This window comes from Zingiber officinale, chromosome 3A, assembly GCF_018446385.1.
Source record: "Zingiber officinale cultivar Zhangliang chromosome 3A, Zo_v1.1, whole genome shotgun sequence".
Classification (NCBI taxonomy): Eukaryota; Viridiplantae; Streptophyta; class Magnoliopsida; order Zingiberales; family Zingiberaceae; genus Zingiber; species Zingiber officinale.
The window spans coordinates 133,262,927-133,335,015 of NC_055990.1; the positions used below are offsets into that span (position 1 = coordinate 133,262,927).

The 72,089-nt window shown below is 39.4% G+C and overlaps 2 protein-coding genes across 5 annotated transcripts; both read left to right on the forward strand.

The window, feature by feature from the left end:
* Positions 1-17,992: 17,992 nt before the first annotated feature.
* On the forward strand, positions 17,993-31,552 carry LOC122052478 (pentatricopeptide repeat-containing protein At1g11900-like). Of its 4 annotated transcripts, none has more exons than XM_042614011.1 (8): positions 17,993-18,273; positions 25,232-27,023; positions 27,102-27,166; positions 27,245-27,307; positions 28,776-28,857; positions 28,933-29,095; positions 30,124-30,198; positions 30,304-30,472. In XM_042614011.1, the coding sequence occupies exons 1-2, from the start codon at positions 18,211-18,213 to the stop codon at positions 26,303-26,305; spliced, it is 1,137 nt and encodes a 378-aa protein (XP_042469945.1). In that variant the 5' UTR covers positions 17,993-18,210; the 3' UTR covers positions 26,306-27,023; positions 27,102-27,166; positions 27,245-27,307; positions 28,776-28,857; positions 28,933-29,095; positions 30,124-30,198; positions 30,304-30,472. The 4 variants fall into 4 exon arrangements, with proteins under 4 accessions (XP_042469945.1, XP_042469946.1, XP_042469947.1 ...); XM_042614013.1 differs by lacking the exon at positions 17,993-18,273 and adding an exon at positions 31,145-31,552 and having other exon boundaries at positions 26,310-27,023; positions 30,304-31,039; XM_042614012.1 differs by lacking the exons at positions 30,124-30,198; positions 30,304-30,472 and having other exon boundaries at positions 28,933-29,096.
* Positions 31,553-50,544: 18,992 nt separating this feature from the next.
* On the forward strand, positions 50,545-57,431 carry LOC122050676 (pentatricopeptide repeat-containing protein At1g11900-like). The gene is made up of 2 exons (XM_042611564.1): positions 50,545-50,634; positions 56,709-57,431. The coding sequence occupies exons 1-2, from the start codon at positions 50,545-50,547 to the stop codon at positions 57,429-57,431; spliced, it is 813 nt and encodes a 270-aa protein (XP_042467498.1).
* The last annotated feature ends 14,658 nt before the right edge of the window (positions 57,432-72,089 follow it).

Sequence of the window (72,089 nt, forward strand, 5' to 3'; positions counted from 1 at the left end):
TTGTCCCTGTCCATCTTGGTTGTGAGCTACTATTTATAATTTATAAAGAATTGATAACATGATCTTCTGTGTGTGATATCACACACCATGTTATCTACAATATAAATTAAATGAACAACTACATTTAGCATATAAATATAGACATTCGACCAATGTGATTCTTATTTTAAAATAAATGTTTATACAAAAAGTTAGGCTTTTAGTATACATTCTAACACTTTGAAGGGAATTGGAGATACAATTCTTAGAGCTTCTCACAAAACCAGACATGTTTATGGCCAAGAACGAATACATTCATGAGAACTGAGTTGAATCAGGAAGAGTATTGGGTGAGATATGTCAATGCTTACACAGACGACAGAATAGTTCAAGGATATCATGCCTACTATCAGCCAGTAAGCAAACAGATCTTCACAAAAGAAGGATCAAAGGGTAAAACCTACCTATTCTATACTGGACTCAACTGCTGAATGCTATCACATACCCTATCTCCATTCATATGGGGGATTATTGGATATAAGTGATGTGAATGGAGAAGAGGTGAAAGAGGAAAGATGCTCCATTGTGAATGGAATGTAGTCCCACATTGGGAGTTTCATGGCATGTTAGTTAATTTATATTGATTCACATGCATTGAGGATGTGAACAAATGCATGGGGAGAGACTCTCTCTCACGCGTGGGTGTGCAGGGGGGTGTAAATCTAGGATCTGGTTGCACTGAACCATGTTGACTCATATGTGGGCACGACCTGTGTGCGCCTAATGCCGGACCGGTCGGGGCAAAATTTGTCCAAGTGGAGCAACCAACATTTTCCCACGTAAACCTTTTTGTTGCTTGTGTAACGGATGCATTAAAAAAAGATTAATTCAGTGAGTGAAACATTGGCATTACACAGCTAGCAAATAATGATCATTAAACGATCATTAACGTTGCCCATTGGTCTTAGCTCTATATAAGGAGGTTGTGACCACAGGCAAAAAGTTACACACATAGAAAAGTAACATAAGCTCTCCACTTACGTTCCCTCCTCCTCTGTCGTGTAACTTTTGTTGGAACCCCAAGGTTGTTTTAGTGTGATCAACAAGTTAAGTTAGGTCTTGTGTATTTTTAATCTGGTGTCTAAGTGTGCAGGAGCTTAGGAGCACAGGTAGTCGAGCGGAAGACACAGCTAGTGAGAAGGACAGCACGCGGTGCGTCTGAGGGACGATGTGCTACGGAAGAGTACACTGGCGGACGAGAAGGAAGCATGCGGTGGTTCCGAGGGACGAAAGCCGGAGCGGAAGACTGCTCAAGGAGCAAGAGACGCAGCTAGCGAGAAGGTCGGCACGGGGTGCGACCGAGGGACGAAGACTGCGGATGAGTATGCTAGCGGACGAGAAGGAAGCACTCAGCGATTCCGAGGGACGAGAAGCCGAAGCGGAAGCCTGCTCTAAAAGACCGGAACTTGGGTTCGGGTGAGCCCTTTTCCGAATGGCAGAGATCACCCAAGTGAGCGGATCCGGAGTAGAAAACCCAGACCGAGCTGAGCCGAACCGAACCAGAGTAGAGGTCCCGGACGAAAAAGTCAACCATAGTTGACTTGGGTTTGGGGTGCCCGGACCAGCCCGGGGCGCCCGGACCAGCCCGGGGCGCCCGGACCAGCCCGGGGCGCCCGGACCAGCCCGGGGCGCCCGGACCAGCCCGGGGCGCCCGGACCAGTCCGGGGCGCCCGGACCAGAAGTTTGACTAGGATCGTGTTTTGACGCGATCTGAACGTTGGGGATAAAATTTTATTCCCCCAGGGCACCCGGAACCCTTCGGGGCGCCCCGACCAAGGCTATAAATATAGCATTGGTCCAGAAGCTTTTAAAACATTTAGAACAAACTCAAGATTTGTAATTCCAACGCTTGTATGCTTTAGTTGAGAGTTAAGCTTCTATTTCTGTGCTTAAACGCTGTAAGAGGCTTCTCCGCCTGAAGGAGATTGATAGTGCGCTTCATCTTCCTTGGATTAACAACCTCCCGATTGTAACCAAGTAAACCTCTTGTCTCTTACTTTTATTTTATTTGTTTACTTTATTTATGCAAGTATTTTATTGAGAGTTCGAGAAGGGTTGGTTTTTGTTTTTGTGTTTGCAAGCTATCCAACCCCCCCTTCTTGCCGGCTGCAACGGTACAACAAGTGGTATTAGAGCCAGGCGTTTCAGGAGGACTAACCGCCGATTGAAGCAACAAAGTGATGCCTAGAGCTAGCATCTATCCACCTGCATTCGAGGGGGAGTTTGCTTTGTGGAAGCAAAAATTGGAGGTATATCTTAACTCTGATTTTGGTATTTCCTTAATAATGAAATTTAGTTATGAAGCACTAAAAAACACGAACGGAGAAGAAATCGATAAATGCCTTTGGACCCACAAGCAACGTGATGAGTTTATGGCAAACGCGTGTGTTGAATTTCACCTCCTAAGCGTGGTACTAAATGAAGATCTCGACAGAGTCGGAGAGTACAAAAGCGCAAAAGAACTTTGGGAAAAGTTCTTGAAGATCTATGAAGAACCAGATGGAGTCGAGGTTGAATCCAACACTGATCAGTCACCGTCAGAACAGTCCGAGAACGAGGAAACCATAAACGTAAAATTTGAGGAATCCAAATAAAACCTAGAATAAACCCAACTTCAGCCAACTGAGTTTATTCAAGGCAACAGTAATCTAGAAGGAACTAATCAAGATTTAAATCATGAAGAGAAATAAGAAACTCAAGAAAATCAACCATCTAGAACCATAAGAGTCAACCCAAATCATCCAATTAACCCAAATAATTGGTGATCCAGATCTAAGGGTTCAAACTAGGTTATCCTTTCGAAACCTAAGTCAAATCTCTCTAATTTCAAAAATTGAACCCAAAACCATAGCTGAATCTTTACTTGACCCAGATTGGGTCATAGCTATGTAGGAGGAACTAGCTCAATTTGAGCAAAATGAAGTTTGAGACTTAATACCACCACCCAAAAATAAGAAAATAATAGAACAAAATGAGTGTTTAGAAATAAATTAAGCGAAACTGGGGAAATTACTAGAAACAAAGCTAGGCTAGTTGCTAAGAGGTTTAGTCAAGTAGAGGGACTTGACTATGATGAAACTTATGCCCCAGTAGCTAGATTAGAGTCCATTAGAATATTACTCAGTTATGCAACCCATAAAGGGTCCAAACTGTATCAAATAGACGTTAAATCTGTCTTTCTAAATGGACTGATAAAAGAAGTCTATGTAAGACAACCACCTGGGTTTGAAAGTCTAGAACACTCTGACTATGTCTTTAAACTAAAAAAAGCTTTATACGGAGTTAAGCAAGCACCCAAGGCATGGTATGAAAGGTTAACCTTTTACATAATATCTAAAGAGTTCAACCAAGGTCAAATTGACCCAACCCTATTCGTTAAATTAATAAAAGAGGATATTTTTATAGCTCAAATCTATGTAGATGATATAATTTTTGGTTCAACTAACTCAAAATTTTTAGAAGAATTTATAGATCTTATGGAACAAGAGTTTGAAATTAGTTTAGTAGGAAAATTAACTTACTTTTTAGGATTACAAATCAAACAAACAAATGAGAGAAATTATATTTATCAACAAAAATATACCAAATGATCCTGTCCGAACGCTGAATCAACAGACGCTGGGCACGTGGCGCTCTTCGAGTTGCTGACGTAGATCTCCGGCCGGTCATACGGACCTCCGACGAACCTGCAAGGAAGTCGGGCCGGGAAGGGGTTCCTGGGGCGACGACCCTCCGACGCTCAAGTCAGGCAAGTGGATAGCAAAAGGTGGCTCCGAATATCAAAGAACGCGTACCTCCGGTGAAGTGCGAGGCTCCTTATATAGAGCTGGGAAGGAGCTCATGCACACATACCGAGGCGAATACGTGTCCCCAGCCCATACCTCAGTAAGGGCTTGTCAGAAAGCTTCCCTGACACCATATTGCTACAGTCCAAGCACGTCTTCGATGGGACAACGGAACCCTTTGTCGTAAGGTTTGGAGTATGGCCTGGCCATAGAGCATGCACGCTGTCAGAAGATGTTCCTTGTCCTTTTCTCCTTACCCCATGACGGGTGTTCGGTCGGTCGGCACTCCACTCACGTCCGACCGGTCATGTGTACTGGTCCACTTAGGAGATTCCCGGTAATGTGCTCTGTGAAGACTTTGCAGTATGCTACTCTATGCCTTTAGCCGAACGGGCTATCCGCTCGGCCATATGCCTCTCTTCAACCCGAACGTCGGAACCCTGACTCTTCACCGGGTGCCTCTCTGATGAGACCCCGTTCGGCCGACCGTGCTCCCCCTTCTCCGGTCGGCCGTTCGGCCCTTTGACTCAACGTGGCGTTGACTTCCCTTAGAGGGGGGTCCCTGTTCTTACCGCCGGGCGGCCGGTCATGTGTACTGGTCCACTTAGGAGATTCCCGGTAATGTGCTCTGTGAAGACTTTGCACTATGCTACTCTATGCCTTCAGCCGAATGGGCTATCCGCTCGGCCATATGCCTCTCTTCAACCCGAACGTCGGAACCCTGACTCTTCGCCGGGTGCCTCTCTGATGAGACCCCGTTCGGCCGACCGTGCTCCCCCTTCTCCGGTCGGCCGTTCGGCCCTTTGACTCCACGTGGCGTTGACTTCCCTCAGAGGGGGGTCCCTGTTCTTACCGCCGGATCACTTGCCTCCCCTTCAAGTCTAGTCGAAGGAGGCGGTTAGTCCGACTGACTGGACCATCAGTTTGGTCGAACGACGTGCTGCAACTACCATCCGCTCGGAAACCAGGGGCAGCCAAAACGCCAGTCAACGCTACCATTACTCAGCATCTCTTCGAATTTTCCGCCAATCTCCATCATTAAGGTCTAGCACGCGCTCATTAAATGCGTTCCAGTGGTTGAATGTCACGTGGTGATGCTGCCGTCATCGTACGGCGGCGGCGTGGTGCTCTGATGGGATCGAGGCGGTTCGAAATGAACGGCGCGATTCGTGCTCCGATTCTCGCAACCTGGATCCAATGGTGGAGATCGCCCGGGCTCCGCCCTATAAAATCTTCGCCTTCTCCCCATTCACCGCATTTGCGTCTGCGCGAGTTCACCGCTTCCTCTTGCATTCCAGACTCTCAGCGATCTCACGCTTCTGTTTCCGGCGATCTCCGGTGCTCTTCCCTCGATCTTCTTCTTCGTTGTAAGGTTCTTTTCCTTTCTCTTTGGTTCTAGCATTTTCTTTGCACCTCTTTCCCAAGTTTTCGTCCTCGGGTACTGTTCCGTTGCCATCTTCTTGCTTTTATCTTCTGCCTTCGTTTTTTTAGTTTCGTCCGCTTGGACAATGGCCCAATCTTCTCAACCCGAAGACCAAACCCTCGACCCATGGTACACTACCATGGAGTTGCGCTTCGATCGGCGCGACGCTGACCTTCTAATTAATACTTTCGAGATCCCCTCCAACCTTGAAATCATCCTACCCACAGATTCCGCTCGGCCAAACAAATCACCGCGCGGAGCGTTTTGTGTTTTCCGCGACCAGTTCACGGCCAGTCTGCGACTCCCCATTCATCCCTTCTTTGTAGAAGTTTGCAACTTTTTCGGCATTCCGCTCGGAAGCCTAGTCCCCAATACTTTCCGCCTCTTATACGGTGTAGTCGTCCTCTTTAAAATCCATAACATTCCCCTCCGACCAGAGGTCTTCTACTACTTCTATTACCCAAAACAGTCCGAGCCGGGCACTTACATGTTCCAGGCTCGGCCTAGCTTGGTTTTCTTCAATAAACTTCCTTCTTCCAATAAGCATTGGAAAGAATTTTACTTTTACATTCGCCTTCCCGAGCGGGCTCCCTTCCGAACCCAATGGCAGGTCGGGAATCCTCTTTCCCCAGAGCTCAAAAAATTCAAGACCTGGCCGGATTACCTTCACGCCGCCAACATGCTCGCCGGCCTGCGGTTCGACATCAACAAGTTCCTTCCGGAAGGGGTCATGTACATATTCGGCCTGAGTCCGATCAGAACCCCCCTCCCGAGCGGCTTTGGTAAGAATTTTACTTGGTCATTTGCCTTGATTGCTAACTGATTTTCTTCTTTTTCCTTTGCAGCGAATATTGTCATGGAGTCGGTGATGGCTGGCATTCTGAAGAAAAAGGCGGTGGCGCTCGAAGCCGCAGTGGCCAAAGAAATGGAGACGCTCGGCATCCAGCCGGTCGGATCTAATGAGGGGGAGAGCGGGACCCATGCTGGGGAGTCGGCCGCTCAGGCTTCTCTTCCAGGGTAAGCGACTGGCGCAACTGCCAGTCGAGAGCTTTCCGCTCGGGATGAGGGCTCAGCGCAAGAGGAAGAGCGCCCCCTCCGACAAAAAAGACGCAGGGAGGAAACGCCACTCCGCTCGGCTGTTTCAGCTATACATCCATCCGAGCGGGTTACCGCCGCTTCTCGAGGTAAAGCTCTAGAGATCGAGGCGATCTCGTCCGATCGGACTCCCTCCCAACTTGACTCGTCTGCGGACCCTCTCGAGGCAGTTCCAGTCAGCGTCCTTCCGCCCGCTCCCCGCCAGGTCCATCGTTCTACAATTTTGTCCCAGTTTTCTGTGCTGGCTTCCGCTCCTTCTCCGGCTTCCGCCCAGACGACACCCGGTCGGCGCCGCACTATCCGAGTCTCACTTCACCTCCCTACCGAAGAATTACTGCCCGAGGCCGATCGACCCTCCGCGCCCGAGCACATGATCACAATGAAGGGGCCCTTAGCTGAAATGTGGGCCGACGTTCGGGCGCGTGTGGCGCTGATTCCGCTCCGCAACTTGGCCGATAGTCACATGCAACAGGCCACCGGGGTAGGTGTATTTCCTCCAACTCCCTCGCACATTCTTTCCAATCGGCTTATAATAAATTTTCTTTTGTCAGAGATGGGTGGAGGAGATCACCGTTTCCAATCGGCTTGCGATGGTGGACGAGGAGCTTAAAAGGCTACGGAGCTCGGGCGGCGCTCCTCCGCAAGGCCCTTCGTACACTGAGCTTCAGAAGGAGCTCAAAAAGACTCAGGATTTGCTGGTGGTCGAGCAGAAGAAGACGGCCGATCAGGCCCATGCCTTGGCCGAGTCCGAGCGGCAAGTCAAGTCGCTCGACCAAAAAATAACCCTGGCCACCACTCGAAAAAACACGGCCATCTCCAATCTGGAGAAAAAGAATGTCGAGGCTCGGGGATTGGAGCAGAAAGTCAAGGAGTTGATAGAGCAGCTCGATAAAGAGAAGGCGGGCCGCTCGGCTGACGCAATCAAGCATAAAGACGAGCTGAAAACTCTGCAGGAATCCCTCGCTGCCTCCCAAGCGGTCTTCACAGAATATCAGGAGGCCGAGCCTAGCCGGGTCACCGCCTGAGACAGAATCACATCCGCTCGCCTGAATTTTCGGAGAAGGTTTGCGAGCGGATGTATGCTGCATTTGACCTTGCTATGACCGCCACGATGACCTATTTGAAGTCCAAGGGGCACCTTCCCGAGTCCACCATCATCCCGACCGTAGATCAGGTGGCTCTTCTCGACAATATCCCGAAGGATCTGTACGATTATCTTGAATAAGAAATTTTTATGTAATTCGGTCGCTCGGGCAAAGACTACCCTTTTTGTAATTTGGCCGCTCGACCTTAGTTTCTTTAATATAATCTCCTTTTGCTTGCTTTGTCCTTTTGCTAGTCGATGTGTGCTATCCGCTCGCCTCCTATCATACCTCTCGTGTTCGAAAGGGATTTTTACGAAGTATTTTGAGTAAATATTCCGCTCGGCTGAATATGTCCTGCTTCGACAGAAGATGTTGTTCGCGAATATTGAAGTACCTTTGGGTACTGGGCCGAGCGGAATGTAGGGGCGGTCAAATGATTATCGATGGCGAATACCCTTGGATACTTGTTCGCCAAGTCCTTTTTTATTCCCTTCTTCGGTCGGCTGTTCGGCCCTTTGACTCCACGTGGCGTTGACTTCCCTCAGAGGGGGGTCCCTGTTCTTACCGTCGGCCGGCCGGTCATGTGTACCCAGTAATTGCTCTGTGAAAACTTTGTAGTATGCTACTCTATGCCTTCAGCCGAACGGGCTATCCGCTCGGCCATATGCCTCTCTTCAACCCGAACGTCGGAACCCTGACTCTTCGCCGGGTGCCTCTCTGATGAGACCCCGTTCGACCGACCGTGCTCCCCCTTCTCCGGTCGGTCGTTCGGCCCTTTGACTCCACGTGGCGTTGACTTCCCTCAAAGGGGGGTCCCTGTTCTTACCGCCGGATCACCAAAAAATTACTTACAAAATTTGGAATGAAAAATACTAAAGAAATAAAAACACCTATAACAGTCAACACAATCTTAGATAACGACCCCAATGGAAAATCAATTGGCTTAAAGTACTATAGGAGTGTCATAGGTAGCCTACTGTACTTAATTGCAAGTCGACCCGATATTTTATTTGCAGTTAGTATGTGTGCTAGATATCAAACATGTGCTAAAGAATCTCATTTGACTCAAGCCAAAAGAATCTTTAGATACCTTAAAGGAACATCGAATGTAGGAATTTGGTATCCTAGAACTAACAATTTTGAGTTAATAGGGTATTCTGACTCAGATTATGCTGGGTGCAAATTAGACCGTAAGAGTATAAGTGGTGGATGTCAACTACTAGGTACATCATTTGTCAGCTGGTTTAGTAGAAAGCAACATTGTGTTGCTCTATCTACAACTGAGTCAGAGTATATAGCTATAGGAGAGTGCATTGCACAACTATTATAGATGATGCACACTTTAAAAGATTTTAACTTAAACCTTACAAATGTAAAAGTATTAATTGATAATATTAGCTCAATCAATTTGACAAAAAATCATGTGCATCATTCAAGAATCAAACGCATTGAAATTATGTACCACTTTATCAGAGATCATGTCACTAAAGGAGATATTGAACTCAAGTACATTGAGTCTAAGTTTAACATAGCTGACATTTTCACCAAACCCCTCCTTGAAAGTGAGTTTAGCAATCTATGTAGAAAATTAGGGATGTGTTTAAAATTCAAAATCATTTTCAAAAATAGTTATTACTAAATTCTAGGATAAAACGTTTCTTTTAAAATTTTCCATTTTTAGAATTTCAAAAATCAGTTTTAGCCTTAGACTAGATCAATCCCTTAGAAAGCATGTTCCCATAGGGCTAGTACTTGAGCATCTCACCAACACCCTAGAATTACCTTGTTTGTGATTGCTGAACATCGAAAGGGGTGAGATGCATAGACAAACTGCTTGAACTTAAGATGTTTATTTCAGTGCATCGACATAAGCCTGAGCGTTAAATACAAAACATACACTAATTAGGTTAAGTGATTCAGTTAAGTCAAACACTAATTGATTACAAATAGGACTTAACCTGACTAACCAAGTGAAAGCTTCTATCCTTTGAAAGCTAGTAAGTAACTAATTGGTTAGGCAATTATTTTTGTACGTCAGGTTCAGGGGGAGAATTAATTATTTTTAAATTTACCATTTATTTAAAATTAATTTTTGAAAAATGTTTCCTTAAAAACATTTTAAATCTATTTAACAAATATTTTTGTAAATCTAATTTGATAAACCTATTTTTTGAAAATTAACTTTTTTAAAAACTAAGTTTTTTTACCTAACTTAGTTTTGAAAATCATATTTTATTTAATTTTCAAAAATTTGATTTGAAAATTGAATTTTATAAATTTAGTTTTGAAAATTGATTTTAAAAATTGAATTTTACAAAATTAGTTTTAAAAATTGCATTTAACTTAGTTTTAAAAATTAGATTTGAAAAATGGATTTTACAAACCTAGTTTTGAAAATCAGATTTTTCTTAATTTTCAAAAATTTGATTTAAAAATTGAACTTTATAAATTTAGTTTTGAAAATTGATTTTGTCCAATTAGTATTGCAAATTGATTTTATAAACTTGGCTTTGAAAATTTTACTTTTGTAAACTTGCCTTTATAAAACTTATGTTTAAATTTTCTAAAGTTATTTTTTTGAGTTATCTTTATAAAATTGACTATTTTTAAACTTAGCTATTTTTGAAGATAAAGATAAAGATGAAAACAAAATTTTCAAAAGTTTTCTATGTTTTTAATTTAAACTCCCCCAAGTTCTCTATTCTTCCTTGCATTTTACTTAGTAATTTTTTTATCATGTTTATTTTTGATGAATGTCAAAGGGGGAAGGTTAGGTGGTTAAGTTAGTTTGTTAAGTTAGTTAAAACAATAAAATACCAAATATAAGACTAACTTTAAAACCAAATTGCTTATTTTATTTACATATTTTTCACTAACTTAACAAGGTTGTCATTGCATCAAAAAGGGGGAGATTGTTGGTGCGGTTAGCACTAACGGTGTAACTCAAGTTTTGATGAATGACAAAGTAGGTTAAGTTAGTTTCATTATTATCTAACACTCTGATCAAGTGTGCAGGCGAACCCAGCTAGGTCGACGAGCAGACCGGATAGCTGGCACGAAGTCCAAGAAGGTCGACGAGCAGACCGAGTGTCTAGTACGAAGGCCAGCTAGGTCGACGGGCCGATCGGATAGCTGACACGAAGTCCAAATGGGTCAACGGGCTAACTGGACATTTGGCACAAAGTCTAGCTAGGTCGATGGGCTGACTGGATAGCTGGCACGAAGTCCAAACGGATCGATGGGCTGACCGGACGTCTGGCAGGTAAGTTGAGGTAAGTCACTGGAGGGGAGTGACTGTGAGGATGCATTCCCGGGAAGGGAACTTAGGCGCCGATCCAACTTAGAACCATTTTGGAACTCTAAGTTGAGATCTTGACTAGATTCCGGTCTCAGTGAGACGAAATCTAATTACTACTCTATTCCTTTTTTTAACTATACTGTTCTAACACTTTGTTTTGCATGATAGTTTGCATTTTGCCTCAGACTAACACTTTTTGTAGGTTGCTGAAAAGTGGAGGTTCGGGCGATCGGAAGGGATCCGGGCGCCCAGAGGTCTGGGTGCCCGGAAGGGATCCGGGCGCCCATAAGGGATCCGAGCACCCGAAATGCAAAAGTTATCCCCTTATCATTTCGCCACGTGGAGCTTACTGACTGGCTCGGCTACGTCACATTCAAGGTGCCCCGAAGGAATCCGGGTGCCCTGAACCTCCTATATAAGGAGGGTGAAGGCTGGAGTAAATCAACAACGACAAGATCTTCTATTGTCTGCTTTGCTGTGCTCCTGCGGCGCTGCAAAGGCTTTCCGACAAGCGCTATTTTTTTGTCTTCTTAATTATTGTCGGTATTCTTTTTACTAGCATTTATGTACCTCACTTTTTGTAATTATCTTTTCGAATTACTAGTGGATTACCCAACGAAAGCACTCGACGAGTGCGAACCTTGGAGTAGGAGTCGACAAAGCCTCCAAAGCAAGTAAAAAATTACTTGTGTTAGCATTGTTCTGTTTTCGTGTTTTCCGCTGTGCACTCTATACGATAAATTTATTTAAATCGCTATTCACCCCCCTCTAGCGAATTCTCGATCCAACAGTAGTAACCGCTGTAATGTCTGCTGTGGTGGCTATTGTTGTGAAGGACGAGAATTTTGAGAGCGAGTTAGTTGACTGTTCTGGTTGCTTCTCCTCGCTGGTTTTCGATTTTGTTGCTTCTCAACCACCATTGCACATTAAAAGGCCTCTAACACTGTCGAAAATGAATGAAGACCGAGGGCATCTTACAAGGTCAAGCGTAGTACTCCCTAAGTATCGCGCCGCCTTCTGCTCCATCTCAGATAGATCGTTTCGGTCCACCAGCTGCACAAACTCATCTGTATATTCATTGACCGATCTCACACCCTATCTCAATGAGTGAAATCATTGCAATAGAGTTTTGGTATAGGCGAAGGAAAGGAAGTGTTCCTTCATTTTTTCCTTTTTATTCTCCCAATCAGTTATTTGTGATTTACCTTATTTGTCTTGAGAGCACCGCGTCTGTTTCCACCATCTTGATGCTCACCCCTTGAGTCTGATGACAATTAACTTCACCTTCATTTGGTCTGGAACTTACTTGTAGTCAAAGATCTGCTCTACTTCATTGATCCGGTCAATGAAGTTCTTTGATTGCAATGAACTAGAAAATTCGGACAGATCCCAAAATCTAGTCTCCAGCAGGCTCCTCTCGCCCATGACATTCTTGAGGTGCATACCATCGAAGATATGGGTTCTCAAAGGAAGAGTCAGATCCATGATAAAAAAATTCTTATGATTATCGAGATCCCACGCCATTAGACGCTAAGTTAACTATGCGAATTGCCTCCGTAAATCCTCAATCATCATTATGTCCTAGACATTATACCATGGTGCTCGACTTCCTCTATCGAAGTTTGCCTATTGTTGGGACTGTGACTACGACCACAGTGACCCACCATTAGATCTGATGATGACCTTTGTAACGCCCCTAGTTTTTTTTTGTTTACATTTTCTTTCATAATAATTCATATAAATATAACTGCGGACGCCACTTGCACATACTACCATAATGGGTTCTCAATTCAACGAAGTTACATAATGGTTCTTAAAACATAAATGATGCAGAAACTATACTAGAAGGTCTTCGAGTTGTACTGCCATTGTCCTAAGTTGGCTCACTGGTTAATGCCTCCTGTCTCATTCATCCCATTGTCTGAAAAAAGGTTAAAATCAGTGAGTCAAGAGACTCAACATATTCAAGACCATGTTATGCAATAGTTAGCGCCTATAATTTAGTGTCCTAAGGGAAGCCACATTCTAGGTAACTGGAGATCTTCCTACTAACATACCATGAACGTAAGCATAGACATCGACATAAGCATGAGGGCATGAACATAAGCATGTAAATGAACTTGGCATGATAATAGGCTTGATCATGAGCATGTCCATAGGCATAGGCATAAGTATAAATATAATCATAAATATAAACATAGACATAAACATAAACGTAGGCATAAACATGGACACGAGCAGGTACATAATTATAAGCATAAACATACTTGCATGGTATAAATATCCACATAAGATTAGACTTAATCATGAGCATATACATAGACATACATGAGTATGGACATAACATATCATGAACCTAACATATTCATAGCATAACATGAACCTGAACATAACTTGAGCATATTATTAGGGTGGCTTAGTTACACTTAGTAGTATTGTAACATAAGTTATTGATTAAATAGCTACCCTAGTGCTAGGTTGGTAGGGGTCCCAACTTAGGACTGGAGTCCCTATTATTTTGGCGCACTCACCGGGCGTAAGTCCCCGGCTCATACTACCATCCCAGAATATAACTTGATTGATTCTGGTACGCTCACCGAGTGTAAGTCCCCAGATCATACCACTATCCCAGAATATAACTTGATTGATTCTGGCGCGCTCACCAGGCATAAGTCCTCGAATCATACCACCATCCCAGAATATAACTTGATTGATTCTGGCACGCTCACTGGGCATAATTCCCCGGATCATAAGACTATCCCAGAACATAATTTGGTAAGCTACCCAGGCTTAGATCCCCGGTTCATAACTTAACTCATAATAAGATTTGGTACGCTTCCTGGGCTTAGGTCCCTGGTTACACCTACTATGTTCATTCCATAAGCATAGACGTAAGCATAGGCACATTCATAATCATGATCACTATAGAGGCATGAATATAAACGTGCATATAAAACTAAACATAATCCCTACATATGCATGCACACAAACATATACATAAACGTAATCACTACCTAAGCATGAAATGCTAATATTAATAGGTGCATCATCGTAAGTGGGTTAATTTCATGAGCAGTTAAGGTTATCATAATGAGAAGCAAGAAACAACATGAACATACCTAATCTAGAGGTCTGAAACCTAGATGTAGCATCTATAGTCATCATAGTATGTAGAACATAACTCAAAACTAAAAACTCATTTAAAGTTCCTAAACATACATGAACATGAGAAACTAAAATTAAACATAATATGAGAGAAACATGAAGAAAACGTAGAGCAACATCATGATGAATATGACCCCTCAAACAGAATTTAGAAAATACTTTTATCATGTCTGAAACTTGCAAGGTCTATAATATATTTGAGCATGCATAGTTCTCTAGTTTCTAAGGGTAAACAAATAGTAAAACATGGTGGCAAAAGGCGAATGCGCTTGCCCCCAGTAAACAAATAGTAAAACATGAAGCAACTTGTAGTGCATCATCATGATAATTAAACTTCTAAAATAGAATTTAAACCAAGTCTTAAAAAATCCGAAACTTGGAAGTTCTACTCTATAAATTGAGCTTGCAAATTCTCTAACTTTTAAGGGTAAACAAATAGTAAAACATGTAGCAACTTATAGTACAACATCATGATTATTAACCTCTAAAACAGAATTTAAACTACTCCTATAAATATGAAATTTACTAGTTTTATAAGTTGTTGAGTATAGAAAAGTTTCCTATCTTCTAATGGAAAACAACTAGAAGAATGAGTCAAATTGTAGTGCAACATCCAAATACATAACTCTTAAAAGCAAAGTTTAAAACTACTCTTATGAATCTGAAATTTACTAGTTTTATAAGTTGAATTGAGCATAGAAAAGTTTCCTATCTTCTAATGGAAAACAACTAGAAGCATGACTCAAATTGTAGTACAACATCCAAATACATAACTCTTAAAAATAGAATTTAAAACTACCTTTATGAAATCCGAAACCTAAAAGTTCAAAAATCAATGGGAACATAAATAATTCTCTAGCTTCCATGTAGAGATGAGAAAGGGACCTAAGCCATGGTATCATCTTCTTAAAAATACAAAAGAACATAAGGATTCATAAAAATCTGAAACTTACAAGTACTAAAATCAATGGGAGCATAAACAAATTTTCTAACTTCCAAGTAGAGAGGAGCAAGGAACCTAGGCCATGGTATCTACTTCTTAAAACCAAAAATAACATAGAAATCTATAGAATCCGAATTCTACAAGACATAGAAACTAAATAAAGCACTAACATAGTTAAGAACATGCCTTAAGTACTTAGCTACTAACTTCTTGTCTTTCCTTGAAACCCTAGCACCGGTGGAGAAACAAAGGGGAGGGGAACCTTCTTAGGGCCAGCGACAACATCAAAGATAGGCTTTTGAAGACAAGGTTTTTAAATAGCAGAGGGAGCTTAGGAGCTTAGGACTTGGTCTTTTTTATATATATACTGTGTCATTAATTGCATTAATTTCATACATATTTATATTCATATACTAATTTTATATTTATATATATCCATGTATATATATCACATATACATGGTAATATATATAATTCATATTATAGTTTCTTAATACTAACTCATTGCATTAAATTTGGTAATTATATATATATATATATATATATATATATATATATATATCATATTCACATATTAAAATGTTATAGTTTATTACACGTTATATTAATCTTACATTTTTCCTTATTTAATTTTATTTATGCTTTATAATTTATATTATATATTTTATATTCTCTCTCTGTATCTATATATATATATATATATTTTTATATATATATATATATATATAAAGTTTTATCCTTTTATAATTCACATATTATAGCTTCTTAAGTATTATATACATGGTACATTAAATTTATACTCTATAATTTATATTATATATAATATATAAAATATATATTATTTATATTACATTTCTAAAATAATTAGATGGATAATTTATATACATAAATTATATAAATAATAAGTCTTTATATACTGTATTTTACTATTTTCTTAATATAATTCACTAATTCAAATTTTCTAATTGTAGGCTAACTTAATTAATTATATTTATTTATGTAAATAAATTCTTAATTAAATCAAATGAACAATTAAAATTAATCCAATAAATATCCTTAATTAAATAAATTTAAAATCTAATTAAATTATAATTAATCCAATAAATCCCCTTAATTAAATAAATCTAAATTATAATTAAATTATAATTCAATCTAATAAATCTCCTTAATTAAATAAATGGTTTCGAACACTACAACCTTCTCATGGCTCTGATATCAACTGATATAGGACACAATAATGTGATTATCCGGACTGCCAAGGAAGATTGAGGAGAAAATAAGAAGAGAATCCTTCTAAAATGAAGAAAAATATGTCATTTTCTAAGTTTTACCATAATAAAAAATTTTATTATAAATAAAGGATAATTACTCAACATCTAAACATGACTATTATATAGACCAAACTAAAGGCAAGAAATTACAATTAAATCTTAATTCTAATCCTATAAAGAAAGAAAATAGATCTTTTACCCGAAAAGGTAAGTACATAATTAAACGATTTTAACTCAAAATAGGACGTAGATCAAGACAAATCCTCTCCTATAAAAACTATGAATACCAAAATTATCCTAAATATCCTAAAAATAAAAAGGCTTTAAAAGGATTTACATGGTGGAATTTAGGCTAAAATTTGGCGGTTATAGTTTCATCAGTAATAAATGTAGTTTTTTGAATTCTTCACATGTGACTACTGATAGATCTTGATTTCGAGTCAAAAAGTCAAAAGTTATGTCGTTTTAAAATTTGAAAGGTTATATTGGGTTTCATCATGGGTTAGGTCTGCATCATTGGTCCATGCCTAAGTTATCGACTCGCCCAATTTAAAGATGGAGAAAATATTTTAAAATATTTTTTAGTAAACAAATCAAACTTTAGATATCAAATCTTCCCAACTAAGTATCAATATAACACTAGGGGTTGGCCCTGGGCAATGGTACAATGATTAAATCCTTCAAGCGATTAACCAAATTTTAGCTTTCCAGTGGGATGACGATTCTAAAAATACTGGCTACTTGAATGAGCCTTCGATAACGCTTCTTGATTTACCTTAGTGGCTGGTGAGAAACTTCCGTAGGGTCGAATCAGTCATCTCTAGGATTAGTCTGTTCGAAGAACTGGATACCTAGATTAAAAAAAAAAATAATAACGCTTGGGGTCAATTCCTAATGGTACAAAATATCTTGTTGGGTTTTTGACCTTTTCCATATAAAGGATCGCTGTGCTAGATCAAAATGCTCCCATGCTTTACATGTTTATATTTTACTATAGGACCGATGATACTAGGCTACTTGAGATGAATGATATCATCTTTTGCTCCAATAATTATCATATAATGCGCCTAAGCATGTTGCAACCATCAGACGTTTGATGGATTCATATAGTACAGTACTCTTTGAAATCCAGCTAAGCAAGGGTAGATTTTATAGTGGATTTTTGACAATAGAGGTCGACTATTGGACAAATTATCATAATCGCTTTCAAATTTATCCAGTGGACGAACACCATTCACATACAAAATTAATAAGTAGATCTATAAAGATATGGAATACCAGTATTAAAAAAAAACAATTATCATATAACACCTATGCCATAAATTCTATTTAATACATATTTACGCATTGTATGTTGATAAATGAATTTGCTCCTCAAGACAGAAGTTGACAAATACATAATTGACAAATACATAATATATGAGGTGTTATGATTCTAACAACATCCATATTAATTATTCTATTAAAAAATTTTACATTAAATTTTAAATAAGATAGCTAAAATATCTTTATACCATTTATCCTATCAATTTTCTAAATTTTACATTAATAAAAAGTATTTCTCTAAATTTAATAAATAAATTTCATTCTATAAATATTATAGAAGAGAGATAAAAAGAGATGCTATATGGTGAAGAAAAAGTAGATAAATAAATTTAATAAGATAATTTTTTTATTCTAAATTATATATTTTAGATTAAAAAAAATTAATATGAATATTATAAGGTAGGAGCGTTACCACCTTAAATATCATAGAAAAACATGACAGAATAAAAATTAGTACACTAAACTTTAGTATTATTATTGATATTTTATAATGAAACTCTTTTCATGAGATATTTGAAAGCTTTAGGTATTAATTTGGAAAAATTAGGCAGCAAAACCCAACCCTAACCATTTACTCTTCCCACAGGTCCTCAAACGCCGCGAGTAGAGCGAAGGGCCGCTCGGTGAGGGAGGACGCTTGACGTCGTTTTCTTCTCCCTCCGTCTCTCGGAGCAAAGCGATCGATTCTCTTCGTTGGACGCTGGTTTTCCTCCCTTCTTTTCCGTTTCTTTTGGGGGTTTGGCTGGGGTGTCTCGGCGTCCGCCGCCTTCTTCCTCTTCCATGGCGACGGCGATCTTATCCTTATCGCGACAGTCATTCCAGGTTCTTCGGAGGATGCAATCAGTACGATCTCATCGCGTCTTCGCCTTTATAGCCTCCTGATTCCGCGCCGTTTCTTGTTCCATTTTTAGTGGATTGATTGCTCGACAACTCTTTCTAATCAGAAGTTTAGTTTTAGGGTTCTCCAACTTATTATACATTTTATTAACGTTTCTTTTTCGTTTCTATTGTTTAATTCCCTGCAATAACTATGCCTCTAGAAGAATATTAGTTCTTATTCTAATCGAACAGTTGGGTCATTTCCAGTAAGATATATGCTTCTTTGAATATGATCAGGTTCCATAATTGAATGAAGAGATTTGGGCTCATTAATTAGTTGTGCACCATGATTTCTTTCTGAATTCTGAATCCTGATCATTTTAGCACAATATTGGGGCATTGAAATTTCAGACATTCGGAAATGTAGGAGAAAGATTTAATTTTTTTTTTTAAATTTTTTTCTTTCGAGACAGCCATTCAGATAACAGTATGGTTATAGAATTCTGCACCATAGGACTATCTATATCTTAATATGATCAACAAGCTATGTTTGCCTTAGTATTTGGGGTAAGTTACATAGATCTTAAACACCCATACATGCTGCTCTATGCATATTTTAACATTCCTACTTACTGATAGACTGAAAGACTTATGGATAAGATTTAGCTTTGGGTCATCAGTGTTCAATTTGTCTAGTTAGCAGAAGATTAATTTCTTACTTAGCAAAGCCATTTGATTGAGAGTTGAAACAACATGCAATCTTTTGAAATCGTCTTACCCAAGGTTCTAAAATTCGCTAGGCGCTAGTCGGGCGGCGGACCAGCGCCTAGCGCCTAGGCCGCCTAGGCGGGGACTAGGCGGCGCTAGGCGGATTCCTCGGTATTCCTTGTTTCATGTGAACTGTGGATAATGTCATATACAAATCTAAATGTTGTCTTAAACAATTTCATAGCAATGGAGATCTAACTATGTATGCTGAAATAAATACATACTTTCCAATACCAAAAAATGAAAAACTATAAAAGAAAATTAATAGTTTTGTGCAAAGGAAATATACTAGACTTAGTAAATATGAGTTAAAAAAAATAGTTAAACAATAGAACATGCAGTAAGTTATCATAATCATATAGCAAACAGTAGAACATTGGAAAATAGTAGCAATAGTTCAATTCAAGATTACAATACATTGTGAATCAGTAACCAGTAACCACTAAGCAAAATATAATTGTTAAATAACGTAAATCATGTCTTAACAAAATGAGTTCAAAATTACACAACTAATAATATCTCATAAACTCGTATTTATTCTGCTTCCTCTTCTCCATAATTTTCAATAACTTGTTCTTCATCGGACACAAACTCAATATCATTATTGTGATCCTCGTCTTCTTCTTCAGATTCAAAATCATCTTCATGAAGTTCTCTCACTCTAGAGCTTCTTCGGGGTTGTAGATTTTCATCCGCTCCACTTGCTTCATCAACCATTTGCCAAGTGAGCCCAGAACCTAGTTCAACTTCATCATCTTCCCCACCGTCCACAATCCAACCTTGTGCATTTGAAGCATCTTTTGCAAGAAGGACATCAACATTTCTTTCTTTTTCTCTTTTTTGTTTGTTCAACAATCTAGCATTAAATTGGACAAATACTAGATTGTTCAACCTGTTGGCATCCAACCTATTTCTTTTCTTTGTATGAATCTAAAAAAAAACAGAGAAAGTAAATATTATAGTTAGTACCTGAATATAGAGTAGACATTAAAAATTATAACTAATTTAATTAAAGAGTAGACTGAAAGTTTAAAACTTACTCCTTCAAATGTACTCCAATTTCTTTCACACCCAGATGAACTTGTAGTTAATGAAAGTATCCTCAATGCCACCCTTAGCAAGTTAGGTGTGTGAGCACCGTATGTACTCCACCATGCACATGGATCAAATGTATCATCATTTTTTTCACATGCTTTTGCTGCCAATGTTTTTCCAAACAACCCAGTCTTATTTCTATATTTTGGAAATTCCTTGTTAATAATTGTATCTTGTAGATCTAACTCATTGGCATGCAAAGTTTCCATGCATTCAAAAATCCCCATTGCGACCTCCTCATAAAGAGCAATAGAACTATCTTTGTAGTAAAAATAAGGATTCAACAAAAAAGCAGTGGTATGCAATGATGTATCAAGTCTATCCTTCATTTTTGACTCAATAATGACTATGATAGGCTGATAATTTGATTCCACGTTATTCAGAGCCACCTTGATATCTTCTTTAGCTTGAAGAAGCTCCCCATATAGAAACCCCATCGATGGCTTTCTATCTCCATCTATCAATCGAAGAACTCTTACCAAAGGAGCAAATATTTTCAAACAAAGTGTCACACCATTCCAAAAACTCATGCTCATCACTGTAGAGTAAGCCAATTTTCCTTTGTTTGTTTTTGACCATTTACATTTCTCCCACATATCACTTGTAAACATGGCTCTTAAACTAGCTTTTTTTTCAATCAAACTTTGCAATGTGAGGAAATTTGATGCAAACCTGGTAACTCCTGGTCGGACTATGTCTCTCTTCTTCGTGAAACTTCTCATCAATGATAAAGTCTTATGGTGAGCATAGATGAAAATGGTAAAAGCCTTGGATTGCTCAATCACCTTTTTATATCGTGGAAGTTTGCCAATACTTTCAAGCATGAGATTAATAGTGTGAGTTGCACATGAACTCCAAAAGATCCCGGGTCGTTTTTCTCTCATCAATTTAGCTGCAGCCATATTGTTGGTGGCATTGTCTGTAACAATCTGAACAATATTCTGAGCTCCTACTTGTTCAACACACTTGTCAACATACTCAAAAATAAGTTCAGCTGTATGCGCCTCCTCTGAAGACTCCTTAGACTCTAAAAATGTAGTACCCTCCTTGCAATTAACACACAAATTTAAGATGCTTCTTCTTTTTCTATCACTCCATGCATCTGTCATGATCGAGCATCCATTCTTTGCCCATTCTTCTTCATGTTTCTTCAGCAATTGTTTTGTTCTTTCAACTTCGGCTTTCAATAGTGGCTCCCTAAGTTGATATTGAGTTGGAGGCTTGAATCCTGGTCCAAATTGACCCACTGCCTCCATTAGTTGCTTGAAGCTATCATTATCAACAACATTGAATGAGATTCCATTTTCATAAACCCATCTCCCAACATATTGTTGAACTTGTTGAGTTCTCTCTTTGAAAAGAGCCTCATTTATATTTTTTTGCCGAAGTACTTTACTTCATTTAGATTTTTTTGGAAGCAATTACTGATGCATATCATCCGTGGGGCCAAGTGGAAGAGGTTTTTAACTCCATCCATCCCTTCAATTTCAAGACCTTCTTCTTCATCTATGGAAATAGCCACCTCTGCTCTACAACTTTGTTCTTCCATTATTTTGTTCTTCTTTCTGTTCCTCCCTTCTAAAATAGCCTGTTTGCACTTATTTTTGTCTTCTTGAGATGCTTTTCGACAACCCGATACATTTCCAGGTATATTTCCAATGTGCTCCTTTATCCTATACACTCCTCCTGACATTGCTTTTCCACATAACTTACATTTAATTTTGTCGAGGTTCTTAGGATCAATCAATATTCCAAACTCCCATCCGATGTCATTTGATTTTCTTCTAAGAATTCCGGATTCGGGTTGAGTGACAGATGCTGTCGAAGATGGATTGCTTGCCATTGATAACAGATAATCTGAAGGAAAAAAAATTATATATAACAAGACATAATATGATAATAAAATTTAATTATACCATACAAATATACAATACAAAATAATGAAAATATGAAATATAACATTAAGTCATTAACAAGTCTGAGAATATTTTTTTATATATCTTAATCTAATTAATAAAATTTATTAGATATTTATTTAAATAAATTTAATTTTAAATATATTTTTTATATTATTAAATCTATTATATACTTATATATAAATTAATAATATTTATTAGAATTTTCAAAATTTTAATTTAATTTTTATATTTTTAAAACTGATTTATATAAATTAATAATATTTATTAGAATTTTAATAATATTTATTAGAATTTTTAAAATTTTAATTTAATTTTCATATTTTTAAAACTGATTTATATAAATTAATAATATTTATTAGAATTTTAAAAATTTTAATAATTAATATTTATAAATCCGATTAATATACATTTATAATATATAAAATTTATAAATATGATTTATATAAATTAATAATATTTATTAAAAATTTTAAAATTTTAATATAATTTATAAATAATTAAATATGATTTATTAATTTATTAATATGTATAATGTATTATATGTTTTTTAATTTTAAATTTTTTTATATTTTTAAATCTGATAAAGTGATAAATGATAATATTTATTATAATTTTAAATTTTTTAAATATGTTAATATATAAATTAATATTTAATATTATTTATTTAAAAAAATTAAATATATTATTTATATATTTAAATATGATTATATAAATTAATAATGGTTATTAGAATTTTATATATAATTTTATATATTTAAATTTGTTTTATATAAATTAATAATATTTATTATAAAAAAGATAAATTTTAAATATATTTAATTGGGATCTTAATTTTATTAGGATTTATGAACTCAACCTTATTATTAAAATTATCCCCGTTAGGAGTTAGGAATTGTTTTAATTTATTAAATCTAAAAAAAATTAAAAAAATTAAAAAAAAAAAGCTAAAAAGGGCGTCTCTTTCGCGAGTCTCGCGACTCACGCGACGGCGCGGATGGCGGACGCCACGGGCCGCCACTGGCGGCTCGCGGGAGGGCTCCGGCGCTGCCGGAAGCTTCGCCGGACGAGTCCGATGCGTCCGGCGAAGTCCGGCGTTGCTTCCAGCGGCGCCGGTAGCGTCGCGCGGAAAGCTTTTGGCACAGCCAGAAGCATCGCGACTCTACCGGCGTTGCTCGAAGCAACGCCGGACTTCGCCGGACGCGTACGGCGCGTCCGGCGAAGCTTCCGGCAGCGTCTGACACCTGCGATGCATCCGGTGTTGCCGCGACGCAGATTTGAGAAACAAAAAACGGGCGATGAAACAAAAATGAACGGAAACAAAAACTTACCGGAAGCAACGCGATCAGGGAGAGATCAGGGAAGACGAACAGCCGGGGCGATGAAACAAACGAACGCCTGGCAAATACCTAAAAATCAGATTTAACATGCCTTAAAAAACTTGGCCCGCCGAACCCGCCGAAGGCCGCCGAAGCTCGCGGAGGACCGCCGAGGACCGCCTAGGCGGCCCAGCCGCCTAGGGCTTCCGCCTCGCTGGTTTCCGGTGCGGCATCCTGCCGCACAGCGCCTAGGCGGCCGCCTAGGGCGCAATTTCGAACATTGGTCTTACCACTTACTAGCAAATACAATTACACAAATTATCTTACCACTTACTAGCAAATACATGTGGAGTTTACTTACACTGTTGTGGAAACGAGTTACATGTATTTGTAAGGAGACTAACAGTTAATGATATATTTAATATATCAAGAGCAATGGAGGACAATGTTTGGAGTAGATCATTGTGCTATGCGCTTTCTTTATGAAACATGGAAAACTTGTAGAGGGTAAGAGGGAAAAGTGGGAACAAATAAGATCAAAGATAGACAAGCTATGTAGCTGCTCTGAAAGACTGCCTTTGTCAATGACTATGCGGACATAGGTTTTGTTTAGGTTGTGAAAACGATCCACTACATGAAATGGCTCACCTAAGAAGAGAATTGGATAAACACAGAAGGTAGCGGTCGATGGATTGCTTAGCACCTAGGCAGGAGCATAGGCAAGGTGACATTACAATAGTGTTTAAATAACAAAGAGAAGTAGATTAAATTAAAATGACTTTAATGTGTGTGTACATATGACAATTGGAACTTCAATTACAATCACAAATAAAGAAGTCATAATTGATAGGAAGCACTAAACGCATAACGAAAACAATTTGTTTTTTTATATTTCACATCACACCAAGAAAATAAAAAACACAACAAATTATAAAATTAAATGTTATATTCATAATTCCAAATTGTAAAACAATGCATAACTACTTTATAATTAATGTCATACTAAAATGTCAAATGTAGATAAGATAACTACTGACAAATAAACCAATTGCTTACAAAAAATTAGGCTTTTTTGTTAAACTCACTTGGGCTACCTATGCAGCCTACCTAGACCACCTAGACCACCTTGATGGCTCTCTTGGACCCCTTTTTAAAAGAAACGGCTAGCTATTAGGCCAAGCAGCGTCTTGGTGAAACCACATAGGTAGCTTTTGTAAAACTATGGATACACAAATTAAATTATTTGGTGTTGAAAATTATCAGACCCACATAACTTTAAGTATATAACAAAAATATTTTGGTTTAGAGGATTGGCCCCATAGGGATGTTTCCCCCTAGGCTCTCATAGAAGTTGTCTTGTCCTTGCTTCTCCAGTTGAACTCACTTTGAAAAATATCCCATAGCTGACAAAATTCTAGGAATAGATTATCATATCAAAATAGTAAATGAAATATCATAAACACTGATCAGATTGGCTTTCAATTCATTGATATACATCAACAGTGCGGATATTATTATATATGTAATTTATATTTTCCTAGAAAACATTAATTTGCAAGTATTAAAGATAAACTTGTTTATCTCAGCATTAAAGTTCCATTATGGCTGAATCTTTAATTCAGTTTAAGTTTGATGCTCGGTTCAATTTAATGTTGATTTGTCTTCATTTACCAACTCCTGATAGTCAATATTTTGATTGGTGTAAATCCTTAAAAAATATTCTATTTGATTCCGCAACTTATTTATTTTGTACATGTAAATAGGTTCTTGTGATCACCTTTTTCTGGCTTAACCTTTTTTCTTTCTCCCTGGATGAGTACAGTAGACACCTTTCCAGTTTAACAATGCATAACTACTTTTGTTTTTAATTTTTAATATTGGCAGAGGTACAGCAGGCCCTCATTTGTTCATCATGTTCTGTGGAATAACATGACCGTCAGTGGTAAGCATCCACCACTGTTGTCAATCACGCATTCCATCACAACACAAGAACCTTCTCGACAAGAAAATGTAATCAAGGACTTGGAGCTCTTTATAAAGAGTAAGAAGGATATTGAAGCAATTTCAGTGAAGAAAATTTGTACAGAGTATATTGAGAAACTTTGTAGATCAGGCCATTTGGCAGATACTGCTCATGTATTTAGACATCTACATGGTGGAGACATCAAGCTGGGCCTAAATACCTATAACCTTCTTCTGGCAGGTGCAGTCGAAATGAATAATTTCACTCTTTTCTCTGAGGTCTTCAAGAGTTTGCTAATGTCTAAATTGTCTCCTGATATTATATCTTACAAAAAAGTTGCACAAACTCTTGAAAGGGTATCTGACTCAAATGTGATATGTGACTTTGTGAAAGATGTATCTGACATTACAAGTTGCACAGATTGTACTGTGATAAACAGAATCATATACACGGCTGCTAAATTGGGGATGATTGATAAAAGCTTGATGATATTTGAAGTGTTGAAAAATCATCATCTGAAAATGGACACAATCACATTTAATACAGTTTTAGAGATATTAGGTAAAGGAGGTAGGACAAGCGAGATGCTATCTGAGTTTCTGGTGATGAAAGATCTTGGACATGTTCCTGATATTATTACTTATAGCACATTGATCAACAATTTGCGTAGATTTGGTAGGCTAGATCTCTGCAAGACAATTGCAAGCGAAATATCCGAGAAAGGAATTCAGTTAGACTTGCTAACTTATACTGCCCTAGTTGATGCATTTGGACGCTCAGGAAAGGTGGAAGATGCATTTTGGATATTTGAAGAGATGAAGAAATTTCATAACCCATCCATATATGCCTATCGTGCAATTATTAGCAACTTGAAAAAGATGGGAAAATTTGAACTAGCACTTCGTTTATCTTCAGAAATGAACTTGAGCACTACAAAACTTGCTGGTCCAGAAGAATTTAAACAGAGAAGAAAGAACAGATGGAAAATACAGTAAGCTGGATAAGATGGCGCTGTGTTTTCCTCGTCAACTTTGCTGCTGCAGCAGTTAGACATCTGATAAAGATTAAAGCTGCAACAAGAAAATTCAAGATCAAAGTTGAAAACTTGATTCACCAAGTACGACACGGAAGTTCCTGTATCAGAAAAGGTGGAAAGGTTCTTTGGCAGGGAGCATAATGAAGTACACAATAAGAACCCATCCTGTTATTTTGAAAAATGTACAGAGTATACTAAAAGCTGATTTGATTAATAAGTACATCTGGAAAAAAGCCTTTTGATGGATGGAGCGATCTTTAGTTGTATTGATTGAGTTGGAGACTTTCTAGCTGTCTAGATTGAGTACATTGATAAATATTAACAAATTGTGGAATGAACAAGTTTGTATCTGAATTGGGATTGTGAATTGGCATTAAAGGTTTGGAGTGGAACCCCTCATACCCTCTAGCCACTTGACGGTTGGTTATAAGCTGATCCCGTGATTTATCTTTTTGGTATGAGGGATATATTGTCATAGGTTTGTAATACTCCAAGACCATTATGGATTGCACCCTCTTCCATATTCAACAAATATACATTGTATTTTTTGTCACCTAGTTTTTCTCATGCATATCATTCTCCACTATTTATTCGGTTATTGGTCCAAAGAAGAGCTAGAATTCGGAAACTACGCCTTGAGGATGGTGCGAGAAAGGTTGCTGAAGAGTTGGAGAAATGTAATTGATTTGTATCTATACAGCAGTGCTGAAAAACTTTATAGCTTGCTGAAAATTGTTCATAAAATTTTCTTACAGATGATCCATCTAAAGATCCAAATGCTATGGGTGATCCATACAAGACGCTTTTTGTTGCCAGGCTTGTATGATTGCTGCATTTTAGGGCTTTTTCTGTTTTAATGATATTTCTGTACCTGACAGTGTTTGATATTCTTGTGCAGAACTATGAGACAACTGAACACCGGATCAAGCGGGAGTTTGAAACTTATGGACCAATTAAGAGGGTAAGAATGCATGACTTCTATTGTTGGGAGCTTGTGCTATTGTCTCAACATGGGCAAGGATTTATTTCAAATCAGGCACTAAAATGATTTTCTGGCGCAGATGTTTCTGTAGATCATTATACAAATATCAATCTAGTTCATGTTTATCAAAATTTCCACTAATCCTAGGTGACCCAGAGAAACATATACTTTTTCATCTCACAGTTGTTTTTGTGTTATATTAGGTTTGATGCCAAGGGTTTTTTGTTTTTGATTTTTTGGAATCCGCTTGTGTTATATTATCTGGAGGCTGGTCATTCTCTAACAAACTGTTTGTAATGCACTCATGCAACTACTTTTCCTACAACCTGACCAGCTTGTGTTTTTCTTCTGTGAACGAAAAGATGTCAACAAATAAACTTCCAAATAGACAAAGTGAGGGGGGAGGGGAGGGGATACGGGAGGACTTTTTTCTGGTTACTTTGGTGAAGTGTGGGTAAGTTGAGTGGTTGGACAACACAGAAATTATATATATTGGGTATTTTGCTACTCCCATTGTCCTAGCTACAAAAGGTACTACATTAACTTTGCTGGGATACATTTAAGATCTTTTCTATGATATGTTCATGCCATGTTGGCACTCTGCTCTTGCTGCAAACTTTTTTTCCAGTTGAAAAATCTTTTAAGAATGAGACAAGGTTAGCAGCTTTGTGCACAACCAACGATAGGGGCTAATTACAGGTATATTAGCCCTACGTGGCACAATGAGTTCTTTGATATGTTGTGTTTTTTTGCTTTCTGCCTTATAGAGAAGCCAGGAGATTTTGCTTCATGAAGACATTATGGGTAGCACAGGTAATTCTTAAGTTGTATACAGGCTTGCTGTGTATTTAGTTACTTCAAAAAAATTATAATTGTAGTAAGAGAGATCCAGATTTTTCAACTCAGAATTTTTGCAACGGGCATTATTAATTCTTGGTCAATAACCCAATATAGTCACTACTCACTACAATTTTCTGCCTTGCCCTTGGGGCAACAAAGGTAATCAGGTAGTAAATCAAGGCTCCTTGTGAAGGGATTAAAACTTTTCTAATTTTCCCTTTGGATTTTAATGCTAGCAATCAAATTCTAATGGAGAATGCATTCTCAACAAATTTAAATGGATAATTGGAAAATGCTTTCATCCTTCAGAGGGTTTTTGGTTTCAGAAGGTTTCTGGTGTACCCTACTTGGACATTTCCAATTTTATTGTTATTCTTAATATACCCTGGTAAGGGGGTGAAAAAGTATTTAATTCTTCTGGAACATACGTTGGTTTTCTGCTCTGTCAACTCAATCTGGCATGGTGAACCTGTACACCTGTTAAGGTGAGCACGGCTATTGAGGGCATAGGTGCCTATTTGTCGTGCCATTTAGAATATGCAAAAATAGTCAGATATTTCTGTGCCACTTGAGGACATTTTTCTTTATAATAATGTTGTTTTGTCAGGTACGTTTGGTTACAGATAAGGAAACAAATAAACCAAGAGGATATGGCTTTGTTGAATATGTGCATACACGTGACATGAAAAGTATGAAATTATTGTTCATTTGGAATTCTGTTTTGAATCTATGATGTTTGTGACATTTATCTATGCGTCAAGCAGCTGCATACAAGCAAGCTGATGGAAAGAAGCTTGATAACAGATGAGTTCTTGTGGATGTTGAGCGGGGAAGAACTGTGCCAAATTGGAGGCCTCGAAGGTTGGGTGGTGGACTTGGTACAACTAGGACTGGAGGTGAAGAATTTACCCAGAAGCATTCTGTCAGGTAAATGAATTGTTTTTATTTTTCATACATTCATAGATTTTCTTGACAAATACAGTCTCCTGAATTGATAGATTAAGCTGGTTGGTTTTTACCTGGTTCTGTAAATTGATTGACTAGTGACTTTGTAAAGACCGTTGATTAGCTTGCATATCTTATACAAACACTGTAGAGTTGCTCTTGTGAAATATTGGGTAGCACAACTTGTTGAGCCATTGAAGCTCTCTCCAACCTACGTCTTTGAGCTACAAGGTTCTCTTTGTATGCATTAGGTTGGGTTGTTTCTTGGACCTTTTGCTGGTAGTTTCAGATTCAAAGTGTCAAAAGAGGGGCATCCCCTACACTTCTCAAGCATAATAAACGTTACTCACTCTGTAGTTGATCAGGGTATTCAATGAGCATGAGCTTTAATAAAAAAAAATATCTGAAAATTGTGTTTATGCACATGTCTACAAAGTCAGTGAGTATATTGGTTTTTCTTTTACTTGTCTTGGAACCTGCAATTTGTGATGTTTTTGTCTTGCTACTAGTAATTTCTTGAAGACAGTTTCTGTTGCTTGTGTATTCGATGCAACCAAGGTATTAAGAGACGGTTTCAGGTGGTAGGTAGTTAGTTACTGGCTAGTGCAGGCCTATCTGGTTGATATTAATATAATATTAAAATAAGAAAGAAAAGGAAAATAAATTGAGATTGACTAGCACTCTTATCTTTAATAACACTAACTGGTAAGTACTAAATACATATCTCACAATGCAATAAAAATAAATAAATTAAAACCTAGACTGCATAGACCTCTTTTTAAAAGGACCATTAACAGGAGCCGCCTAGTTACTAGGTGAAGTGACCTCTTTTGGAACTATGGATATAAATCACTAAAGTTCCATGGAGCCTATCATTGTATGTTTTTCCAGTCTTGATATAACCTGTATCCCTGTCGATATATCGCAACTTGATGCACTTTCTTTCATGTCAAGTGATTTACATTATTAATAATCAGTTCCTCCATTTAAATGAATTCCACTTCAACCAGGGAACATCAACAACTTGCTTCAGGTCAGTCTAGATCAGAGGAGCCAAGGGCAAGGGATGATCGGCTTCTGGATTGGTATGACAACCATGTCATTTTTCATTTTCTAGTAAAGTAAAATTAGTGAATTTTAATGTTTTTGTTTTATAGATGCCATGAGTAATTTTATATTTCCTTTGATAGGGAGAAGTCTCGTGAAAGGGGGCGAGATCAGGAGAGAGAAGAGAGACCTCATGAGCGTTCCCATGAAAGGGCCCGGGAGCCTAGAGAGGATAGGCACCACCATCACAGGGACCGAGATAGAAACAAAGAAAGGGAGAGAGACAGGGAAAGGGATAGAGATAGAGATAGGGAGAAAGATCGTGGTTGAGACCGTGACCATGACCGTGATCGAGCTCGTGGTAGGGACAAGGAAAGGAACCATGGTCGTGACTATGACCGTGAGCATGAACGTGATCGTCCACGTGATAGGGATCGAGAACGAGAAAGAGACTATGATCAAGCTGGTTATGAAAGAGAAGGTGGTGGTTATATTCATGACAAGGATTCTGAATATGGCAGTCAGTCAAAGCATGGCAGGGAAAGGTCTGGCACAAGGGAGAGAAATGTTGAACATGACAATGGCCAAGAATGGTACGAAGGATTAAGAAATCAGTATGATGAGCCAAAGGGCCAGAAACACTATGATCATCCTCCACCACATGACCTTGCAGAACAGACTGAGCGATCAAAGCAACGCCAAGATTATTATGAGCATAGGTCCTATGATCGGCTTCAGCCTGATTATTTTCAAAATCAGCATGGGTATGCAGATCTAGATCAACGTGAGGAGGGTGAGGCAGTAGGAGATGATTATGGATACCATCATTCTGAAAGGTCCCTGTCAAGGGAGCGACAAGGTTGATACTGGGTTTGATGAGTAAGTTTTATATTGCTTTTCTTAGTTTCCTTCTATAGATTCAGAATTTAAGTTTCCTTACTTTCAGTATTGCCTTTTTTTTATTTGTGCTAAAATATTTTGTAGGTTCTGTTGCATTTACGAGGATGCTGTATCATGAATTGATCTGACTCCTCCCTTTCTACTGAGTAACGTGGTTGCACCTTCCATAAGTATAATCGGTGTTCGACCTCAGTAATTACGTTGGAAGCGAACTGGTGTTTTGGTATGTTCCAACTAGTGAACTGTTTGGATTTGTTGATATTGTATTGAATCTTGGGAACTCGTTTTGCTACTATTTTATTCTGACAGCCTTGATATGTGAATCATTAAACCTGTTGATCTAAGGATCCGGAAGAAAGAAAGGTTGGGAAGAAGATAATAAGTCCTTGGTGGCTGGCTCTGTGCTTTCTTTGTTGCACTTAATTATATTCAAGTGCGTTTTGTAGTGTTCAGCGAAATTAAATTATTGAAATGATTGTTTATTAATTTGTATAAGTTTAAGTTTGGTTTAAATTTAGTTCATTTAGGTGTTATTAGACTCTTAATTTAAGTTTGTTTGACATGTTTACATTGGTTATTAAATTTAATAATATATATTCAGTATTCAATTTAGTAAGATTTTATTTATGTTTGACCTATATATCAATTAAATAAATAAATTTAAAGGCTTATTATTAGCCATGGAGATTTAAACCAATGTAAAAATATCAAACAAACTTAAATTAAGAGTCTAATAACATCTAAATGAACTAAATTTAAACCAAACTTAAAGGCTTTGTAAAAGAATTAAGGGCATAAATTGAAAAGAAATACATGCGTTAAAAAGACTGATTATTTAATGTTTCAAATACAAAATCAATCTTAAAATTCAACAGAACATGATCCGAATGGTAATACTATATTCTGTTTTGTTGTGTTAAAGTGGGGATAAGAGGTTTTACTTATATTTTACTTCTCTCTTTGTTTTTTACTTGAATTCGTTAAATTAATCAAAAATAACAATTAGGAAAGAAACACTTGTGATAGAAAATATTGGAAAATGAAAAATCAGCAAAACTTGATTTTTTTTATAAATTTAAATTATATTAAATTAATTTTAGATTCAATATTAAAATATTTTTGTTAAAAAAAATTAGAATTTAGAAGAGAAATAAAAAATTGAAAACATTTTATTTTATTCCATTCTTTTCCGTTTCTTTTGGGGGTTTGGCTGGGGTGTCTCGGCGTCCGTCGCCTTCTTCCTCTTCCATGGCGACGGCGATCTTATCCTTATCGTGATAGTCATTCCAGGTTCTACGGAGGATGCAATCAGTACGATCTCATCGCGTCTTCTCCTTTTTAGCATCCTGATTCCGCACCGTTTCTTGTTCCATTTTTAATGGATTGATTGCTCGACAACTCTTTCTAATCAGAAGTTTAGTTTTAGGGTTCTCCAACTTATTATACATTATATTAATGTTTCTTTTTCGTTTCTATTGTTTAATTCCCTGCAATAACTATGCCTCTAGAAGAATATTAGTTCTTATTCTAATCGAACAGTTGAGTCATTTCCAGTAGTATGTATACTTCTTTGAATATGATCAGGTTCCATAATTGAATTAAGAGATTTGGGCTCATTAATTAGTTGTGCACCATGATTTCTTTCTGAATTCTGAATCCTGATCATTTTAGCATAATATTGGGACATTGAAATTTCAGACATACGGAAATGTAGGAGAAATATTTATTTTTTTTTAAATTTTTTTTTCTTTCGAGACAACCATTCAGATAACAGTATGGTTATAGAATTCTGTACCATAGGACTATCTATATCTTAATATGATCAACAAGCTATGTTTGCCTTAGTATTTGGGGTAAGTTACATAGATCTTAAACACCCATACATGCTGCTCTATGCATATTTTAACATTCCTACTTACTGATAGACTGAAAGACTTATAGATAAGATTTAGCTTTGGGTCATCAGTATTCAATTTGTCTAGTTAGCAGAAGATTAATTTCTTACTTAGCAAAGTCATTTGATTGAGAGTTGAAACAACATGCAATCTTTTGAAATAGTCTTACCACTTACTAGCAAATACAATTACACAAATTATCTTACCACTTACTAGCAAATACATGTGGAGTTTACTTACATTGTTGTGGAAACGAGTTACATGTATTTGTAAGGAGACCAGCAGTTAATGATATATTTAATATATCAAGAGGAATGGAGGACAATGTTTGGAGTAGATCATTGTGCTATGTGCTTTCTTTATGAAACATGGAAAACTTGTAGAGGGTAAGAGGGAAAAGTGAGAACAAATAAGATCAAAAATAGATAAGCTATGTAGCTACTCTGAAAGACTGTCTTTGTCAATGACTATATGGGCATAGGTTTTGTTTAGGTTATGAAAACAATCCACTACATGAGATGCCTCACCTAAGAAGAGAATTGGATAAACACAGAAGGTAGCGGTTGATGGATTGCTTAGCACCTAGGCAGGAGCATAGGCAAAGTGACATTACAATAGTGGTTAAATAAAAAAGAGAAGTAGATTAAATTAAAAATGACTTTAATGTGTGTGTACATATGACAACTGGAACTTCAATTACAATCACAAATAAAGAAGTCATAATTGATAGGAAGCACTAAACGCATAACAAAAACAATTTGTTTTTTTATATTTCACATCACACCAAGAAAATAAAAACACAACAAATTATAAAATTATATGTTATATTCATAATTCCAAATTGTAAAACAATGCATAACTACTTTATAATTAATGTTATACTAAAATGTCAAACTGTAGATAAGATAACTACTGTCAAATAAACCAATAGCTTACAAAAAATTAGGCTTTTTTGTTAAACTCACTTGGACTACCTATGCAGCCTACCTAGACCACCTTGATGGCTCTCTTGGACCCCTTTTTAAAAGAAACAACTAGCTATTAGGCCAAGCAGCGTCTTGGTGAAACCACATAGGTAGCTTTTGTTAAACTATGGATACACAAATTAAATTATTTGGTGTTGAAAATTATCAGACCCACATAACTTTAAGTATATAACAAAAATATTTTGGTTTAGAGGATTTGCCCCATAGGGATGTTTCCCCCTAGGCTCTCATATAACAAAAATTATCATGACGATTATTGTATGCGCCAGAAAATAAGGCCGGAGTCTCCGCGCTGTGAGGATTAAAGAAAAGGCAAGCTTCTTGAGGCCGGTGTAGCGGAACTCAGCATCTTTCTGAACATGACTTAGAAAATACACCGGCTACTCTTCGTCGTCCTGCTGCACTAGTGCCGAGCCGACAGCATACTCGGTTGAGGATAAGTATATGCGGAGCGGCTCGCCGGCAGTTGGCTTAGCCAGTACAAGTAAAGAGTTTAGGTAAACCTTCAACTCTTCGAACGCCCGGTCACATTCTTTGTCCCACTGGAACATGGAAACTCATCGTAGAATCTTGAAAAAAGGCAGGCTCCGATCGGTCGTCTTGGAGATAAACCGCGACAGAGCTGTTATCCGACCGGTGAGTCGTTGCACTTCCTTCAAATTTCTAGGAGGTCGCATGTCCTGTAACGCCTTCACTTTGCTAGGGTTCGCCTCTATTCCCCGCTCTGTGACGATGTAGCCCAAGAATCGACCGCTTTTCGCTCCGAACAGACACTTCTGGGGATTCAACTTGACTCCGTACGTCCTCAATGTTTGGAAGGTCGCCTTTATATCTGCACAAAGGTCTGTCGCTCGGAGTGATTTAATAAGTATGTCATCAACATATACCTCGAGGTTCCGTCCGATCTGCCTTCGGAACACCTTGTTCATAAGCCGCTGATATGTAGCCCCAACATTTTTCAATCCGAACGGCATCACGTTGTAGCAATAGGTGTCATCCGCTGTAATGAAGTTAACTTTTTCTTGGTCCTCCCGGATGAGCGACACTTGGTGGTATTCCTGATAGGCGTCCAGCATGCATATCAGCTCACATTCGACGGTCGAGTCCACTATCTGGTCGATTTTGGGCAGAGGGTAAAAATCCTTCGGGCATGCTCTATTCAGATCCTGGAAGTCGATGCAGACTCGCCACTTATTGCCCGGTTTGGAGACTAGCACTATATTGGCGAGCCAGCTTGGGAACTGCACCTCCCGTATATGACCAGCCTCCAAAAGCTTTTCGACTTCCACCCTGATGATTACATTCTGCTCGGCGCTGAAGTCTCTTTTCTTCTGCTTCACGGGCCGAGTGTCCGGTCGGACATGAAGCTTGTGTTGTGCGACGCTCAGCGAGATACCCAGTAGCTCGTGTGTCAACCATGCGAAGACGTCATGGTTCTGCCGCAGGCATCTGATGTGATCTTCTTTCTGCTCCGTCTCTAGGTCGACCTCTACAAAAGTAGTGGCCTCCGGCCGAGCAGGATGGATTTGCCCCTCCTGCTTTTCCTCATAAACTAAAGTAGGTGGTTTTTCTGTTATGACGTTTACTTCAATCCCAGGGTCTTCCGAGCAGACCTTGATTCGGCTCGGACCATCTCCACATAGCAATGCCGCACCGCGAGCTGATCCCCTCTGACCTCACCCACTTGGTCTTCCACGGGGAATTTGAGTTTTTGGCAGAATGTAGAGATGACCGCCCTGAATTCGTTGAGCGCCGGTCACCCCAGGATCACATTGTAGGTGGAGGGGGCATCGACCACGATGAAGTTAGTGGTCCGCGTCCTCCGAAGCAGTTCTTCTCCTAGCGATATAGCCAACCTGGTCTGCCCGAACGACAAAACCTCGTTGCTGGTGAACCCATACAGGGGTTGTCATCGGTAAGAGCTCGGCTCGGTCATTTTGAAACTGGTCGAACACCTTTTTTAAGATAATGTGACCGAGCTACCTGTATTAATAAAGATACGATGAATAGTATAATTTGCTATTACTGCTCGGATGATGAGGGCGTCGTCGTGCGGCACTTCGACTCCCGCGTGGATCCTCAGTTGCCGGGAGTGTGACTTCTGGGCTTGGTTGGAATCACCGCCAGTTGGTCCACCGGCGATGATGTTGATCTCTCCCCGAGCAGCGTTACTTCTATTCTCTTCCTCACGGGTGGGCGGTCGGCTCTGCTCGTGTGAGCCTCGTGGATGCTCATTCCTCCTTGGTTGAGGCTGCTGTTGCCGCCCGGGTGACTCTCTAGCATCCCGTCGCCCGGTGCTTTGGTGATGATGCCTTCAATCAGGCGAAGGCAATCGACGCCGGTAGTTTCTTGGCGCTTTCCTTTTGGCCTAGGTCGTTCGGCCACTACGTATTGGACAGCATGCGACCTTCACTCTTGATGCGGCCTCATCCCCTCGACCCGGGGTCCTCTCGGTGGCTGATGACTAGTTGGAGGCCTTCGCTCGGCCGGCGCTGCTAACTCTGCTGGCGCTTCCTACTCCCGGGCCGCTTGTGCCTCTTCCACGTTGATGTATTTGCTCGCCTTTTTTAGCATATGGTCATAGTCGCGTGGCGGCTTCCTAATGAGCAAGCGGTAGAAATCTCCATTCGCTAGCCCTTGAGTGAAGGCATGCATCATGGTCTCGGATGAGACCGCAGGAATGTCCAGAGTGGCCTGGTTGAACCGTTGGATGTAAGCTCGGAGAGTCTCTCTGGATCCTTGCTTCATAGAGAACAGACTAACGCTGGTTTTTTGGTAGCGCCTGCTGCTCGCAAAGTGGTGGAGGAAAGCTATTCGGAAATCTTTGAAGCTCCGAATTGATCCGTCCGGCAATCTCCGAAACCACTTTTGTGCCGAGCCGGACAGGGTGGTAAGGAATACTCGGCATTTAACTCCGTCAGTATGTTGATGGAGAGTAGCGGCATTATCGAATTTACCAAAGTGGTCGTTGGGGTCGATTGTGCTATTATATTCTCCGATCGCCAGGGGGTCGTAATGCTTTGGGAGCGGATCCTAAAGAATAGCCTCAGAAAACTGGCGATTGATCCACTCGGGGGATGACTCAGTCCGAGGCGCTTTGCCTCTCTTTACATGCCGCACGGGGGACTTATCGGATGATCATTGGTTGGCCTGAGCAAGATCAGAGGGTTTCTGGAATAGGGCCCGATGAAATGGAATAGGGGTAGCAAGTGCCTCTCCTGGTGTGCCGGTATGCCCTTTATTCTGCGCCCTTGTAGAAAACTGCTCCGGTAGATCCTCTGGTGCCGCTCGGCTGCCTGATGCTGAGGTGGCCTGCTATGCCAATCGCTCGGTATGAGACCTTTGCTGTTGCTCCACTATCTTCTCCGCTCGCGCCTGGATGAGCGCGTCGAGCTCTTCTTGGGAGAGCATCACGGTGTGTTGACGTCCAGCTTCCTCCATCGTCTCGGCTTCGGATTCTGGTGCGTTCCCACAGACGACGTCAATTTGATCCTGTCCGAGTACTGAGTCGACGGACGCTGGTAATGTGGCGCTCCCGTTGACTCTGAGAAGACCTCTGGATGATGTGGACCGCCGACGATGACCTGCAAACAAAATCGAGTCGGGAAGGGGTTCCCGGCGACAGCCCTCCAACGCTCAAGTCAGCTCTCCGGCAAGAAGAAGCAGAGTAACGATACTGTAGCTACAGTGATAAAGAATGCAAACCTCCGTCAAAGCCTGGGGGTCCTTATATAGGGCTCCTAAGGAGGCGCGTGCACGCTTCCCAAAGCATGCACACTCCTCAAAGCATACATGGAATGGTTATGTCAGAAAAGTATACCTGTCGTCATACCCTAATCGTCCGAGTATATCTCTGACATGACAGTAGAAGCTTCCACTGTACGATTCTCTGTCTGGTCCAGCCGTTGACCATGCCGCCTGTCGGGGGCGCTTGTCTCGAGGAAGATATGGCCAGATGTCATTTTTGTCCGTTTGGGGTCGAGCGGAAGGGCCGCTCAGCCTGTCGGTCGCCTGGTCGCACGACTGACATTACAGTTGGACCGATCGTGTCATTCGCTTGGACGAGGGTGGCTGCCATGGTCTTCTGAACAACAGGGATCCTGCTCGGTTTGTGAGCGTCGGAAGCTCGACCTATGGCCGAGCTGTCAGAGCGCCGGCTCGGGCGCTGGCAGAGCTGATCGTCCAGGTGGGTCGACCGCTCGGCGTGATCAGATGGCGTTGACCTTGACATCGACCTTGACCGCCACGAGGCCGTTGACAATCACCCGGGCAGGCCCCCCTTCTTACCACCGGATCAATAACAATTAGGAAAGAAACACTTGTGATAGAAAATGTTGGAAAATGAAAAATCCGCAAAACCTGATTTTTTATTAATTTAAATTATATAAAATTAATTTAAGATTCAATATTAGAATATTTTTTTTTAAAAAATTAAAATTTAGAAGAGAAAGAAAAATTGAAAACATTTTATTTTATTCCCTTCTTTTCCGTTTCTTTTGGGGGTTTGGCTGGGGTGTCTCGGCGTCCACCGCCTTCTTCCTCTTCCATGGCGATGACGAACTTATCCTTATCGCGAACGTCATTCCAAGTTCTTCGGAGGATGCAATCAGTATGATCTCATCGCGTCTTCGCCTTTATAGCCTTCTGATTTCATGCCGTTTCTTGATCCATTTTTAGTGGATTGATTGCTCGACAACTCTTTCTAATCAGAAGTTTAGTTTTAGGGTTCTCCAACATATTATACATTTTATTAACGTTTCTTTTTCATTTCTATTGTTTAATTCCCTGCAATAACTATGCCTCTAGAAGAATATTAGTTCTTATTCTAATCGAATAGTTGGGTCATTTCAGTAGTATAAATGCTTCTTTGAATATGATCAGGTTCCATAATTGAATGAAGAGATTTGGTCTCATTAATTAGTTGTGCACCATGATTTCTTTCTGAATTCTGAATCCTGATCATTTTAGCACAATATTGGGGCATTGAAATTTCATACATTCGGAAATGTAGGAGAAAGATTTATTTTTTTAATTTTTTTTCTTTCGAGACAGCCATTCAGATAACAGTATGGTTATAGAATTCTGCACTATAGGACTATCTATATCTTAATATGATCAACAAGCTATGTTTGCCTTAGTATTTCGGGTAAGTTACATAGATCTTAAACACCCATACATGTTGCTCTATGCATATTTTAACATTCCTACTTACTGATAGACTGAAAGACTTATGGATATGATTTAGCTTTGGGTCATCAGTGTTCAATTTGTCTAGTTAGCAGAAGATTAATTTCTTACTTAGCAAAGCCATTTGATTGAGAGTTGAAACAACATGCAATCTTTTGAAATCGTCTTACCACTTACTAGCAAATACAATTACACAAATTATCTTATCACTTACTAGCAAATATATGTGGAGTTTACTTACATTTTTGTGGAAATGAGTTACATGTATTTGTAAGGAGACCAGCAGTTAATGATATATTTAATATATCAAGAGCAATGGAGGACAATGTTTAGAGTAGATGATTGTGCTATGCGCTTTCTTTATGAAACATGGAAAACTTGTAGAGGGTAAGAGGGAAAAGTGAGAACAAATAAGATCAAAAATAGACAAGCTATGTAGTTGCTCTGAATGACTGCCTTTGTCAATGACTATGCGGACATAGGTTTTGTTTAGGTTGTGAAAATGATCCACTACATGAGATGGCTCACCTAAGAAGAGAATTGGATAAACACAGAAGGTAGCGGTTGATGGATTGCTTAGCACCTAGGCAGGAGCATAGGCAAGGTGACATTACAATAGTGTTTAAATAACAAAGAGAAGTAGATTAATTAAAAATGACTTTAATGTGTGTGTACATATGACAATTGGAATTTCAATTACAATCACAAATAAAGAAGTCATAATTGATAGGAAGCACTAAACACATAACAAAAATAATTTATTTTTTTATATTTCACATCACACCAAGGAAATAAAAAACACAACAAACTATAAAATTAAATGTTATATTCATAATTCCAAATTGTAAAACAATGCATAACAACTTTATAATTAATGTCGTACTAAAATGTCAAACTGTAGATAAGATAACTACTGTCAAATAAACCAATAGTTTACAAAAAAATTAGGCTTTTTTGTTAAACTCACTTGGACTACCTATGCAGCCTACCTACACTACCTTGATGGCTCTCTTGGACCCCATTGTTAAAGAAACGGCTAGCTATTAGGCCAAGCAGCGTCTTGGTGAAACCACATAGGTAGCTTTTGTAAAACTATGGATACACAAATTAAATTATTTGGTGTTGAAAATTATCAGACCCACATAACTTTAAGTATATAACAAAAATATTTTTGTTTAGAGGATTGCCCCCATAGGGATGTTTCCCCCTTAGCTCTCATATAACAAAAATTATCATGACGATTATTGTATGCACTAGAAAATAAGGCCGGAGTCTCCGCGCTGCGAGGATTAAAGCAAAGACAAGCTTCTCGAGGCCCGTGTAGCGGAACTTAGCATCTTTCAGAACATGACTCAGAAAATACTCCGGCTGTTCTTCGTCGTCCTACCGCACTAGTGTCGAGCCGACAGCATGCTGGGTTGAGGATAAGTATATGCGGAGTGGCTCGCCGGCAGTTGGCTTAGCCAATACAGGTAAAGAGTTTAGGTAAACCTTTAACTCTTCGAACGCCCAGTCACATTCTCTGTCCCACTGGAACTTGGAAGCTCGGCGCCGAATATTGAAAAAATGCTGGCTCCGATCGACCATCTAGGAGATAAACCGCGACAGAGCTGTTATCCGACCAGTGAGTCATTGCACTTCCTTCAGATTTCTGGGAGGTGGCATGTTCTGTAACACCTTCACTTTTCTAGGGTTCGCCTCTATTCCCCGTTCTGTGACGATGTAGCCCAGGAATCGACCGCTTTTCACTCTGAACAGACACTTCTGGGGATATAACTTGACTCTGTACGTCCTTAGTGTCTGGAAGGTCTCCTTTATATCTGCACAAAGGTCTGCCGCTCGGAGTGATTTAATAAGTATGTCATCAACATATACATCGAGGTTCCATCCGATCTGCCTTGGGAACACCTTGTTCATGTGCCGCTGATATGTAGCCCCGATATTTTTCAATCCGAATGGCATCACGTTGTAGCAGTAGGTGCCATCCGCTGTAATGAAGCTAACTTTTTCTTGGTCCTCTCGGGCGAGCGACACTTGGTGGTATCCTTGATAGGCGTCCAGCATGCATTTCAGCTCGCATCCGACGGTCGAGTCCACCATCTGGTCGATTCTGGGCAGAGGGTAAAAATCCTTCGGGCATGCTCTATTCAGATCCCGGAAGTCGATGCAGACTCTCCACTTATTGCTTGGTTTGGAGACTAGCACTACATCGGCGAGCCATCTTGGGAGCTGCACCTCCCGTATATGGCCAGCCTCTAAAGGCTTTTCGACTTCCGCCCTGATGATTACGTTCTGCTCGGCGCTGAAGTGTCTTTTCTTCTGCTTCATGGGCCGAATGTCCGGTCGAACGTGAAGCTCGTGTTGTGCGACGCTCGGCGAGATGCCCAGTAGCTTGTGTGTCGACCATGCGAAGACGTCATGGTTCTGCCGCAGGCATCTGATGAGATCTTCTTTCTGCTCCGTCTCTAGGTCGACCTCTACAAAAGTAGTGGCCTCCGGCCGAGCAGGATGGATTTGCCCCTCCTGCTTTTCCTCATAAACTAAAGTAGGTGGTTTTTCTGTTATGACGTTTACTTCGATCCGAGGGTCTTCCGAGCAGACCTTGATTCGGCTCGGACCATCTCAACATAGCAACGCCGCGCCGCGAGCTGATCCCCTCTGACCTCGCCCGCTTGGTCTTCCACGGGGAATTTGAGTTTTTGGCAGAATGTAGAGACGATCACCTTGAATTCGTTGAGCACCGGTCTCTCCAGGATCACATTGTAGGCGGAGGGGGCATCGACCACGATGAAGTTTGTGGTCCGCGTCCTCCGAAGCGGCTCTTCTCCTAGCGAGATAGCCAACCTGGTCTGCCCGACCGGCAGAACCTCGTTACCGATGAACCCATACAGGGGGGGTTGTCATCGTCAAGAGCTTGGCTCGGTCAATTTGAAGATGGTCGGACGCCTTTTTGAAGATAATGTTGACCGAGCTTCCTGTATCAATAAAGATGTGATGAATAGTATAATTTGATATTACCGCTCGGATGATGAGGACATCGTCGTGCGACACTTCGACTCCCTCGAGGTCTCTGGGACCAAAGCTAATCTCGAACCCCTGCACCCGCTCTTGGCTACAGCCTACCGCGTGGATCCTCAGTTACCGGGCGTGTGACTTCCGGGCTCGGTTGGAATCACCGCTAGTTGGTCCACCGACGATGATGTTGATCTCTCCCTGAGCAGCGTTACTTCTATTCTCTTCCTCTTGGGAGGTCGGTCGGCTCCGCTCGTGGATGCTCATTCCTCCTTGGTTGATGCTGTTGTTGCCGCCCGGGTGACTCTCTAGCATCACGCCGCCCGGTGCTTTGGTGATGATGCATTCGATTAGGCGAAGGCGATCGACGCCGGTAGTTTCTTGGCGCTTTCCTTTTGGCCTAGGCCATTCGGCCGCTACCTGTTGGATGGCGTAAGGCCTTGACTCTTGATGCGGCCTTATCCTTTTGACGCAGGGTCCTCTCGGTGGCTGATGACTGGTTGGAGGCCTCCGCTCGGCTGGCGTCGCTAACTTTGCTGGCGCTTCCTTCTCCCGGGCCGCTTGTGCCTTCTCCATGTTGATGTATTCGCTCGCCTTTTTTAGCATATGGTCATAGTCGCGTGACGACTTCCTAATGAGCATGCGGAAGAAGTCTCCATCCGCCAACCCCTGAGTGAAGGCATGCATCATGGTCACGGATGAGATCGCGGGGATGTCCAGAGTGGCCTAGTTGAATCATTGGATGTAAGCTCGGAGAGTCTCTCTGGACCCTTGCTTCATAGAGAACAGACTGACGCTAGTCTTTTGGTTGCGCCTATTGCTTGAAAAGTGGTGGAGGAAAGCTGTTCGAAAATCTTTGAAGCTCCGAATTGATCCGTCCGTCAATCTTCGAAACCACCGTTGTGCAGAGCCGGACAGGGTGGTAAGGAATACTCGGCATTTAGCTCCGTCAGTATATTGATGGAGAGTAGCGGCGTTATCGAATTTACCTAAGTGGTCGTCCGGGTCTGTTGTGCTGTTATATTCATTGATCGCCAGTGGGCGTAATGCTTTGGGAGCGGATCCTGAAGAATAGCCTTGGAAAACTGACGATTGATCCGCTCGGGGGATGACTCAGTCCGAGGTACTTTGCCCCTCTTTGCATCCCGCACGAGGGCCTCATCGGATGATCCTTGGTTGGCCTGAGCGAGATCAGAGGGTGTCTGGAATAGGGCTCAATGAAATGGAATAGGGGCAGCAGGTGCCTCTCCTGGTGTGCCGGTATCCCCTTTATTCTGCGCCCATGTAGAAAACTGCTCCGGTCGATCCTCTGGTGCCGTTCGGCCGCCTGATGCTGAGGTGGCCTGCTGTGCCAACCGCTCGGTATGAGTCCTTTGCTGCTGCTCCACTATCTTCGTCGCTCGCGCATGGATGAGCGGGTCGAGCTCTTCTTAGGAGAGCATAACGGTGTGTTGACGTCCAGCTTCCTCCATCATCTCAGCTTCGGATTCAGGTGTGTTCCCACAGACGGTCCCAATTTGATCTTGTCCGAGTGCTGAGTCGACGGACGCTGAGGATGTGGCGCTCCCGTTGACTCTGAGAAGACCTCTGGATGATGTGGACCACCGACGATGACCTGCAGACAAAACCGAGCCGGGAAGGGCTTCCCGACGACGACCCTCCGACGATCAAGTCAGCTCTCTGGCAAGAAGAAGTAGAGTAACGATACTGTAGCTACAATGATGAAGAATGCATACCTCTGTCAAAGCCTGGGGGTCCTTATATAGGGCTCCCGAGGAGGTGCGTGCACACTTCCCAAAGCATGCACGCTCCTCAAAGCATGCCTAGAATGGTTATGTCAGAAAAGTATACCTGCTGCCATACCCTAACCATCCGAGCATATCCCTGACATGACAGTGGAAGCTTCCACCGTACGATTATCTGTCTAGTCCGGCCGCCGACTATGTCGCCTGTCAGGGGCGCTTGTCTCGAGGAAGATATGGTCAGATGTCATTTTTGTCCGTTTCGGGTCGAGCGGAAGGGCTGCTCGCATGTCGGTCGCCCAGTCGCTCGCCTGTCGATCGCCCGGTCGCTCGTCTGACATCTCAACTGGGTCGAGCGTGTCATTCGCTCTGACGAGGGTGGCTAGAACGGTCTTCTGAACAACAGGGATCTTGCTCGGTTTGTGAGCGTCGGAAGCTCGACCTATGGCCGAGCTATCAGAGCGCCGTCACAGGCGCTGGCCGAGATGATCGCCTAGGTGAGTCGAACGCTCGACCAGATTAGATGGTGTTGACCTTGACCTTGACCTTGACCGCCACGAGGCCGTTGACCATCACCCGGGCGGGCCCCCTTTCTTACCACCGGATCAATAACAATTAGGAAAGAAACACTTGTGATAGAAAATGTTGGAAAGTGAAAAATCAGCAAAACCTAATTTTTTATGAATTTAAATTATATTAAATTAATTTTAGATTCAATATTTGAATATATTTTTTTAAAAAATTAGAATTTAGAAGAGAAATAAAAAATTGAAAACATTTTATTTTATTCCCTTCTTTTCCCTTTCTTTTGGGGGTTTGGCTGGGGTGTCTCAGCGTCCGCCGCCTTCTTCCTCTTCTATGGCGACGACAATCTTATCCTTATCGCGACAGTCATTCCAGGTTCTTCGGAGGATGCAATCAGTACGATCTCATCGCGTCTTCGCCTTTATAGCCTCCTGATTCCGCGTCGTTTCTTGTTCCATTTTTAGTGGATTGATTGCTCGACAACTCTTTCTAATCAGAAGTTTAGTTTTAGGGTTCTCCAACTTATTATACATTTTATTAACGTTTCTTTTTCGTTTCTATTGTTTAATTCCCTGCAATAACTATGCCTCTAGAAGAATATTAGTTCTTATTCTAATAGAACAGTTGGGTCATTTCCAGTAAGATATATGCTTCTTTGAATATGATCAGGTTCCATAATTGAATGAAGAGATTTGGGCTCATTAATTAGTTGTGCACCATGATTTCTTTCTGAATTCTGAATCCTGATCATTTTAGCACAATATTGGGGCATTGAAATTTCATACATTCGGAAATGTAGGAGAAAGATTTATTTTTTTAATTTTTTTTTCTTTCGAGACAGCCATTCAGATAACAGTATGGTTATAGAATTCTGCACTATAGGACTATCTATATCTTAATATGATCAAGAAGCTATATTTGCCTTAGTATTTGGGGCAAGTTACATAGATCTTAAGCACCCTTACATGCTGCTCTATGCATATTTTAACATTCCTACTTATTGATAAACTGAAAGACTTATGGATAAGATTTATCTTTGGGTCATCAGTGTTCAATTTGTCTAGTTAGCAGAAGATTAATTTCTTACTTAGTAAAGCCATTTTATTGAGAGTTGAAACAACATGCAATCTTTTGAAATCATCTTACCACTTACTAGCAAATACAATTACACAAATTATCTTACCACTTACCAGCAAATACATGTGGAGTTTACTTACACTGTTGTGGAAACGAGTTACATGTATTTGTAAGGAGACCAGCAGTTAATGATATATCTAATATCTCAAGAGCAATGGAGGACAATGTTTGGAGTAGATCATTGTGCTATGCGTTTTCTTTATGAAACATGGAAAACTTGTAGAGGGTAAGAGGGAAAAGTGAGAACAAATAAGATCAAAAATAGACAAGCTATGTAGCTGCTCTGAATGGCTGCCTTTGTCAATGACTATGCGGACATAGGTTTTGTTTAGGTTGTGAAAACGATCCACTACATGAGATGGCTCACCTAAGAATTGGATAAACACAGAAGGTAGCGGTTGATGGATTGCTTAGCACCTAGGCAGGAGCATAGGCAAGGTGACATTACAATAGTGTTTAAATAACAAAGAGAAGTAGATTAAATTAAAAATGACTTTAATGTGTGTACATATGACAACTGGAACTTCAATTACAATCACAAATAAAGATGTCATAATTGATTGGAAGCACTAGACGCATAACAAAAACAATTTGTTTTTTTATATTTCACTTCACACCAAGAAAATAAAAAACACAACAAATTATAAAATTAAATGTTATATTCATAATTCCAAATTGTAAAACAATGCATAACCACTTTATAATTAATGTCATACTAAAATGTCGAACTGTAGATAACTTCTGTCAAATAAATCAATAGCTTACAAAAAATTAGGCTTTTTTGTTAAACTCACTTGGACTACCTATGCAGCCTATCTAGACCACCTAGATGGCTCTCTTGGACCCCTTTTAAAAAGAAACAACTAGCTATTAGGCTAAGCAGCGTCTTGGTGAAACCACATAGGTAGCTTTTGTAAAACTATGGATACACAAATTAAATTATTTGGTGTTGAAAATTATCAGACCCACATAACTTTATGTATATAACAAAAATATTTTGGTTTAGAGGATTGCCCCCATAGGGATGTTTCCCCCTAGGCTCTCATATAACAAAAATTATCATGACGATTATTGTATGCGCTAGAAAATAAAGCCGGAGTCTCCGCGCTGCGAGGATTAAAGCAAAGACATGCTTCTCGAGGCCGGTGTAGTGGTACTCAGCATCTTTCAAAACATGACTTAGAAAATACACCGGCTGCTCTTTGCCGTCCTGCCGCACTAGTGCCGAGCCGACAGCATGCTCGGTTGAGGATAAGTATATACGGAGTGGCTCTCCAGCAGTTGGCTTAGCCATTATAGGTAAAGAGTTTAGGTAAATTTCAACTCTTCGAACGCCTGGTCACATTCTTTGTCCCACTGGAACTTGGAAGCTCGGCGTAGAATCTTGAGAAAAGGCAGGCTCCGATTGGCCGTCTTGGAGATAAACCGCGATAGAGCTGTTATCCGACCGGTGAGTCGTTGCACTTCCTTCAGATTTCTGGGAGGTGGCATGTCCTGTAACGCCTTCACTTTGCTAGGGTTCGCCTCTATTCCCCGCTCTGTGACGATGTAGCCCAGGAATTGGCCGCTTTTCGCTCCGAACAGACACTTCTGGGGATTCAACTTGACTCCGTACGCCCTCAATGTTTGGAAGGTCTCCTTTATATTTGCACAAAGGTCTGCCGCTCGAAGTGATTTAATAAGTATGACATCAACATATACCTCGAGGTTCCGTCCGATCTGCCTTCGGAACACCTTGTTCATGAGCCACTGATATGTAGCCCCGACATTTTTCAATCCGAACAGCATCACGTTGTAGCAGTAGGTGCCATCCGCTGTAATGAAGCTAACTTTTTCTTGGTCCTCCCGGTCGAGCGGCACTTGGTGGTACCCCTGATAGGCGTCCAGCATGCATATCAGCTTGCATCCAGCGGTCGAGTCCACCATCTGGTCGATTCTGGGCAGAGGGTTGTTGGTTGCTACTCGGAAAACCTAATGGTTCCACTGTACAAAAATTTTGTACAAAGGTCTGAACCTTTTTCCTAGCTACCATGTGTTCTTTTAAATTAAACTTGGATCGCCTGCAGAACTTAACACGTTTGATCCAAATTTAATCTATTTGTTCTTTTAGGTTTTGACTTGGATCTCCTACGGAACTTAACACGTTCGATCCAAATCACCTAGGTTATTAATTCCATTAAATATTAATTTCCAAAATTAGTTTCCAGTGCTGACGTGGCGAGGCACATGACCTTCTTGGATATGGGAGCAACCACCACCGACTAGACAAAACCTTTTAAGGAAAACTAATATTTAATTTCCTAAAATAACTTTAGGTCAACTGAAAAGAACAATCAAATCACAAGGAAAAGAAAAACAAAAGAACATTACATCGAAAACAAATTCGAAACACTAAAATCGTAAGCCTCTTGTATTTGGTATTATTTCCAAAAATAACTAGTATGATGCGGAAAGGAAAAATACTAGTTATACCTTCTAGAAAGACCTCTTGATCTTCTACCGTATTCCTCTTCTAACCTCGGACGTTGTGTGGGCAACGATCTTCCAAGATGAGGACCACCAAAACACCTTCTTCTCCTCCTTGCTAGGTTCGGCCAAATCAAAAGCTTCACCAAGGATGAAGAAAAACACCAACCAAACTCCAAGGGATGAAAGCTTTCTCTCCTCCTTCTTCTTCTTCTCCAAGTAGTATCCGGCCACCACAAAGAGCTCCAAGCAAGAGAGGGTTTCGGCCACCACAAAGAGGAAGAGATGGAGAGAGGATGGCCGGCCGCAACACCAAGGAAAAGAGGGAGAGAATAATAGAGGTTGTGTCTCATGAAAGCACCCCAACCCCCTCTTTTATATTCCTAAGCTTTGGTAAATAAGGAAATTTAATTATAATAAAATTTCCTTAACTTTCCTTGACATGAATTAATTGAGAAAATAAAATAAAATTTCCTAATTAAACTTGTAATGGCCGGCCACCTCATGGAGAGCAAACAAGACAATTTTCAATCAACAATTAAAAATTCCTTATTTGTCTTCGGAAATTTAAAAAAATAAAATTTTCCTTTAAAATCCCTTCATGGTTGATAAAAAGAAATTTCTATAATTTTAATTTTTCAACATGTGAATAATTTTCAAAGAGAAAAAATAAAATATCTTTCCTATCTACAAATAAGGAAAGAGATCTAATCTCTTTTCTTAATCTTTTGTAGAAGAGATATTTTAATTTTAATTCTCTTCAATAAATTATATCTTCCGCATAAGAAAATTTTAAAATAAAAAATATTTTAAATTTAATGGGGGTCGGCCACCTAAGCTTGAGTTCAAGCTAGGGCCGGCCACCCATGAACCAAGGCTTGGCCGACCCTAGCTTGAACCATAAGCTAGCTTGGCCGGCCCCCTTATCATGGGTATGAAGGTGGGTATAGTACTCTATAAATAAGCGGCTACGATAGGGACCGAGAGGAGGAATTGGTTTTGGTCTCCCGATAAAATTAAGCATCCCGTGTTCGCCCCGAACACACAACTTAATTTTATCAATAATAATTCATTCCACTAGAAAACTATTATTAAACTACCGCACCAATCCCAAATTATATTTTTGGACTCCTTCTTATTATGAGTGTGTTAGTCTCCCTGTGTTTAAGATGTCGAATGTCCACTAATTAAATGAGTTACTGACAACTCATTTAATTAATATCATAATCCAAGAATAGTACCACTCAACCTTATCGTCATGTCGGACTAAGTCCACCTGCAGGGTTTAACATGACAATCTTTATGAGCTCATCTTGGGGACATTATCAACCTAGATTACTAGGACACAGTTTCCTTTTATAATCAACAACACACACTACAAGTGATATCATTTCCCAACTTATCGGGCTTATTGATTCATCGAACTAAATCTCACCCATTGATAAATTAAAGAAATAAATATTAAATATATGTGCTTGTTATTATATTAGGATTAAGAGCACACACTTCCATAATAACTGAGATATTTGTTCCTTTATAAAGTTAGTATAAAAGAAACAACCTCAAATGATCCTACTCAATACACTCTAAGTGTACTAGTGTAATTATATAGTTAAGATAAACTAATTCCTAATTACACTACGACCTTCCAATGGTTTGTTCCTTTCCATTTTGATCGTGAGCTATTGTTTATAATTTATAAGGTACTGATAACATCCTCTTCTGTATGTGACACCACATACTATGTTATCTACAATATAAATTAATTGAACAACTACAACTAAATGTAGACAATTTGACCAAATGTGATTCTTTATTCAAAATAAATGTTTACAAAAGCTTAGGCTTTCAGTATACACTCTAACAAGGGTAAAAATCCTTCGGGCATGCTCTATTCAGATTCCGAAAGTCAATGTAGACTAGCCACTTATTGCTCGGTTTGGAGACTAGCACTACATTGGCGAGCCAGCTCGGGAACAACACCTCCCGTATATGGCCAGCCTCCAAAAGCTTTTCAACTTCCGCCCTGATGATTACGTTCTGCTCGGCGCTGAAGACTCTTTTCTTCTGCTTCAAGGGCCGAGCGTCCGGTCGAACGTGAAGCTCGTGTTGTGCGACGCTCGGCGAGATGCCCAGTAGCTCGTGTGTCGACCATGCGAAGATGTCATGGTTCTGCCGCAGGCATCTGATGAGCTCTTCTTTCTGCTCCATCTCTAGGTCGGCCGCTACGAAAGTAGTGGCCTCCGGCCGGGCAGGATGGATTTGCACCTCCTGTTTTTCCTCATAAACTAGAGTAGGAGGTTTTTCTGTTATGGCATTTACCTCGATCCGGGGGTCTTTCGAGTAGACCTTGATTCGGCTCCGACCATCTCCACATAGCAACGCCGCATCACGAGCTGATCCCCTCTGACCTCGCCCACTTGGTCTTCCACGGGGAAATTGAGTTTTTGGCATAATGTAGAGACGACCGCCCTGAATTCGTTGAGACCGATCGCCCCAAGATCACATTGTAGGCGGAGGGGGCATCGACCACGATGAAGTTTGTGGTCCGCGTCCTCCGAAGCGGCACTTCTCCTAGCGAGGTAGCCAACCTGGCCTGCCCGACCGGCAGAACCTCGTTACCGGTGAACCCATACAGGGGGGTTGTCATCGACAAGAGCTCGGCTTGGTCAATTTGAAGCTGGTCGAACGCCTTTTTGAAGATAATATTGACCGAGCTTCCTGTATCAATAAAGATGCGATGAATAGTATAATTTGCTATTATCGCTCGGATGATGAGGGTGTTGTCGTGCGGCACTTCGACTCCCTCGAGGTCTCTGCGACCAAAGCTAATCTCGGGCCCCTGCGCCCGCTCTTGGCTACAGCCTACCGCGTGGATCCTCAGTTGCCGGGCGTGTGACTTCTGGGCTCGGTTGGAATCACCACCAGTTGGTCCACCGGCGATGATGTTGATCTCTCCTCAAGCAGCGTTACTTCTATTCTCTTCCTCACGGGCGATCGGTCGGCTCCGCTCGTGTGAGTCTCGTGGATGCTCATTCTGTTGAGACTTTCGGGCCGCAAAAATCACTTTTTGCGTTGCAGAAACCCCGAAGTTCCTAGCCACTGGATCCGTGCGAAGATAAAAATTACATGTACTTGTTTTCTTTCCTAGATCTACACTAGATCTACATGGATAAGAGATTACCCTTGTAGCGAAGCCCTTTGCAAAATCCCGCTCGTCCAAACATTGTCGGATCTCGAGTGTGTTCAAATGGACACACCTCTATACGTATCCAGACGAACAATAGAGATGGAGAAAAAACACTTAGAGTGTGCTAGCACTATAAGATGTTCAACCAAGGAGGAGGGGAGGGAGAGAAGAGAAGAAGAGAGGAAGAAGATGAAGTCTTTAATGAGCACACAATCTCATTCAATCACCCACTAGTGGCCGACCACAATTAGAGGGTTTTAAACCTCTATGGGATACCAAGAGTCAAGGCTTTTGGTTTTCCTCATGAGGTGGCACACACATGTGCTAACTTTGATGATGTAGAACATCATCATTGGCCCACCCTATGCCAAACTTGACCTTTCATCTTCCCTCTCAAGTCAAGTCAAACTTGACCTCTTATCTCCCATGGTTGATCAAATCTAACCTTTGGTTCAAGTCAATTTTAATTTAATGAATCTCTATTCATTGAATTAAATTGACTTAATGAGTCCAAGTCTAAATTAGACTCATTTAACACATGAATCAAATTGAGTCTAACTCAATTAGTTTAATTTGAATTACTCTTAATCCAATTTGGTTCATCACATGAACCTAATCCTCTTGGTTCATCATATGAACCTAATCTCCATCTAATTGCCCTTTGTGTGTGACCCTATAGGTTCTTGTAACGTTGGCAATGCTCCTAAACCCATTTAGAAGCATAAGTAATGAGTGGTATCTAGCAACACATCATTACTACCTAAGTTACAAGAATGTTGAGATCCAACATCACCTTGTGACTACTAATTGTGACTCTTCACAATATATGTCAATGTCCTTCTATTTTTAACATCTAAATTGATCAATGTGAGGCATAGACCGTGTCATTCCCTCTAATCAATCTAAATCTTGAACTCCAAGTAAACTCACTCTAATCAAATGAGCTCAATATCTCATATTGACTCATTTGGGCATGACCATGCACTTTGTGGTCTCACTCTATCAAGAATAATAATGCCACTCCTGTCATATAGGAGGGATAGATCCCATCTACATCACTCACATCCCTCCGCATAATTTGTTACATACCCAGTAATCGCCTTTATAGTCCACCCAATTACGGGTGACGTTTGACGAAGCCAAAGTATGTAACTCCTTATGTTGGGAACCATGGTGACTTCAGGTCCAAGGAGTAATAGTCATATTAATAGCCACATGAGAAAGTATATGACACTAATATAACGATCCATGATACTTTCTCATGGCGGGTCATTCAATATACATTCTCCAATGCATACCCATGTGTCAACTTGATATCTCTATATCCATGACTTGTGAGATCAAGTCATCGAGTTGACCTACATGCTAGTCTTATCACATTAACATTGTCCCTGAATGTTAATACTTGACTAGGAATGATTAAGAGTAGTGCTCTCTATATCATCTCACTATCGATTCAACCAATCGATTGATATAGATAAGAACCTTCTACTCAAGGACATTATTATACTTAGTTATTTGACACCAATACAAGTAAGTATAATAACCAAAAGGGAATATGATACAACAAGTCCATACAACAATCATCATATGATTGGCTCTAGGGCTCTAACTAACACATTCCTCCTTGGTTGATGCTGCTGTTGCCGCCCGGGTGACTCTCTAGCATCCCGCTGCCCGGTGCTTTGGTGATGATGCATTCGATCAGGTGAAGGCGATCGGCGCCGGTAGTTTCTTGGCGCTTTCCATTTGGCCTACGCCGTTCGGCCGCTACGTGTTGGACGACGTGCGACCTTGACTCTTGATGTGGCCTCATCCCCTCGACCCGGGGTCCTCTCGGTGGCTGATGACTGGTTAGAGGCCTCCGCTCGGCCGACGCCGCTAACTCTGCTGGCGCTTCCTTCTCCCAGGCCGCTTGTGCCTCCTCCACGTTAATGTATTCACTCGCCTTTTTTTAGCATTTGGTCATAGTCGCGTGGCGGCTTCCTAATGAGCGAGCGGAAGAAGTCTCCATCCGCCAGCCCCTGAGTGAAGGCATGCATCATGGTCTCGGATGAGACCACGGGGATGTCCAGAGCGGCTTGGTTGAATCGTTGGATGTAAGCTCGGAGAGTCTCTCTGGACCCTTGCTTCATAGAGAATAGACTAACGCTGATCTTTTGGTATATTCTAATATTGCATCATGGTCTCAAAGAAGCAGAGTATCGATATTGTAGCTACAGTGATGAAGAATGCATACCTCCGTCAAAGCCTGGGGTTCCTTATATAGGGATCCTGAGGAGGCGTGTGCACGCTTCCCAAAGCGTGCACACTCCTCAAAGCATACCTGGAATGGTTATGTCAGAAAAGTATATCTATCGCCATACCCTAACCGTCCGAGCATATCCCTGACATGACAGTGGAAGCTTCCACTATACGATTCTCTATCTGGTCCGGCCGCCGACCATGCCGCCTTTTCGAGGGCGCTTGTCTCGAGGAAGATATGGCCAGATGCCATTTTTGTCCATTTCGGGTCGAGCGGAAGGGTCGCTCGGCCTGTCGATCACTCGGTCGCTCGACTGACATCACAGTTGAGCCGAGCGTGTCATCCGCTCGGACGAGGGTGGCTAGCACGGTCTTCTGAACAACAGGGATCCTGCTCGGTTTCTGAGCGTCGGAAGCTCGACCTATGGCCAAGCTATCAGAGCGCCAGCTCGGGATGAGCTGATCGTCCAGGTGGGTCAACCGCTCGGCGAGATCAGATGGCGTTGACCTTGACCTCGACCTTGACCGCCACGAGGCCGTTGACCATCACCTGGGCGGGCCCCCCTTCTTACCACCGGATCAATAACAATTAGGAAAGAAACACTTGTGATAGAAAATGTTGGAAATTGCAAAAACCGCAAAACCTGATCTTTTATGAATTTAAATTATATTAAATTAATTTTAGATTCAATATTAGAATATATATATTTTTTAAAAAAATTAGAATTTAGAAGAGAAATAAAAAATTGAAAACATTTTATTTTATTCCCTTCTTTTCCGTTTCTTTTGGGGGTTTGGCTGGGGTGTCTCAGCGTCCACCGCCTTCTTCCTCTTCCATGGCGACGACGATCTTATCCTTATCGCGACAGTCATTCCAGGTTCTTCGAAGGATGCAATCAGTACGATCTCTTCGCGTCTTCACCTTTATAATCTCCTGATTCCGCGCCGTTTCTTGTTCCATTTTTAGTGGATTGATTGCTCGACAACTCTTTCTAATCAGAAGTTTAGTTTTAGGGTTCTCCAACTTATTATACATTTTATTAACGTTGCTTTTTCGTTTTTATTGTTTAATTCCCTTCAATAACTATGCCTCTAGAAGAATATTAGTTCTTGTTTTAATCGAACAGTTGGGTCATTTCCAGTAGTATATATGCTTCTTTGAATATGATCAGGTTCCATAATTGAATGAAGAGATTTGGGCTCATTAATTAGTTGTGCACCATGATTTCTTTATGAATTCTGAATCCTGATCATTTTAACACAATATTGGGGCATTGAAATTTCAGACATTCGGAAATGTAGGAGAAAGATTTAATTTTTTTTAAAATTTTTTTCTTTCGAGACAGCCATTCAGATAACAGTATGGTTATAGAATTCTGCACCATAGGACTATCTATATCTTAATATGATCAACAAGCTATGTTTGCCTTAGTATTTGGGGTAAGTTACATAGATCTTAAACACCCATACATGCTGCTCTATGCATATTTTAACATTCCTACTTACTGATAGACTGAAAGACTTATGGATAAGATTTAGCTTTGGGTCATCAGTGTTCAATTTGTCTAGTTAGCAAAAGATTAATTTCTTACTTAGCAAAGTCATTTGATTGAGTGTTGAAACAACATGCAATCTTTTGAAATCGTCTTACCACTTACTAGCAAATACAATTACACAAATTATCTTACCACTTACCAGCAAATACATGTGGAGTTTACTTACACTATGTTGTGGAAAAGAGTTACATGTATTTGTAAGGAGACCAGCAGTTAATGATATATTTAATATATCAAGAGCAATGGAGGACAATGCTTGGAGTAAATCTTTGTGCTATGCGCTTTCTTTATGAAACATGGAAAACTTGTAGAGGGTAAGAGGGAAAAGTGAGAACAAATAGGATCAAAAATAGACAAGTTATGTAGCTGCTTTGAAAGATTGCCTTTGTCGATGACTATGCGGACATAGGTTTTTTTTAGGTTGTGAAAACGATCCACTACATGAGATGGCTCACCTAAGAAGAGAATTGGATAAACACAGAAGGTAGCGATTGATGGATTGCTTAGCACTTAGGCAGGAGCATAGGCAAGGTGACATTACAATAGTGTTTAAATAACAAAGAGAAATAGATTAAATTAAAAATGACTTTAATGTGTGTGTACATATGACAACTGGAACTTCAATTACAATCACAAATAAAGAAGTCTTGATAGGAAGCACTAAATGCATAACAAAAATAATTTTTTTTATATTTCACATCACACCAAGAATAAAAAACACAACAAATTATAAAATTAAATGTTATATTCATAATTCCAAATTGTAAAACAATGCATGACTACCTTATAATTAATGTCATACTAAAATAGCAAATTGTTGATAAAATAACTATTTTCAAATAAACCAATAGCTTACAAAAAATTAGGTTTTTTTTTTGTTAAACTCACTTGGACCACCTATGCAGCCTACCTAGGACACCTAGACCACCTAGACCACCTTGATGGCTCGCTTGACCCCTGTTTAAAAGAAGCGGCTAGCTATTAGGCCAAGCAGCGTCTTGGTGAAACCACATAGGTAGCTTTTGTAAAACTATGAATACACAAATTAAATTATTTGGTGTTGAAAAATATCAGACACACATAACTTTAAGCATATAACAAAAATATTTTGGGTTAGAGAATTGCCCCCATAGGGATGTTTCCCCCTAGGCTCTCATAGAAGTTGTCTTGTCCTTGCTTCTCCAGTTGAACTCACTTTGAAAAATATCCCATAACTGACAAAATTCTGGGGAATAGATTTTTATATCAAAATAGTAAATGAAATATCATAACACTGATTAGATTGGCTTTCAATTCATTGATATACATCAACAGTGCTGATATTATTATATATGTAATTTATATTTTCCTAGAAAACATTAATTTGCAAGTATTAAAGATAAACTTGTTTATCTCAGCATTAAAGTTCCATTATGGCTGAATCTTTAATTCAGTTTAAGTTTGATGCTCGGTTCAATTTAATGTTGATTTGTCTTCATTTACCAACTCCTGATAGTCAATATTTTGATTGGTGTAAATCCTTAAAAAATATTCTATTTGATTCCGCAACTTATTTATTTTGTACATGTAAATAGGTTCTTGTGATCACCTTTTTCTGGCTTAACCTTTTTTCTTTCTCCCTGGATGAGTACAGTAGACACCTTTCCAGTTTCTATCCTAAGTTTAACAATGCATAACTACTTTTGTTTTTAATTTTTAATATTGGCAGAGGTACAACAGACCCTCATTTGTTCATCATGTTCTGTGGAATAACATGACCGTCAGTGGTAAGCATCCACCACTGTTGTCAATCACGCATTCCATCACAACACAAGAACCTTCTCGACAAGAAGATATAATCAAGGACTTGGAGCTCTTTATAAAGAGTAAGAAGGATATTGAAGCAATTTCAGTGAAGAAAATTTGTACAGAGTATATTGAGAAACTTTGTAGATCAGGCCATTTGGCAGATACTGCTCATGTATTTAGACATCTACATGGTGGAGACATCAAGCTGGGTCTAAATACCTATAACCTTCTTCTGGAAGGTGCAGTCGAAATGAATAATTTCACTCTTTTCTCTGAGGTCTTCAAGAGTTTGTTAATGTCTAAATTGTCTCCTGATATTATATCTTACAAAAAAGTTGCACAAACTCTTGAAAAGGTATCTGACTCAAATGTGATATGTGACTATGTGAAAGATGTATCTGACATTACAAGTTGCACAGATTGTATTGTGATAAACAGAATCATATACACGGCTGCTAAATTGGGGATGATTGATAAAAGCTTGATGATATTTGAAGTGTTGAAGAATCATCATCTGAAAATGGACACAATCACATTTAATACAGTTTTAGAGATATTAGGTAAAGGAGGTAGGACAAGCGAGATGCTATCTGAGTTTCTGGTGATGAAAGATCTTGGACATGTTCCTGATATTATTACTTAGAACACATTCATTAACAATTTGCGTAGATTTGGTAGGCTAGATCTCTGCAAGACAGTTGCAAGCGAAATATCCGAGAATGGAATTCAGTTAGATTTGCTAACTTATACTGCCCTAGTTGATGCATTTGGACGCCCAGGAAAGGTGGAAGATGCATTTTGGATATTTGAAGAGATGAAGAAATTTCATAACCCCTCCATATATGCCTGTTGTGCAATTATTAGCAACTTGAAAAAGATGGGAAAATTTGAACTAGCACTTCGTTTATCTTCAGAAATGAACTCGTGCACTACAAAACTTGCTGGTCCAGAAGAATTTAAACAGAGAAGAAAGAACAGATGGAAAATACAGTAAGTTGGATAAGATGGCGCCATGTTTTCCTCGTCATTTTGCTGCTGCAGAAGTTAGACATCTGATAAAGATTAAAGCTGCAACAAGAAAATTCAAGATCAAAGTTGGAAAAACTTGATTAACCAAGTTCGACACGGAAGTTCCTGTATCTGAAAAGGTGGAAAGGTTCTTTGGCAGGTAGCATAATGAAGTACACAAGAAGAACCCATCCTGTTATTTTGAAAAAGGTTCAGAGTGTACTAAAAGATGATTTGATTAGTAAGTACATCTGGAAAAAATCCTTTTGATGGATGGAGCGATCTTTAGCTGTATTGATTGAGTTGGAGACTTTCTAGCTGTCTGGATTGAGTACATTGATAAATATTAACAAATTGTGGAATGAACAAGTTTGTATCTGAACTGGGATTGTGAATTGACATTAAAGGTTTGGAGTGAAACCTTTTACCCTCTAGCCATTTGACGGTTGTTTATAAGTTGATCCCGTGATTTATCTTTTTTCACATAATTTGAGGTATGAGGGACGTTTTGGTGTGAGCATAATCAACTTTTGTTATAATGGGATTGTGAATTGGCATTAAAAATTTGGAATGGAACCTATTACTTTAGGAACGCCCTTTTGGGGTTTATGTTGTTTGTGTGGATAATATCAACTTATTGTACAAAGTCTTTTTCTTGCTAATTTTTTACATGCTTTTGGATCTCTTACTTTTCTTTTTAATTGTATGCTTAATTTCATACGGATGCCTCCTTTTTTGTAGAGTTCCTATACATTACTTGTTAAGCTTTCACATGCAATTCAAAGTAGGGAGAAGGACAATAGTTGCTTCTCAGGTGTGTTGAGAGACTATTTATAAATTTAACGATATAGAATGTTTAACAAAAGATTGATTTGATATGACATAACAAAGTATATGATAAATTTGATATAATGAACCTGAGATAGTGATAACAAAAGATAAATTTGACATGAAATATGAAAGTATATGATAGATTGATATAGTTAAAAGAATGAGAAGAATTCGATAATAACTTGTATTAAATATTTTTTATAATTAACTCTTTTTTTCTTTGGCAAAGTTACCATTTTTTTTTAAATGGAAAATTTTGGCCGGATTTTTTTTATGTGTATATGGAAAATAATGGGAATAAGTGATAATAAAATTCAAACTTTTAAATGTAAATGCGCCAAGTAGGGGCCGAAGATACGACTTCTGCTTAGGAAAAAACCGCGCTATCCACTGAGTTACAAGTGGATAAACTAAATATCTATAATTTAAAAGTTTTTTATCTTTAATTCTTTCCTTGGTGACATTTTATTTTTTATTTGGATAATCCAGGTGTCAAACTTTTGAAATTGACTAATCCTGCAAGTCAATTGGTCCGCCCAATGAAATTTTTTTATCAGTCACCAAGATAAATATGAAAAGCATAGATAAATTTTGTCAGATAATCTAATATTATGAGTGGTGCAAACATCATGCCGTATGATATATCCTACGAGAGAATCAAATCCTTATTGTATAGGAGTCTATACTTTTTACTAGCGCATCGTGCCCTAAGGGACACTCTTTTTCTTTTCTTGAACCTCCCAACTTTGGATAATGAACTGAAAATTTCTCTATCTTGACTGTTGTTATTATTGAGCCAATCCATAGTTTTGATGTCAAATGTACCTCTCTAGAGGCAATATCATATCTCAAGTTGAATTGTATGTTCTTATAGTACAAGGTGGTGCATCTCATGTGTCCCTTCATGCCCACCCTAAGGTATTTTAAAGAAAGGTAAATCATAGTAATTGAACGATATCTTAGGTGGTAAGGATTTTATTCCATATGTAATTGTTTCTCTAGATTTTGATCCCTATTTTCTTATTATAATTTACCATTTGAATACCAACTCGGTTGTGCCCATAAATGTTTGAATGGTATGTTTTTGATATAATGATCTAATTTTTATTAAGTTGATTGGGTGTTTAATTTGATCATATGAAATATATTTATTCAGATATATAAAGGAATATTTACCACTTTATATCTAACTTGCAATCAGATAGTTATTTTCTACAAGAGAAGAATGTCAAAAAGAAATATTTTTATAGTCTTATTTTTCTTCGATTTCTTTTAATCAAAAATGAAAGAAAGAAAGAAAATGAAAAAAAATAATTATATGACTTCTATGTTATCATGAAAAGTTAGCTTAGTTCTAAGATGAACTGAAGCTAATAAATAATTTTTTAATAAAATTATTTTCATTCATATTCTTTAATATCTTTATCAAATAAAATTATAATCTTTTCCATCTAAAAAGCAAATTAATTTCCATCAATCTTAAAGCTTTATTTTTTTCTTTAGTCATAATCTATATAATAAGAAATTGTAAAGTACATAAACAACCCAAAAGACCAAACCACAGCCCCTATATTTATATTCATACCATCTGAGCAACTAATAAATCTTAGGATCAATTTTTAATGAATATAAAATGTCTTATTGAATGATTAATCTTTCTCGTAAAAGACTAATGTATTAGAATATATAAATACTTTCATGATTTATCTTCGTTTAGAGAGTATGAAATTATCGTTTTGAAGGAACCACTGAGACGACGTTCACCTTTTCTCCAATATTTAAAACATTTAATCCAAAACCAAAAACGTACAAGCAAAACAGGACTGTTGCAAAAGTAAAAAAAATGGAAATCATGTCAAATAAGAACAGCTAAAAAAGCTCTTATTTATTTATAGCAATAGCTAAGATCTAAAGAATCTTATGGTGCAGATTAAATCTCCAGAGCGTTCTTGAAGGTATGGAGAATTTCTAGTAACTCTACACTTATCAAGAGTCGTATTATTTTATATGATTAATGAAGATCTCAATGCATTCAAGAAAATTCCGGAACGATGAAGATCATCTTGATAACTCATTCACAAATCTCCTCCATGTATGGGTTTGCTTCCTTTTCTGCATGCTTTGTTCAGTATTTAACAATGAATAATCAATCAATCTCAGCATATGCATTCTCATACAAATAAATAAACACTGGTTGGTTTATGGATGCACATGATGGCTGTTAAACAATATCAGTATCCACAGCATCTACTTCAATATTTCAATATTTTTTATACGTAGTTGATGTATCCATCCATCTCACCTCAGCCATCAGTCTTATCAGATTCTCTCAGTCGTCCACACGTGGCCATTAGTCTGAACAATAAATGGATTCTTGCATGACCATTAAGATTACAAGCTAGCTGTCAATTAATTATATTGCAGGTGATCTATCATTGTCATGAGATATTTGCTTCCAGTGGTTCGATAGGGAAAGCAGCTGGGAGCTTCATAGATTTTGTTAAAAGTGAATTGTTCAATATAACGGGATTAAATCATGATAATATTAGAACATAATATTTATTAGATTAAATTTTTTATTAATCGATTAATTGACCGTATCCTTAAATACATTATAAATTGTACCACTTTGATATAGACAAAGTATAATAATAAGTTTATTGTTTGCATCTTTCCTCTTGTTCAACTGCTCTAATATGATTTCCCTGAGCAATAAGAAATTGCTCTTAAACTATCTTTTTTGTGATCGGACAACTATACGAAGCAGAATAAGAAAATGATAAGAAAAAAAAAAGTGAGAATAATAATAAATTTTATTATTCATTAATATTTATTCTAAAGACAGTATAATATATAATGTTTAAAAGGTATTTGGTTAATTGATTAATTAATAAATAATAGAATTATTCTAATAATTATAACAGAATTATCCTAATACTAATTAGATTTGATTTTGTGATTTGATCAGGTCAATTCTGATGACGTTGAGTTTACTTGCTAACTTGTTGAAACGTTGTTTGGATAATCACTTAAAAAAGATATTAGGAATTTGATTTTCGACAGAAATATAAAAGACGGATAACGTTCACGAATAAAATGAAAATCAATTTCCACATATTTTGTACGAGCATGAAAGATTATATTAGCTGTAAGATATGTTGCTCCAATATTATCGCACTAAATTTTTGGTGCAATATTTAATGCAAAATAAAGTTAAAAAAGAAGTGATTGAAGCCAAATAATTTTAGACGTTGTATTTGCTATAGGTTTATATTTAGCCTCAATGCTTGAACGAGATACCGTAGATTACTTTTTCGAATTCCTTGAGATAAGATTTTGTTCGAGAAATATTACATATCCACTTGTAGATCATCTGTTTTCAGGAGAGCTTGCCCAATCTACATCACTATATGCATGTAAATCTCGAGACGATTAACGATATAAAAGAAGACCATATAAAATAGTACTTTTGAGATAGCAAAGTATTCTTTTTTACATTATCCTAATTTTGCTTAGTTTGAGCATGCATAAATTGACAAGGATGATTTACTACAAAGGTAATATCAGGTCGTGTGATAGTAACATATTATAAGGCTCCAACAATGCTTTGATAAATTTATGGATCGAACAGAGCAAGAGAGGATGAAGTTGTAGAGTTGTTTATAGAAATTGGTGTAAAAACTGGACGTGCACCATTCATTTTGGCTCTTTGGAGAAGCCCAGTAATGTATTTGCTTTGAGAGAGAAGATAGCCTTCCTCATGTAGAATAAGTTCAATACTAAGAAAAAATGAGCATTACTCAAATCTCAAGTAGGAAATTCTTGATTAAGAAGATTTAATATAGTTATGATATTCTTGTGATCATTGCCGATTATTAGGATGTCATCCATATAAATAAGAAAAAATATCATAGATCCATCATTATATTTGTGGAATAGAGACAAATCAGTCTTTGTTCTAGAAATCTTTGAGCTTGAACCAATTAGATAATCGATGAAACCATGAACGAGGAGCTTATCGAAGACTATATAAGGATTTCTTGAGTTAACAAACATGAGATAGAAATTATGGATGAATGAACCCAGGTGGTTGTTCTATAAATGCAGTTTCCTCAAGATGACCATGAAGAAATGCATTTGAAATGTCTAATTATCGAACATGCTAATTAGAACTAACAACTATCGATAATAACAAGTCTAACAGATGTAATTTTGATGACTAATCTAAAAGTGTCATTGAAGTCAATACCTGATTGTTGACTAAATCCTTTGGCTATAAGTCAAGCTTTGTGTCGTTCAAGAGAACCATTAGCTTGATGCTTAAGACAGAATATCCATTTAGAGCCCACAACATTCATGGAGGGAGTGCGCGGAACTAGGCTCCATGCTCCATTACGAAGAAGTGCATTAAATTCTGTAGCCATTGTACTATGCCAATTTGGATCCTTATTTACTTGTGTAAAACAAGTTGGTCCAATAGATTTTAAAAACACCACAAGAGCTCATGGAAGGGGATGCCAAGTTGTGATTGGTGGATAACGTGCATAGATGTCACTTAATGGAAGCATGAGACAAGGAGCATTATCATATGATGTATTTGTTGGCGATGAGGATGTAGACTGACATGGTGATTTAGATGATGGACTTGTATTAACTGAAGATCAAGAACTGGAGAGAATATTATCTTTGGTTGGTGAGACTTCTGAGATTGGAGCAGTAACTTGAGGTGATTTTGATGGTATAGGGGACTTATTAGAGAGCTTTGGAGAAGGACCTAGGATGCATCACTTTCGACAATGGTAGGTGGCATCAAAAAGGTGCCACTTGTCTCTGGAGGAGAGATCGAAGAAGCTACTGAAAAAGGGAATAGAGATTCATCAAAAGTAACATGTCGTGAAATATAAATTCATCCTGTTGGTATATGTAAGTAATGATAACCGTGGTGCAAATTGCTATAACCAAGGAAAATACATTGTAGTGAATGAGAGTCAAGTTTGTGTTTAGAGTAGGGCCATAACCACATATAACATGCACAATCAAAAATTTGAAGGAAAGTGTAATCAAGAGTTTGTCTATAAAGTTTTTCAAAAAGACACTTATGATTGAGCAATGAAGTAGGAAGTCGATTTATGAGATATATGGCAGTGCTAATAGCTTCATCCCAAAATTTAAGAGGAACTAATACATGATGGAGAAGTACCAAAACAGTTTTAATTATATGTCTATGTTTTCTCTCAGCAGAGCCATTTTGCTCTGGAGTGTAAGGACAAGAGATTCAATGAACAATTTCACAAGAGACAAGATGATAATGGAGAGCTTGATACTCGCCTCCCCAGTCAGAATGAAGAGAGATTATTTTATGATTAAAATACTATTTAACTTATTTTTGAAAATGATAGAATATGACAAATAAATCAGATTTCCTTCTCATAGGATAGAGCCAAGTATTTACTAAAATGATCGATGAAGGAAACATAATATAAAAAACCTTAGTTAGATAAGATAGGTGTAGGGCTCCAAATATCAGAATAAATTATTTTAAGTGGAAAACTAGAAACATGATGGAAAGAATAAAAAGGCAACTTATGATTTTTAACTTCCATGCATGCCCTACATGAATGAAATGGAGAGGAGGTGAAGGAAGTAGGTAAACTATACATCTTGATGATTGTCTGAACAATGCGAAGACAAGGATGGCAAGTCGAGAATGTCAAGATGGTTTATTTGTGCGTTCACCAATAAAAACTTCAATGGAAGAACTTTGAAGAGAGTAGAGATCATTTTTTATGCCACCATGAAATAAGATAGTATTTGTTCCTATATTTTTAATAAGATAATGATTGTGATAAAATTCAAACACGATATTGTTGTCAAAACAAAATTGACGTGTGGAAAGTAAACTTTTGGTAATAGATGAAACATGAAAGATGTTGCACATGTGAAAAGATGATTAGATAAATGAATGTATGTGTTTTCAAGATTAGCAATTTGCAAACCTGAACCATCACCTACTTGAACCGTATCTAAGCCATAATACGACAATACGTCTATAAGGATATTACAATCTGATGTGATATGATGTGTTACTCCAGTGTCAATATACCATTCTGTAGTTGAAAACTCTAGGGGTTTACCATGAGTAGGCACAGATGAGAGGGCTTTAGGAAAGACTTGTGAAGCAGTTGACTGTCTTGAAGTTGAACCGTTGCCCACTTGTACAGTGTCAGGACCATGATAGGAGGAGGCTTTTGTAAGAATATCATAATCTGATGTAACATGATGAGTTGTTCCATAATCTGGATGTCATCCTTCAGCAAAATTTAAATCAAATTTTTTATAACATTGATGAGTAAAGTGACCATTCTTGAGATAAATCGACAATGCCCTCATCCTCGACCTTGTCCTTGTCCTCGTCCTCATTCTCATCCACCTTGATTTCCTTGATTTTGTTGATGATGGGTAGTACTATCAATCTTGTAAGTCGTATGTGCCGAAAGAGCAAGAGAATTTGAGATCCTTTGAGATTGTAATTATAGAAGTATCTCATGTGAAGAGAGCAAGTCATGAAGGGTATCAAGTGACACTTGATCTATGTGAATAGTTATGCTAGGAATAAAGCTGTCATATTGAGGCCCCAATCCTGCAAGAACATGTATTAGTAAATCTGGATCTGAAATGATGGCCGATCGTAGCTAAATTATTAGCAATGATCTTTATTGATTGCATATATTCATTGATAGACTTGTTTCTTTATTGCACCGATTGTAATTGCATGCAAAGTTGAAGAACACGTGCTTGAGAGTATGAAGCAAAGGTTCAAGTAAGAGCTTCCTATATTTGATGAGAACTATCAAGCCCTACAATTGTAGGAAGTATAGACTCACTAATCGTTGAAATCAACCATGCCATAATTAATTGATCCTTCTTGCTCCATATAGCATAGTTTGAATCGTCTTCTTGTGGTTTAAGAGAAGTACCATCAACAACTCCGAGTAGATCATGAACATGAAGTAGCGAAAGAAATTGCGTCTTCCAAAGTATATAATTATCATTGTTAAGTTTGATAAGTAAATAAGATATGACATTTAGGGTTAAGGAAGAGAGTTGTATCGCAAAATTTATTTTTATGGTGGATGATGGAGAAGAAAGTTATGACATTATACAGAAAAATAATGAATTGTGGGAAATGATAACTTATCTGTGATGGATGGTGAAAAGAGGCGGGAGATTAGGAACAAAGTGTTGGTGCATTTGGCACAAATGATCAAACCTGAGTTTTGATGAATGACAAATGGATTAAAGTTAGATGTGTTGTTGATCTAACCTTGTTACCAAGTATGCAAGGTTGACTAACTTGATGGATCAATAAGATTTGACACCAGGCAATAAGTCTAGTCGGAATGTGTGATTCCCAATTGGCAAAGTCCAGATGTGGGATTCTGGCAAGAGGTCGAGATGTTCGATTCCCGTCGGGAGGAAGTCCAGATGTGTGATTCCAGTAGGGAGACCTGGTGAGTCAGATTAGATGTCGAGAAGCTAACTCGACACTTGGTAAGTGAAGATAAGTCACTAGAGGAGAGTAACTAAGTGAGGACGTGCCCCGATTGAAGGGGCAGTATGTGTCAGTCCAATTTAGGTCTATTTCGGAAACATAAATTGAGACCCTGACTAGATCCTACTCTGGAGGACATGGTCTATGTCACAGATTAATCATAAGGATTATTGTGCTAACTTATTTTGCAGGTTAAATATCTTCACATTGGACTAACACTTGTTGCAGGGTAAAGGGAGCACAAAAAGCCTCGAGTGAATAGTACCCAAAGCGCCTTCTAGATGACGGAAGGCACCTTCAATACTATTCATGGAAGGCACTTTTGGGAGCTTGGAAGGATCCTTCCAATGGATAAAATCAAATTTCATCAATGATAAGGAGCATCTCTTTGCGGGATAAGATTTTACCTATGGAAGGTGTCTTCAGGGCTATGGAAGGCACCTTCACACTCTATAAAAGAGATGCTTGACCAAGACTTTTAAATCATCAATTCTACAAGCTTCTACGTATTCAATTGAGATTCCGACTACTCCGACTTCTTGCTGCTGCCCTGCTACGACTTTGCTATGCCCAACTAAGGGGTCGTCCAACACAGAGCTCAAGCCAACTGTCTACAAAAGAGTGTTGGGTAACAAAGTTTAAATTTTTTACTTAATTGTTACAAAAGGAAAGTGTAGTGTATTACACTTATTCCTATGCTTTTATACCGATCCTCTCTTCTGGCGATTCCAAAAGAGGTTATTAGTGGTTATCCATTGATAGGTATGCGAGACCTGGGTCTTAGAGTAAGAGTTGCTAAAGACTCTGAACCAAGTGAAACTGAATTTGTCCTTTTACCTATTTTTTGTTTTCATGTTTTTCCGTTGCATATACTTATTTTAAAATCGAAAAGAAAAAGTTTTTCAAAATCACTTGATTCACCCTTGCCCTCTCACATGCATCTCGATCCAATAAGTGGTATCAGAGTCAGGTTCTGCTCTGAATTGATGCAATCACCAATCAAGTCAGGGGAATTATTTTTATTTTTTTAATTTTAGTTTTTCATATTTTATTTGAATTGGTAACATTTACAATTTTAAATAAATCTTTCTTGTTCGGTTTTAACTTGAAGTTGGTACAACACCACTTGAGTCTTTGATATTTATTTTCACTTCAAACTTTCCTAATCCAAGGCCTAGTCTTGGGACATTTCTTCTCTTCTGTTTGTTTTACAAGATAATTCAAATGGCCCAACTTCAGGGATACAACACCTCTCATCCTCCTCTCTTCAACAGAAACAACTTTTCATATTGGAAGAAGAGAGTAGAGGTCTACTTGAAGATGAACATAGAGCAATGGTTTACCATCCGACGAGAGTACCGGGTGCTTGTTGACAAAGCAAGTAAAGTACTACTCGATCTAGAAAGATGGAATCCAAATGATAAAAAGAGGACCTAGATTGACTCGAAGACATTGTATAAAATATCGAAAATAGACGAATATTAATAAGAGAATTTTTCGAAATTTTTAGAAATTTTTTCAGAATTTTTCGGAGCTCGTATGGACGAGTTTACAGGGATAAAAGTGGGTCCCGTAAAAGGCCTGTTTAGGCTACCTGTTTAAGCGAGGAGAAGTTTGATTTTCTTTTATTCTTTTCCTATTTCATTTTTCTTTTAATCGTTTTTTTTCTTTTTCCTCTGTTTCTCCTCCCCACGTGCCGAGCCGCCCATGCCTTCTCCTCGCGTGCCCTAACCGGTGTCGCAACAGTTTCTCTCCCTCTCCGCGTACAAAACCACTCGGCCAAGGGTTTTGCCTCTTCCCCTCGCCACTGTTCGTCACCCCTCGTCGCAGTGGAGATCCCCAAATCGCATCAAGAGCCGCCACCACTCTGATCCGGATCCGAGCCCTAGCGCCGACCTTTCCTTCACCTCTCCTTCGAGCGCCGGCCACCAGGTCCACCGAGGCCATACTCCCCCATTTATGATTTAGGGTAGGAGTATGTGTTTACTCCGACAGCATCCCGTCCACTCGGTCACTCATCAGGGGCAGTGATGTCAGAGTGCACGGTTGTCACAGGCCTATCCACTCGGACTCACCATTGTGTGTGAGATGGCTGACTGGCGTCAGGGGTGACCATGTGATTGGCATCATATGCATGATGCATTTATTGCTTGTGTTTGCTGCATTTACTTGCTGCATTTATATGGATGCACATGATTGACATGCATACAGGATTATGACACCCTCGGTCTGACGACCCTGTTACCCTTATACCTTGGTCCGGGTTAGTACAGCTTTTCTCCTGCATTCCTCAGTTGCATTTACCTTTCTTGTATCAGGAGACTGTACGCATGATTAGTGCTATTGGTTATATTCTTTATTATGCATATCAGTTGTACCTGCTGAGTGTTGGACTCACACCCTCCTCCGTTGCTATTTTAGGTTGATGCTGTCAGGAGAGAGTTCCAGTTACTAGTCCCCTGCAGCCACGAGGCTGTTTATTTATCTTTTGGCTTTATGCACTAGACTATGTTTTGAACTTGTTATGTTTTGAATACTTTAGATCCTGTATGGATTGCTTTATTTAGTCGATGACTTTCATTCGGATTTGTTTTACTACATGCCTACCTAGACGGCAGAAGAGGTGAGTGGATTTATTCCGTCGGATTTGTGCTTTATGGGTGTAGTGGAGTAGGGTTGTTTTCGAGTCATCGTATTTCTGTTCTGTTTGTTTACTACTAAACTGCGTGGTTGTGTCAGCCAGAGGCTGAAAATTTATATAAATTGCGTGGATGGTGTGCTTGTTTGCTTATTATTATTGTTATTATTCTAGCTGCATGTGGCTGAGGTATATGGTGATGTAGTAAAGTTTCAGATTGTCCGCCGTACAGGGGAGATGCTGTCGAAATTTCTTCGGACAGGGACTCCTCCGGGGCGTGACAATTTATATGGTATCAGAGCAAAGTTTTACGATCTTTGTTTTCATATTTTGGATATTTGGGATAACCTGATACTAATTTATTTGGTATCAGGACACCAAGGTTTGGCGATACTTGCTTTGATTTTCGTGTACGGATCTTGAGATTTATCTGATACCAATTTATTGGAATTGGTATCAGAGTAGAGTGTGATACATGCTTTTGGTATTCGGGATATTTCGTGTTAGCCCAAGTTTGCGAGTCAAACTGGGTATTTGTTTCGGATTTTAGTATGGATTTCCGGTGATTTTCTTGTACGAAATTTCGAGGTAAAATAGGGACTGGACAGCGACGGAACATCTCCAGACAACAATTAGGTATGATGTTATTTTGTAATTGTTTATACTTGTAGTAATATCTGTGATATAATTTAACATATATGAGGAGATCTACTCGAATAGCTGTGAGACGTGGTGCTGGACGACCACGTACGAGGATCTTGGGATCTCTGGACATGCCAGAGATACCTATTGTTGTTGAGCCTGTCAGTCAGGGACAGACTCAAGATACTGCGGGTACGTCGGGCTCTCAGATCCCGATGGCTCCTTTAGAAGTACCTACACCGGCTGCACTAACTGTATCCACCCCTACCGTATTTACGGTACCACCAGGGGTACCATTGGTATACCCGACATCTGCTCCAGTGCAGCCTACGGCGTACCCGACACCACCGCCATCTGGACCTACTGTTTACCCGACATCAGGGGCACCTGTGCCCCCAGTACCTACTGTATACCCCGCAGCATCTGCTCCAGCGATACCGGTTGCTCCACATCCGGTACCACATGGTTATTTTGCATGAATGAAAGAAGCGACATGTAGAACCCAACTTGATATCTAACCAACTGAGCAACTTAAAGCCTCATCCAAGTTGTGTGAATTTGATTTGATATGCACATCAGAGAGGATGCGCAGTGTGCCGACGGATCCATTTTTCGCGGTACGATTTCTATTTATACCTTATCTGCAGATATATTGATGGATACTGGTAGCTCGCATTCATTTATATCCCATACCTTTATGTGGGAGATTGGTAGATTATCCACTTTTAGACCCCAACGACTGATCGTCTCTCTACCATCCGGTGATACCTTGGACATCACTCAGGACGTCAGAGGTTGCCCATTAGATTTTGGTAACCTGATACTTATGGTAGATCTGTTAGTATTGGAAATGGTCGACTTTGATATTATTCTTGGCATATATTGTTTGTCCCCATATCATGCCACTGTTGATTGCTAGACGAGGGTGGTCACATTCCGGCCATTATGAGTTTTTGGTAATGTCATTTGGGCTTACCAATGCTCTAGCGGTATTTATGGATTGTTGTGGTGGAGCATTGCTCCTACATGTTATGGATGATTGTGGCAAAGCGTTGCTCCCACATATTGAGGATTTCTTGTGGTAGAGCGTTGCTCCCACATATGTGGTATTTCCTGTGATGGAGCGTTGCTCTCACACTAGAGGATTTATTCTTTGGTGATTTATATTGTTGGTGATTAGATTTCAGACTTGTTGTCGGGGATCTTATAGTTGAGTATGCCTATTGTACGGGCATTATGAGTTCTAGGTTTTACCATTTAGGCTTACAAAGCCCTAGATGTTTTCATGGACTCGATGATTTCGGTTTTCCTAGGTTGTTTGGATCGGTTTCCATTGTCCTTGTTGACAATGTTATAATCCATTTTTTTTTATCCGAGCTCGATACCCTCATCTTTTCACTTGAGGTATGTAAGTTATAGTTCCGTTCAGCATTTATACTGTTTTAGCTTTTGCTAGTACTTGCTGATGGTAGATAACGAAATTTGGGGACCAAATTTTTATTAGTGGGGGAGAATGTAAAATACCGAAAATAGATGAATATTAATAAGAGAATTTTTCGAAATTTTTAGAAATTTTTCAGGAATTTTTCGGAGCTCGTATGGACGAGTTTATGGGGATAAAAGTGGGTCCCATAAAAGGCCTGTTTAAGCTACCTGTTTAAGCGAGGAGAAGTTTGATTTTCTTTTATTCTTTTCCTATTTCATTTTTCTTTTAATCGTTTTTTTTCTTTTTCCTCTGTTTCTCCTCCCCGCGTGCCGAGCCGCCTGCGCCTTCTCCTCGCGTGCCCTAACCGGTGTCGCGGCAGTTTCTCTCCCTCTTCGCGTACAAAACCACTCGGCCAAGGGTTTTGCCTCTTCCCCTCGCCACTGTTCGTCGCCCCTCGTCACAGTGGAGATCCCCAAATCGCATCAAGAGCCGCCGCCACTCCGATCTGGATCCGAGCCCTAGCGCCGGCCTTTCCTTCACCTCTCCTTCGAGCGCTGGCCACCAGGTCCACCGAGCCACCGCCACCCGATTCGGCCAGTTTCTGGTGCCCTAGGTTGGGTCCACAGCTGGCTGACTTCCTCCTCCCTCGGCTCGCGACATTGCCGTCCTTCTGTGAGTCCTAGTTCTTCCTCTACGTGCCACTGCCGAGGCTCTTCATCACCGGCACAGAGTCACCACAACCATATCCGAGACTCCACTTGGCTGTGCCCTAGATCATCGCAGCGGAGAGTGTGGGTAGGCGACTGAGGTAGGTTGCTTGAACCCTGTCCTTGCTCTTCTACCCTTTTTGCTTATCTCTCTTGTGCTTGGTCTCCTCCACAGAGAAGACATTGATTCGGAGCAAGAGATCGCTGGGTGTCGCTCCTCCTCAGCCAAGCGTCGGGCAATTTACCCTCTGCCCTAGTTCACCACCACAACACTATTCCGGAAGGGTAGGTTTGTGCTGTTGGTTGTCTTGGTTCCGGCAGCACCTCTTTGGCTGCGGATCAATAGCAGAGATCTGTGATTTAGGTAAGGGTTAGGGTAAGTGATTCATGTTGTTGATGAAATAGGATAAATGTGTTGTTGACCAGCAATTTCACCTTGTTGCAGCCACTGGATCCGGCTATAACCTTCTCTAGCAGTGGGTAAGTACATATTTAGA

Coding starts and splice junctions, on each gene's coding strand:
- LOC122050676 (XM_042611564.1), top strand. CDS start 50,545: ATGAAGTTTGTGGTCCGCGTCCTCCGAAGCGGCACTTCTCCTAGCGAG. Junction 50,635..56,708: donor CCGGCAGAACCTCGTTACCG/GTGAACCCATAC, acceptor TAATATTGGCAG/AGGTACAACAGACCCTCATT.
- LOC122052478 (XM_042614011.1), top strand. CDS start 18,211: ATGGCGACGGCGATCTTATCCTTATCGCGACAGTCATTCCAGGTTCTT. Junction 18,274..25,231: donor TTCTTCGGAGGATGCAATCA/GTACGATCTCAT, acceptor TAATATTGGCAG/AGGTACAGCAGGCCCTCATT.